The sequence below is a fragment of the Microtus oregoni genome, unplaced genomic scaffold, assembly GCF_018167655.1.
Source record: "Microtus oregoni isolate MIOR12 unplaced genomic scaffold, Mior012 000056F_ref0000123, whole genome shotgun sequence".
NCBI lineage: Eukaryota > Metazoa > Chordata > Mammalia > Rodentia > Cricetidae > Microtus > Microtus oregoni.
In genome coordinates this window covers 3,445,770-3,498,980 of record NW_024543832.1, presented here as the reverse complement: position 1 = coordinate 3,498,980, position 53,211 = coordinate 3,445,770, and the positions used below count along the sequence as shown (strand labels likewise).

General features: G+C 42.4%; 1 protein-coding gene across 1 annotated transcript; it reads right to left on the bottom strand.

Annotated features, from left to right (window-relative positions):
• Nucleotides 1-20,404: 20,404 nt before the first annotated feature.
• LOC121438660 (zinc finger protein 43-like) lies at nt 20,405-41,278 on the bottom strand. Its single transcript, XM_041639015.1, has 3 exons — nt 41,148-41,278; nt 28,143-28,269; nt 20,405-24,108 (listed from the first exon to the last, which is right to left on the bottom strand). Exons 1-3 carry the CDS (start codon nt 41,148-41,150, stop codon nt 22,454-22,456), a joined length of 1,785 nt encoding a protein of 594 aa, XP_041494949.1. The 5' UTR covers nt 41,151-41,278; the 3' UTR covers nt 20,405-22,453.
• Between the last annotated feature and the right edge of the window lie 11,933 nt (nt 41,279-53,211).

Below are 53,211 nucleotides of genomic sequence, written 5' to 3'. Positions count from 1 at the left end.
TGCTACACTGCCTTCCCTCTCTGCGACCCCCTGTGGGCTGCCTTGCCCACGCCTTTGGAGGACTGGAGACTCAGGTAAGCACGTATCCAAGGCACGAAGGACATCGCCCAACCTCAGATAAGGGAGCCTGAGCGCCGAGGAGGCACACTGACTCCCTATGAAAATGAGAAGTCTGCATGAAGCTCAAGGAGGAACTCCAGCACACAGCTGGACGGCCCATGGTAGGGATGCTTCCCTGTGAGTGAAGAGAAAGAAGGAAACTCTGGTGTGGTTTCCCCTGAAGAGTTCAAGGCCGGGCTGAACAGAAAGCAGGAACTTCACCAAGACAAAAGTGGGTCTGCCCATTGGCGCCAGAACTTCTTCCCAGACCCTCGGATGTCACGTTGTGAACCACTGTACACCAGGCCTGTGGGAACACTGCTCACCTGCGGCTTGCTCTCGACAGGCAAGTCTAGTGAAGAGTAGAAAGTCACCAGCAGGTAACAGCACTAGCTGGAGTAAAGATGGCAAGTTTTAAACCTCTTGTTCAGATGTAACTTTAAACCCAAAGTTAGATGGGAAAAAATGGTAGAAAATGCACCTTTCGCACTTTTGGGTGTCTATCTGGCCACTAGCTTTCTCCTCATTGACTTTATCACGTGCTCTATGACACCAGAGCCCCACGTACCTGAGGACCCAAGTTTCTGTCTGTTGTGTGTCATCCTTCCGTCGTCTGTGCATCTGTCAGTGTCTATCCATCGGGGAATCATAACGGAGAAGAAGAAGGTCTGGACACTAGGTCTTCAGGCTGAGGTCTGGAAGCTTGGGCTCTGGCTCGGCTCTCAAACACTGTTATTCCAGTCAGTGAACCTGATCCACATGCACATTTGTAAGTCACAACAATGACCCCTGCCCTTCACCCCAGAGCATCATAGTAAGAACTAGGAGAGTTGTGAGGGCCTGCACTCTAAAATCACCGCTGGATACTGGATATTCTCTGTCAAAAATAGGTGAGATGCCAGGGTTTCTCCTCACAGTGCTCCAGCCACAGCAAGGGAGACTGTGATGACCTGAAGCCACAGTTCTGACAGTGAGATACAGGCAGGGGGAGCAAGAGGGCCTTGCCCTTCCTGGGGGCATCCTAGAGGAGGAAAAGTCCCAGAGAGTCTGGTCACCAGTGGAGGGAAAGGTTCCTCAGATAGTGGTCAGCATTGTGGCAGCTCAGAAAAGGGACACACAGGGAGTAGAGTCATTGCTGTCTAGAACCACTGGCTCACCCTCAGGAAGAACACTCATAGAGGCTCCCTAGCCTGCTCTTCTGCTTTGTCTGGAGTCCCATTGATGTGGGTTGCCCTTCTGTACACTAGGAATAGGTGTTGCTTTTATTGGTTGATGAATAAAGCTGATTTGGCCTATGACAGGGCAGAATATAGCTAAGTGGGAAAGCCAGGGGACTCCAGCTGCTGCAGAAGCAAGATGTGGAGTAACTAGCCATGAGCCTCAGGGTAAAATATAGACTAATAGAAATGGGTTGAGCTAATAGGCCAAACAGTTTGTAATTCATATTAAACCTCAGAGTGGTTATTTGGGACTGGTGGATGGGAGAGAAACATCCAGTTACATCCTAGTGGTAATAAAAGATGGGGATGGGTTTGTCAGCGAGACTTTACTCAATATTTCAAGGTCGCCACCCCCATTTGGGTAAGCAGAAAGAGAGAGGCCTGCCGTAGAATATAAACTGGGCAGAGATGTGTTACATCTGTTCACGCTGCAGAGTATTCGTCTAACTGTGGAAAAGTGTTACTCTTGTCTATGCTGTGGTTGTTTAATGATGTAAGGATGTGTGTTGAAGTATGTAAAGATGTTGCATCTTTTTCATCTTGCCTATTAAAGGCATCTGATTGGTCTCATAAAAAAAAAACTGAATAGCCAATAGCTAGGCAGAGAAAGGATAGGCGAGGCTGGTAGGCAGAGAATAAATAGGAGGAGAAATCTAGGCTCAAGGAAGAAAGGAAGGAAGAAGAATGAGAGAGAAACCAAATAGATACTAGACAGACACAGAGAAGCAGAAGTAAGAAAGGAAGCCCTGAGACAGATAGATAAAGAGGTAGATAAAGAGAAAGAGGTTAATTTAAAAGAACTAGCCAGAGATGAGCCTAAGCTAGGCTAAGCATTCAGAACTATAAGTCTCCATGTCATGATCTGGGAGCTGGTTGGTGGCCTAAAAGAAAAAGTCTGGTCCAGAGGCCTTCTTGTGCCTATGTTTGAGTCTGCTTGGGTCTATGCTGGGACCTCACACCATTCAGAGCCAGGATCGGAACCTGAGTCTCAGCCTTGGGCTGTGACCTCCAGCATCCTTCAGACCCACTCTGATCACCCCCCCTAATGATGTCTGGACACCATATCCCTTCCACACTGACATCCTCTTGGTTGCTGGGCAGTTTCCTGGTGTTTTGGTGTGTGCGCTGATCTCCAGACTAAGCCACGGGCTTTCAGTCCTTGTTATTACAGACATTTCTTATACCCCAAAGCAGCATTTGGGGCAATACTTTTCACATACCATTTTAATTAACCCTCTTGGTCTCTTAGGATGTAGTCACTGATCTCTTCCTTTCTTGCCTGTGAAGTTTGGTCTCAACTATAATGGCCAAAGCTGAGGACTCGGATCCTTCGTGATCAGCTTGCACTCCCCAAGTACTTTGCTTCGTGGAGCTGAGTCAGTGAGACTTATCAGAAACGTTAGAAGCCTATATGAACACATAAAAAAGAGGATCCTCAGGAAATGGCAGGTGACACCCACTGACATCCGCTGACTCTCGCTCTGCTTTCTTATCTACAAGGGCTTTGTGTTCAACTAAAATCTTCAACAACAAGAAAGAATGAAAATGATTGTTTCAGCGCTATTTGTCTTTTACAAGATTAAATTCTTTCTCAGTGCTTCTCTCTCACACCACCCTGTAATGAGCGTGCAATTTCAGGGGAGTACATAAACTGGATCTATTTGCTGTGCCTAGAGGGGATGGTTATGAAAGACACATGACCCATTAGGAGGTACAGCCACAGCATCTCCAGAGTTCTGCACCTCTCATGGGCAGAGAAGGAAAACAACACGCTAGTGATTTGTAAAGTGCAAACCTCCTTTGCAAAATGTATCAGATGGTGGGCTGGTGCTCATCCTGGCTTCCTTCACATCAAGCAAAGTGAACGAAATTCTTGTTTAAAATGTAAGATTTATATAATTTCATATTGGTTATGGGTCTTGAAAATGAAATCGAAAGAGAGTTTTACCTACTATTCTGTCAAAGCTGGAGGAAAACACCCTTATAATTTATTTTATTGCATAAATTTGAAAGGCAAGCCTTCGTGCCTGTTTTTCCAGGGAAAGTCAGTGAATAGAGCCTGTTTTCACGGCTGTTTCACCTCTTTGGCCCACTCAGGGTCAGTTCTAGGAGGGGACAGCTCATAGTACCTATGGAGATGTATTTTCTTTCATCTTAATTCCTCTTATAATTTCTTTCTATATTAAACTTAATATCAATCTATTAATACATGTGTATTGAGCATGAATACCTTTTCAGAGTCTGAGGCCAGTCCTCTCTTCATCGTCAGAGTACTTGTGGCGACAGAACCAGGAAGAGAGAGCAGTCCTCTAGGGCTTCATCTCATTGGAGTGTGGACGGTACACAGCTCCACGACCAAGCTATCTATAAGTTGGAGAAGTAGGGAAGCCGGTAGCACAGCTCCATTCAGGTATGAAGGCTCAGATCCAGTGAAGCTTATGGTGCAATTCTTAGATCAGGCAAAGGACTGAGAGCTGATGGGTCCCAGAGTCTAGATTCTCAAGAGCCCAGAGTTCTGATGCCCAGGGAAGGGGATGCTTCTTCTAAAGAGAAAGCAAGAATTTATCTTTTCTTTGAATCTTTGGTTCATTTGGGCTCCAGCTAACTTAATGGTACCACACACACTGACAGTGGGTCTTCCCACATAGTTCCAGGCTCAAATCTTCTCCAGAACTCATGACAAAGCCAGGCATGATGCCTGCCAGCTGTTGGCATCTTCATCAATTCAACTGCATTGACTACCGACCTTCACCACCACACAAGTCCACGCTGACTACTGACCTTCACCACGCATGTCCACGCTAACTACCGACCTTCACCACACTTGTCCAAACTGACTACCGACCTTCACCACCACACATGTCCCACCTTGAATTAAAATGGGAGAAAGTTTTATTCTCCATCGTTTTACAGGTATTTTTTATTAAGACTTGGGGGCATTCCATTTTCAATGACATGGAGCACTTCTTTTCCATATAACAAGGAACTCAGAGTACTTCTTGAACAGGGAACAAGGACCTCAGATGCTTATATGGGAAGAGGGAACAAATGAGGGTGTGAGAGAACATTGGAAGGAAAAACTTAATTTTCGAGTTCATATAACCCACCAGTGAAAAGTTTTTATTGAAAAATATAGCAGTTGGTACATTCTCTTCTCAAAGCAATAGAGGGGAAGGCAGCTTGAACTCCAAGAATGAGGGGTAGGGCTGGGGTGTAAGTGTGCCATGGCTTCATCCCTCTACAGCCACCTCGTGTAGCCAGATCTGAGCTCATGTGCTCTGGTTCAGGCTCAAATCAATTCTGTAATTATCTGTACTAAAAAATAACATTGCTCTTCAAAATTTGAAGTTGAAGCATACGTTACACAGATTAAATAGCACAGTTCTTAATGCTAAATTTTTCTAACACAGGCACCAGTAGAGGCATATTCTATATGAAGGTTCAGTGCGTTCCAGAATCCAGGGGCTCCTTCTCCTATGTTTTAGCCATTGCATGATCCCTTCCATACATCTCTGTGTTATTTTGTTATTGTTAGAGTTGTTTGTGTTTGGGTTTTTTTTTTTGTTTTTGTTTTTTTTGAGACAGGGTTTCTCTGTGGTTTTGGAGCCTGTCCTGGAACTAGCTCTTGTAGACCAGGCTGGTCTCGAACTCACAGAGATCCGCCTGCCTCTGCCTCCCAAGTGCTGGGATTAAAGGCGTGCGCCACCACCGCCCGGCCTGTTTGTTTGTTTTTAAGGCAGTCTAATGTAGCCTGGTTGGCCTCAAACTCCATCCTACAATAGCTAAGACTGACGGTGAATTTTTCATCTGTCTTCCTCCATCTCCTGAGCACTGGGATTACAAATGTGTGCCACTATGCCTAACCACATAGTTTTCTACTTGAAAATCACTCTACCATATAATATCAATAAGCCAGCAGAGGACTGTGGTGTTTCTGCTTCTGCCTTTGGTGTGCGGATTTGCATAGAGCTCTTGTATTGTTTCAGGTTCAGAGGCCATCATGAATTTGCAAACTTACTGAGATTCTGTGTTGTACATTTATTTTCCTGTTCCCGAGGTGCCTGAGTAGAGCTTGGGTGTGGTGATAGTGGCTGGAATGTTAATGAGCAGCAGCATCTTTGCTCCCTAGCCTGTTCCTAGATTCAGAAAGACAGAATGGCCTATAGATCAGTCAATCAAAAGCAAGTATTTATGCAGCACCTTGTGTGTTCTGGGTGCTGTGCTTGGCCATGAAAACAGAGCCCAATGCTTGCTTGGGGGGTCTTTCAACTTCATGATGTCTTTCTTGTCCAGGGCTTTTGGATGACTTTATAATTGATTCATTGAGTTTAGAGCTCATGGAGACACCAACATCTAAGTGTCCCTAACAGAGACCATCAACATCTGAGTGTCCTTAACGGAGACCACCAGCATCTGAGTGTCCTTAACGGAGACCACCAGCATCTGAGTGTCCCTTACAGAGACCACCAGCACCTGAGTATCCCTAACAGAGACCGCCAACATCTGAGTGTCCCTAACAGAGACCACCAGCATCTGAGTGTCCCTAGCAGAGACCGCCAATATTCAGTGTCCCTTACAAAGACCTCCAACATCTGAGTGTCCCTAACGGAGACCACCAGCATCTGAGTGTCCCTAACAGAGATCACTACCATCTGTGTGTCCCTTACAGAGACCACCAGCATCTGAGTGTCCCTGGCAGAGACCACCAACATCTGAGTATCCTTAATGGAGACCACCAGTATCTGAGTGTCTCTAATGGAGACCGCCAACATCTGAGTGTCCCTAACAGAGACCGCCAACATCTGAGTGTCCCTAGCAGAGACCGCCAATATTCAGTGTCCCTTACAAAGATCGCCAACATCTGAGTGTTCCTAACAGAGACCACCAGCATCTGAGTGTCTCTAATGGAAACCACCAGCATCTGAGTGTCCCTAACAGAGACCACCAACATCTCAGTGTCCCTAACAGAGACCACCAACATCTCAGTGTCCCTTACAGAGACCAACAGCATCTGAGTGTCCCTTACAGAGACCACCAACATCTCAGTGTCCCTTACAGAGACCACCAGCATCTGAGTGTCCCTTACAGAGACCACCAGCATCTGAGTGTCCCTTACAGAGACCACCAGCATCTGAGTGTCCCTAATGGAGACCACCAGCACCGGAGTGTGCCTAACAGAGACCGCCAACATCTGAGTGTCCCTAAGCATGAACAGAGCACGTGTATAGAGAACTTGGGGAACTGTGACAGCAGAAGCAGATTCCTGCTTTTGTCAAAGGATGCGTCTTGTTCCAGTGTAAACACCACACTGATGCTGAGGACTCTTTAAATGTCCCCCAACAATCCAAGTGAACAGATAGCATTTTGTCACAGTATTGTGCTTGTCTCCAGGTGGTTGATGTTTTCTTCTTTGAAGAATATTATTTGAATTTGGAATCAGTGTCCAACGATGCTAAGTTCTCTCTCCATACCAGGACAGAATGAGAATACCAGGGGTAGCTAGTTCAGTGTAGCTGGCCCCTAAGTGGGCCTCCACATACATCAGCCTGTACCTTGTCCACCAGATATTGCCCACCTTGTTTTTCTAGGGGAATAAAAAGATCTTGATTTAGTCATAATTTATTTCATTATCAAATAAAACACCAAAGGATGAATCAACTTGTAGCAAACCTCCAATTTCAGGCTATAAGCAGAGTTCAATAAGTGAAATTAAAGCGTCCCAAGGCCAATGTGACCTTTAGCTTTGTGATGCTGCCTTCCATTCTTTTGAATAAGGAAATATTCGGGACTGAGAGTCACTGGTGAGTCCTTGTTTGGAGTTCATGAAGCCCTTGATTCCAACCCTGATGCTGCAAAACAAGAGGAAAATAAATGCTTTCAATTTCTTACACTTCTCACAAAATGCGTTTTAAAAGTAATAGTTTGATGCAGTCTTTTAGAAATTAAGTTCTTAAGAAAATATAAAAATGAAGTCTTGTTAATCACCTGCCAGGACAATCCGGGGTCCTGTGTTAGAGTGAAGTCACCTGCCAGGGCGACCTGGAGTTCCAGGTTAGAGTGAGGTTCTGGGTTGCTGTGCAGAATATGAGCCCCACTTGCTTCCCTCATCAACAGAGAGCTGCTCTGAGGGACCGACAGCCATGCTGCACCGCAGCTGCTCTGAGAGATGGACAACCATGCTGCACCGCAGCTGCTCTGAGAGATGGACAACCATGCTGCACCGCAGCTGCTCTGAGGGACCGACAGCCATGCTGCACCGCAGCTGCTCTGAGAGATGGACAACCATGCTGCACCGCAGCTGCTCTGAGAGATGGACAACCATGCTGCACCGCAGCTGCTCTGAGGGACCGACAGCCATGCTGCACCGCAGCTGCTCTGAGAGATGGACAACCATGCTGCACCGCAGCTGCTCTGAGAGATGGACAACCATGCTGCACCGCAGCTGCTCTGAGGGACCGACAGCCATGCTGCACCGCAGCTGCTCTGAGGGACTGACAGCCATGCTGCACTGCAGCTTCTCTGAGGGATGGACAGCCATGCTGCACCGCAGCTGCTCTGAGAGATGGACAGCCATGCTGCACCGCAGCTGCTCTGAGAGATGGACAGCCATGCTGCACCGCAGCTGCTCTGAGAGATGGACAGCCATGCTGCACTGCAGCTTCTCTGAGGGATGGACAGCCATGCTGCACTGCAGCTTCTCTGAGGGATGGACAGCCATGCTGCACTGCAGCTGCTCCGAGAGACTGACAGGCAGGCTGCACTGCGGCTGCATTATCCACACCCAAGCCCCAGACTAGGAACACTGGTGACAAAAGATATCCATCGTATTCCCAGCGACATTGTTCTTAGTTTAAGATATATGGGGTGTATGCCTCCCTCCCCAGTCCTGGAAGGGCTCCAAACTTTATTTATGCACAGCAGACACTCGTGTTCCCACCCTTGCATCGAAGGCACTCATGCTGGAGTCCCTGAACAACAATCACTCTTGTGTACTTGGGCAGTTCCTATCCATACTCAGTCCTTATGCACCAGGCATTCACAGTCAGGACTGCATGGTTGTGTACTTGGGCAGTTCCTATCCATACTCAGTCCTTATTCACCAGGCATTCACAGTCAGGACTGCATGGTTGTGCCCTGCTCTTCACTCACCTACTTCCCCCTATGCAATTCTTCCGCTGGCCTTTCTCATGGGGGCTTCCTGAGGCTGTAGTGTCCTGGAAGGGGAGCACTGCCCCTCAGTGGACAGTGTCTGCCTTACACTATCTCCCAAGCCAGTAGGAGGTGCCCAGCATAGCGGTGAAACAAGGGGTACTCTAGCATGTGGAGGGACCCTGAAGGTGCTGCCTTCCTGACAACAGGGATAGAGGAACATCACCATCTCTCATAAGGTTTGTGAAGCCAGGACATGCACCAGCTATTGTTAGTGTCACTCAGGAGGAACATGCCTGTCTCCCAGCAACAAGGCAGCACCATATGTGTGAACCAAGCACCAGGACCTGGGTTTTGGGCTCTCTGTTGTGAGAGAGCATTTTCCAGAAAGGATGTCAACCAGTTGTGAAAGGGAGCAGTGAAGAGACCTAGTGGGCTGTATATCTGGGGTTGTGATATCCTAGAGGAGGTGATCCGTCAGCTTATCCGTGCCTCCCTAGAGAAAGTGCTGCACCAAGGTCAGTAACACACAGGTCAGTGATCACTCGAGGAAACTGAGTAGTAGGGGTAGATTCAGACTCAGTAGATCAAAATAGTTGCGTATGACACATGTCCTTATAAGTCAAGATCTCAGGATAGGGAAGCTGTCATCTACCTATAACTGTTTGGGCATATGTGTTTGTAACTGGTATGGTACACCTCTATATGTACATGGTAATGTGTGTACATATGCATGTATAGCTGGTATGGTGATATGTCTATATATAATGGTGCATGAATATGTGTGTGCATGTGGCTGGTGTGTGTGTGTGTGTGTGTGTGTGTGTGTGTGTCTGTGTGAAGTTGGTGTGGTACATGTATTTCTGGGTTGTGTTATGTGTAGTGCTATGGTGGGTGTGTCTGTAGGTGTGGTGTAGAATGTGTGTGTGCATTTGGAGTTGGTGTGAATATGTGTCTGTATGTGATGATGTATGTGTGTAGCTGATATGATGTGTGTCTGGTGTGATACACGTATCTATATGTGCTGTGGCATGGATAGCTGGAAGCTTGTCAGTGTGTGTATCTGGTGCACATGTCTGTGCTCTAGTGTGTGTATGTGTATCTATGTATATACTGTGATGTTTGCGTTGTGGTATATGTGTTTGTATGCTGTAATGTGTCTGTGTTGTGGTTTATGTAGCTGGCAGCTTATGTGTGTGTATGGTGTGTGCTATGGTGCATGTGTGTTTATTTATCTATGCATGTGCTGTGATGTGTGTGTTGTGGTGTATGTGTCTGTGTGATGTGATGAGCCTGTTTGTGTTGTGGTATGGTAACTGGAGGTGAATGTGTCTGCTCACTTCCTACTCATTATTTCACAGTACTTTTAAGCCTGGCATCTGTGTCACAGGAAAGTAGCTTCATCATGGGAGCATACGGCCTGCAGGAAGGTCTGTGCCTGCAGTGCTTAATGTCTGGAATTCTTTGGAATAGACTTGGGGGTTTTCTTTTATGCTTCAGTCATTTACATGGTTTCAAGCACAAGTAAATGCTACAAACTGAAGGCCAATATAAAATACTGCTGAAAGGAAGTGGCACTCCTCCCCTCCTGCTGTCTCCTTTCTTACTCAGGGGACCTGGCTCAGGTTCACGAGCCAGGCCAGGGGAAAGATGTCAGCTCTCCTCCTCCACCCCTCCTTCCTTGCTTCTTCTGTCAGTAAGCCGGGCTGCCTTTTGGAAACCCTTCAGGACAAATTTGGTCTCAAATTAGTGTTTAAAAGTAAAACAAAATTGAGATAATTAAGTATGTCAGATAAAATATCCCTGCTTGTTCCTTGTTGTATGTGTTGTGTACATGCTGTGTGTGTCCTTGTATGTGAGTAAGGACATACATGTGGGGGTCAGAGACAACTTCAGGTGTCCATCCCCTCATTTGAAACAGATCCCCTTGTTAGCCACTGCATACCCCAGGTTAATTGTGAAAACTATCCACACGCCTATTAAGAGATGAGTGGGTATAGAAAATGGTGTAAGTACACACTGGAATACTACCTGACATTTTAAAAGTCAGAAATACTGTCATTAGTCACAACATGATAGGTCCAGAGGACCTTATGCTGGGGTGGGGGAATTAGAGGCAGACACAAAAAGATAAGCATGGTCTCACCCAGGTAGAATCTACTCTGCCCTGTTACACCTACTGGAGAAATTCCTGAGTCGAGACTGAGACCCAGACCCATAGCACGAATTCTACTTGATCTAATAATAAAAACCTGGAGTCAGGTATCGGGATAAATGCTGAAAGATCAGAGAAGTAAAGGGGCAGTCACTAGAGAGACTTTTTACCTCTACCTAATCCTCAGACCAAAGTGAGCAAGATCCTGTCTCCACGAATCCTCAGACTGAATCCTCCTACTTTCTCTCTCTCCACCCAGTCATATCCCTTCCTGTCTCCAAGCCTAACCCTAATCCTAGCCCCTAACAACTGTATCCTTCACTTTCACACCCTCAAGCTTTGGTCTCTCAGAGAATCCACAAAGGATTCCCATGTCATATCCCTGTCCCCAGTGGCTTCAGAGAATGATTCCACAACATTTAATGTCTGTATCCTTCATGTCCCTAAAGTCAGAACCAAATGGCTTATGCTGCCAAGTGTGCCTGTCCTTTCTGATTGGAGTCTGTCATCCCTTTTTGAATGCAGCCTACTCCCCTTTTCCGAGTGGCACCTACACCCTCTTTCTGAGTGGAGTCTGACCCCTCTTTCTCAGTGAAGCCTACCTTTCTGAGTGGGGCCTACTCTCTTTCAGAGTGGAGTGTACCCCCTTTCTGAGTGGAGCATACCCCTTTTCATTGAATAAGCTTCCCTCTGGTGTTGCTTTTTATGAGAGGAAAATCCCCATGCCCTACTACTTACAGGTTGAAAGTTTCATTGGGTGGGGTCTTGTGCTGTGGGGACCCCTCTTTACTCATTGGGTGGGGTCTTGTGCTCTGGGGACCCCTCTTTACTGCATTTCACATCAGACCTCTTCTTTTTTCTTTCAGCATAAGCCTTATGTCCAACATTTATCTTTCTGTTGTTCTCTTCCATTTCAAACTGTGTATTTTGCATTTCTTTTTGCCCCACTGGCTCTTTTTCACTGTAGACCTCTATTAATAGTGATTACTAGTAACCCTTATCATTACTACCACCACCACCACCACCATTACCATCATCATCAGTATCATCATTTATGCCCCAGCAATGCTTAAGCATGCATGGACAGCCCATCTATGGCAATTTTCCTATCCTGGGAAGTCCTAGATACTAATGTTATTGTCATACCTAAGGTTCCACAGTCTTCCTTCATGTTGTTTATTCAGTGATTTTAGGGCCTTCCTCTTTGCCTTATCCTGTGCACTCCTCCTGAAAGACCCCAGCTTAGCTGCTGTAATGCCATTTTGCAAAGCCCTTCACACAAACAAATGTAAGTTCAAGGTAAAGTCAGTACTCCTAGGTGGTCAAACAGGATATCTGTGGTCAGACACCAGGCCTAGGAGGGGAACAAACAGTTCTGGGAAAAACTACATGTACCCTAGATAGGGCCAAGTCTGCTATTATTATCAGACCTTCATGTCTCTGGGGAACTTGTCCCCTAAATGAACCCATCGCCTCATTTGAACTGACCAATGAGATCCCTGTAACCATGCATTGCTTCTGTATGCCTGCTTTTGCCACCCTTTTCCTATAAAAAGACCTTCTCCCAGCCTGCAGGTGGGCAAGCCCTCCGAAAGGACTTTGCTGCCCACAGGTACCTGTGCCCACCCAATAAACCTCTTGCTAATTACAGCCTGTGGCCTCAACTGTTCCTTGGGTTTGGGGTCTCCTCCTGAGGGAAGGACCACTCTGGAGGTCTTTTACTCCAAGCAGTGCTATCTTTGGGTATCTACCATTATTCATTCTCATTATACAGCCGAAGCATCTCAAGAACCATTGCCACATCCTGTAGTTTGCTTCCTTCTGTAGATGGAGATGTTTCTTAATGTCATCATTGTGCAGCCTATCTCTTTGTGTGACTCCTAGAATTCTCCTGAGACATGCTATCTCCAACACATTCAGCTGCTGTTCTGAGGAATATTCCATTGTCCAGGTTTCAGAGTTGTAAAAAAAGCAGCTCAAGACAAGTGTCTCATAGACTTGCAATTGTGTTGCTGTCGTTATGTCTCTTGCTGACCAGACCTTCCCTAGCACCTGGAATGCATCCCTTGCTATCCCTATCCGCCTCTTGACATCTGAAATAGTTCCCTTCTTTGAACTCAGGTTGGATTCTTTTGCCTGAGAAACAATGCTTAGGATTCTGGGTTATTCTATGTGGGCTGGCTTTACAGAATTCCAGTTTAAGATTACTAGTAACCACACAAAAGAAAGCAATATTAGGTTGTCTTGAAATCTTCTCTTCAAAGGAAATTAAATCAACACTTCTCAGTTTAGCCTTAGGCAGTTTCTGAAGATAAGGACAGAAAGCAGCTAAAATCTTTGCTAAAATACCACAAGAATTGTCTCTAGCTCAGTTGTTAGTATTATTTGTAGAGGGCATGAGCTCTCAAATAAGCATTAGAGAAACCAGAGTTGTTACACATGCAGGCTTTTTTCTTCAGTAGAAGAAATTGACATCTATCTTCCAATCAGATGGCTGGGAATGGATGCACTGATATCTGGCAATCTTTGCTATTCTGTAAATCCAGCCCTCATAGAATATCCCAGAATCCTCAGCATTGTTTCTCGGTCAAAAGAATTTATCCTCATGAAAGAAGCCCCACATACTTTGCAAAAGAGTTTGCTATTATGCTTATTACACACCCTGCCTCCCTAGGCCATTATTCTGAGAAGTCTTTGTCAGTCAGTCAATAGAACCCATTCTTGTGGAAGAGTTTACAGGTGCTTTGTAGAGAAGTTTCGATGTAGCCATGCCTAAAGTTTTGTGGTGGCAATTGTTAACATGGAAACTTTTTCCCCCAAAGTTTTACTGCATTTAAATGTGTAAAAATAAACCCCTTGGCATCAGACTTAAGAAATTTTGACCAGCACTTGCTAAGTTGTGTTGACAGGATCATTTTGCTGCTGACCGTGATGCTTGCAGGGACTCCCACAGTTGTTCTCCTCTGAAGCTTCTTATGAGTCTCCATAGTCCATGTTTCTGTTGGTGCTGCTGTCTTTCAAGTTCCTACTAAGATGGTCCGTTAAGCCTTTTTTACTGCAATCAAGTACTTTCCTAGTAAAAAGTCTCAAAGTCTTCCACATTCCTCCAAAACCTATTATGGTCAGGCCAGCTATAGCAATAGCCTACTCCCTGGTACCAACTTCTTTCTTAGTTACTTTTCTATTGCTGTGATTAAACATATAATGAAGGCAATTGATAGAAGAGTTGGAGCTTACAGTTTCAGAGGTTTGGAATTCATGGATGTAGTGGTGGGAGCGGCGGCAGGCCAATTCCCGCCACCCAGCTAGCTTTACCCAAAATAATTACACGGAAACTGTATTCTTTTGAACACTGCCTGGCCCATTAGTTCCAGCCTCTTATTGGCTAACTCTCACATATTGATCTAACCCATTTTTAATAATTTGTGTAGCACCACGAGATGGTGTCTTACCAGGAAGGATTCTAGCCTACATCCGTCTGGGGTCGGAGAATCATGGTGACTACCTGACTTGGCTTCTTTCTCCCAGCATTCTGTTCTGTTTACTCCGCCTACCTAATTTTCTGTCCTATCAGGCCAAGCAGTTTTCTTTATTAGTTAACCAATGAAAGCAACAGATAAGATACAAAACCCACCTCCATCTCATGGACAGCATGGCAAGGGGAACATGTCAGCAGTCAAGGAGGCATGAACCTGGAATAGCAGCAGAGAGCTCACATAACGGGGCACAACCACAAGGCAGAGACAGGTAGCTGGAAATGGCATGAGACTTCGAAACTTCAAAATCAGCCCCAGAGACACACCTGCTACCAGGGTACATCTAATCCTTCACAAACAGTTCCACAAACTGGGGCCAACAATTCAAATACATTACCGTATGGGTTTTTTTTTCTCATACAAACCACCACAGCAGTACTGACAAATCCTGTATTTATAGTTGTTGATGCTTTCACCTATTTTTTTTTTTGTGACATTGATCTTGGACACTGAATAATTTTTACAAGGAAACTCTTTTTTTTGCTTCATAAATATGAGTTTTTTATTTTATAATGTATTAATTTTTCTGACAAGACATGGAAAGAGGCTTTCTTTAGTAAGGAAGGTGAAGTGAGACAATATGACAAAGACAGTTATGGAGTGAAAACGTTTCAGATCTCAGATATAAACAAATGATGGGTTCTGAGTACGTTCATGTGTTTTTCATATGCAGATCTGTTGAAGCCCATTCTAGTTTGCTTTCTGTCACTGTGAAAAACGCCATGGCCAAAAGTAACTTGAGGCAGAAGGTGTTTATTTCATTTTAACAACCAGGTCAATGTTTGAGGGATGTTAGGGAGGGATTCAGGGCAAAGCCAATTCGAGTTTGCTTTCTGTTGCTGTGAGAAACACCATGGCCAGAAGCAATTTGAAGCAGAAAGCACTTATTTAATTTTTACCTCCAGGTCATGGTCTATGTTTGAGGGATGTTGGAGGAGCTCAAGGCAGGATTCCAGGGGCAATAACCAGAAAGGAATACTGGTTACTGTCTTACTCACTAGCTAACATTCGGGAACTTTCTTACACAGCCCAGGATCACCTGCCTAGGAACGGCATTGCCCACTGTGAATTGTGTCCCCTAACCCCAATATCAATCAAGAATTGATACTTTCTTGAAAACACAGCCACAGGCTAATCTAACGTAGGCAATTCAGTTAAGGTTCTCTCTTCCCAGGTGACTCTAGGTTTCATCAAATTGACATTTATAACTCAGGACAACATGTGAGTCCCTGGTGTAAGCAGATACTGAATCAGATAGTGCTTTCCAAGGATGTTCTAAAGTAAAACAGAGTTTCGTTGATTCTCTGATATCTATCTAGGTATATGGCAGGCCTGGGTGCCTATATGGCCAGTTACCACCTCTTGTTTGGGACTCAGCAAGGGGTTGGTGATTTGTTCATGTAGGTTCCATGCCTGCCTTCAGCTTGAGTTCAGCCCAACAGATCTTATAGGAACAGCGGTTGTCTTCACTGAATTCATATCTTCTCCCATGATGATGAAGAGAGGCCTCCAGTCCCATTCTGGTCCTGTCATGTTAGTTTGATGATTATTTTTTGGATGGGAATTGTTTCTAGCTTATAGCTGCAATCATTGTTTGAATATTCTCAACATTCAAGTAGCAAATTTCCCTTTTCTCCCCAGTTGATCGTCATGCCTCACGTTTTTTGTTGGTATAGTTATTTCCCTTAGGTCCAGTAGGGCTTTGTTCTTGAACTGTGTTGTATAAAGTTCAGTAGAAGAGTGTGTACTAGCACTCCTAAGTTTATTGCTTTGATCCAAAGCACAACAGGAAATCAGCTCTGCTCTTGGTTAAAGTGATTATAACATGGAGACTGGAACTGGAACACCTCATGTCAGATATCACCCAGTATTAATGAGCACCTGCCGGAATAAATGACTGGTCACCATGTCTGTGTTACAACTGTTATAGGATCCTTGGACTTGCAATAAGTAGAGAGTGGTCATTTTCTGACAGTCTTAATTCTTTGAGATTGTCTTGGTTTCCCAGCCTCAAAATTCTTTTGAGAATTTAATTTCAAGTTTTTTTTTAATGCAAATAAGCAGAAAACCCAGCCCTCTCTGAAGCACCAGTATGACTTAGTGGTATAGTTAGTTCATTACCCAAATTTACATTTTAAAAGCCTACATGGTCAATAGTTATTCTTGCTGTAGTTAGGTAAATAAATAATTAAGCTGTAGGAGTTTAAATGAGAATGTTCCTCCACAGGCTCCTGTACTTTACCATTTGTTTCCTGATTGGTGGCACTATTTGTGAAGGTTTCAGAGGTGCACTTTGCTGGAGGAAGTATTTCACTAGGGACAGGGTTTCAGATCCAAAATCCATCCTATCCAGTTTGCTGTCTCTGTTTTGTGCTTGTAATTCAAGATGTGAATTCTTGTTCCCACTACCATACTATCCCCACCATGATGGGCTCTAAACTTCTCGAACAGTAAGTCAAACAAAACAAAATCAAAACCAAAATAAAAATCAACCAACCCCTAGCTCTTCTATAAGCTGTCTTAGTCACAGTGTTTTGTCACAACAAAAGTAACCAGGACAGAAGGTGGTACCAGAGAGTGGGCTGCTGCTACGAAGAGCCTGGCCATGTTGCCTTTGAAAGAATGTGGAAGAAACGTTGGATGTTTGGACTAAAAAAACAGTTGAATGTTATAAGCAGAGTTTAAATAGACATTTTAGTGGGAGCCTGGAAGACAGTAGTCTGTGAGCAATGCAGCCTTTAGAAGCTTGCCAAGAGGTTTCAGAGGAAAGAAAGGTCTTTATACACACAGACAGAATATTGTATACATAATAATAATAATAATAAAAAACTCGGCTAGAGGCTGCTTATAGGATTGTCTTGGCAAAGAATCTGGCCACTCTCTCTTTCTCCTAAGAACTGGCCTGAGGGTAAATTAAAAAGTAACGGACTCTTTTCTTTAATGCAATCTCAAGGTAGCATCCTATTGAATCTGTAGCATGGATATTAAGAATGTCTGCTACGCAGGTCTACAATGTAGAAGAGAAAGTGTGGCTCAAAAATCAGAAAATATAATTGAGAGAAAAAGAGCACCAGGAAGCTTAATGTTTTAGCCAAAGCAGGTGCTGAAGAAGGTGAGATTAGTACCTTTTTAGAGAGGTTTCCTTCTCTGCACTTCAATAGAGGAAAAGGTGCTCCCAGGTCAAGAGCCCACACAGCTAAGCTTCTAATTTGTGAAAGAGCCTAAGGCACTTTCTGTTACTAAGCAACCAAGTAAACTGAGTAAACCCCTAAGCAACTGAGTAAAACTACTTCTGCTAATGAGATTCAAGAGGGGCAAGCCTCATCCCTAGATGGCTGCAGAATGTGGCAGTATTTTCTACATAGTGTTACCTTTAAAGGCATGAAGGATGCAAGAGTGAAGAATTCATGTATTCTTCCTCCATGACTTTAGAGAGCCACTGGGGTCTGGCAAAATGTGGTAGGGGAGACCCCATGTGAAGTCCTTGAGAGGCCAAGAGGCTGTGGGATGTCACTGTATGTATAAAGCTGTATTCGTCTCAGTTGTAGTGGAGAACCTAAGACATTGGACATGGCAGAGCCACAGTGTCTGTCAAGAATAGCTTCCTATAGAGAGTGCAAACATCTCAAGAGAGACAGATGTACGCTGTGAGCAGCAAAGCTGGAGGGTTGGAGACATCTAAACTCTTTGAAATTAAAGCCCCAGTCACTGGATATGAAGCTATAGGATTTGGTGCTTGCTCTGCTGGGTTTCACTCTTGCTTTGGTCTATTATTTCCTCACCAAGCCCCAATTCTTCCCTTTTGGAATGGTAATGTATATTCTGAATTATATATTAGAAGTATGTAAGTTGTGAGGTTCTTTTTTGTTTTAACAGTATGTTCACAATTAATGTAATCTTGAACCTCAGAAGAGACTTCAAACTTTTAAATAGTGTTAGTTCTATGAAAGACCATGGGGATTTTTGAAGTTGGACTGAATGCATTTTACATTATGACACGGCCAGCTGCCCATGGGAGTCAAGGAGTAGAAAGCAAATGTCTGCATAAAAATATTTCCCAAAGGCTTCTAAATTTGAATAACTGGTCTCCAGTTAGTGGCACTGTTTGAGGGAGTTTTAGGAGGTGCAGCGTGTGTGAGGAAACCTCACTTGGGCCTGGCTTTCAGAGCCCAAATCCACTCACTATTCAGAGCTGTCTAAGCTTTGTGCTTACAGTGATGTGAGTTCCCATGCCAGCAGAGAAGCTACCATGCTGTCCCTGCCATTACAGGCACCAACCCTCTGTACCTAGGAGCCAAAGAAACTCTTCTGTGCTGTGCGGTCACAGCTTTAGCAACAGCATAGCAAAGCAACTAATACAGAAACTAAGTCTAAAACTTACTGCTCCAAAAATTTGGTCTTACTCTTATTTCCCTATTAGACATTTTTATTATTTACCTTCCATGTGGATACTTCTCCTGTATCAACTTTGCTGCCTCACTCCAAAAAAGTACTTTCAACTTCCTCCAACTACTCTGACTTAGGATCATGAAAAACAAGCACTCGAATCCTAGGAAAACACTAGACAACCTACACAAACTAAAACACAACAGTGTAGCAGCTTAGCTATGAAGACTGCGTGTGTGAACTTCCCTGAAAGTTCACTGGCATGTGTGATTCACATTTAATATAGAAAAAGCTCTCAGTTGTTATCATTGGCTTCCACTCATAAAACTAGAGCCCAGGCCTAGAAATGTTCTTAGCTGAGAACCCAACAGTTCCGAACTGACTTCTTAGACTATGAAAAAAGAATCTTTTCCTTTCTTTAGCTTCCAGAAAATTATGTCTTATTACAAAACGGATTGGACCATTGAGAGGCCAATTTCTAACACCCCTCATCTGTAGCATCACAGTCTTGAATCAGACTCCGCTTGCTTAACCGATCTTTTCTGAGTGATAGCAGTTACAGGTATAGTGGCCCAACTCTATTTTAATGTTGGAGATTCCACATATGGAGGACTGAGATACCTCATCCTGAACATACTTCTTTCATATATTTTGAGTCGGTTGGATGTCTACACACCGTATGCACATGTGGAGCCATCGATTTTGAACCTCATTAATGTGTCCAACGATACACGCTAGTCCAAAATAAGCACAGAATTCATCCATATTTTGCCAAGTGAAAATAGCTTCTATAACTGATCATTTTATTTTTGTCCCATTTTACTTTATTCCTGTATGATTATTGAATAGGTGGTTATCTGAAATATCTGCTTTAAATAAACTGTCTTACGAATATAAAAAACTGCCTTCCCTTTCTACAGAGTTAAGACATAGTCCAATTGGCTAATTTTTATTTCACATTTAACTATTTCTTGTTTGCTTTCTCAAAAAGATTTAATGTGTTGAATTATTCATCAAGATGGGAACAAGAAAACCTCTATGACAGTAAACAATGTCATCAGGAACAAATACATAGGCAATATTTTATTAAAAGATACATAGGAGTTAGGGAGATAGCCCAGTTCTTAAGAGCATTTGTTGCTCTTTCAGAGGTCCTGGGTTCAATTCCCAGCACCCACATGGTGGTGCAAAACTGTCTGTGACCCAAGCTCCAAGGGATGTAATACTCCCTGCCAACTTCTGTGGGTACTAGACACACAAGTGATAGACATACATACATGTAGCCAGCACTCATACACAAAATAAAAAAATCCAATCTTCTCAGCTGAAACAGACCTCACATTTTCACACCTCTACCCCATCCGTTCTAATGGGTTTCTATATTACCTTCATTCTTACTGATGCTAGAAAATGTAACAGAAAACACCTACCAAACACACACACTCATTTCAATTCTTATTAGAACTGATGCTAGTGGATTCATTTATTAGGCTTACTTAAATACTATTTAATAAAAACCACAGGCAGCAGACACAATCCTGAAACCCTATGCAAGGAAGTTTCTCAAGCTTTGCAACTTTAAAGGGTTGAGTCTAAATACGCTTCATTTATTATGATTGTTGTTCACAATTATGAATAGTGAAAGATAATCATTGTTTTTGTGACTCTTTTGTTAAAAGGCCAAATGTCTTTGAACTCTGTTGTTTGTTCTGGATGCTGGACCCAGGGACCCTGTATTAGCTTCTGTTGTGTTGCTGTGATAAAATTCCCCGATAGAAACAACTTAAGGGAAGGTACAGCAGTAGGAGAATGAAGAAGGTGCCCCAACACTGAGAGAGAGAGAGAGAGAGAGAGAGAGAGAGAGAGAGAGAGAGAATGTTCTAAGTTGTACAACTTCAAAGCCTGGAGGACCCTTGTCTCTCCCGAACCCTTGTTCCTTCCCATGTCACATTCAACCTCTTTGCCAGCCAGATTCTACATTCTTCACCAGGATAAGCCTGGCTGGCTCTTTCTGATAACCCCTTTCACTCTGACCTAGACTAGGTCTCACATGTAATGACCCCAAAGATTGGGCACCTCTTGGAATGCCAAAACTTGAGGCTCAGGTAAGGACCCTTGTAGTCTTACCCCAACCTAGAGGCTTATTTAATACCACATTCAACCTTTCTAGCCAGCCACATTCAACATATCAATCATTCATCAGGGTTTAGCTAGGCCAGTCGATCTGATCCTCCCCTCCATGTACCCTTGTCTCTAGTCTTTCTAGACAAAAAAGCTAACAGCTCTGATGCTTGCTGCTGCACTGCTGTGAGAAAAGGATGGCTGAAGTGGCCTTTCACACTTCAAAACAACCCCCACTTCCCACCTATCCATCACTGCCTGAGCTGCTAGAGTCAAGTCTCAGGTGCGGGGGCTGCCCTGGCATCCTTTTCTATGGACACGTGGAGCGTGTGGTCCTTCCTGGTTTCCCAGTTAGGTCAGTAGGAAACACAGCACGTTTGTAAATCTTGCAGGCGGCACTAACCCAGAACAGCCATATGCCTACATTCCACAGTGGACTGAGCTTCTGTGTATCCCACTAGGACAACTGACTTCAATGGCAGCAGGAGGAACTATTTTGTATTGATCTGCCATGTTGGTACCACCTTTTGATGTGTCCAAGAGACACCAAGACCTCAGATTTGATCTCATTTTGACGTGTGTGTCTAACAAGGACTGGATGTTCAGCAACGAGATGCCTATATTGGAGTTGGTCAGTCGGAGGCTGGTACTATATGAGAACCTCAAGAGTATTTTTCTCCCTCCTATCGTAGACAGACACAGGTTCAGTCCACAATACTCTGAAACTTCCCAGTCTGCAACATTTTCACCTAAAGATCCTGGGGGAAATGAACAATAGAGGTTGTTTACCCAAGAATATATTAGTAATGTTTGTCACCTAGAACTTTATCTGGAATAAAGAAAATGTGTTGTTTAGTTTTTGAAAACCAGTACACTCAGAAATGGGTCTTGTTCTTCTGACATGTACATGAGAATGAGCTTCCAGTTTCCATGAGCGAGCATATTTAGAAACTTTTAATATGTAATACAGCCATATCTTTTGAGAAGTGAGATGTTGGTAGTTCTTTGAGAGCCATGAGGTTTCTTCTATCAGATCAATTAATAGTACCTACCATCTCGGAAGTAACAACAAAGGGTTTTACATCATTCACACATGTAGATCTCTAATATCAATTACAGTATGAGTCCATATATAATTGTTATACTTTTTACATGTGCACAGAACATTAAGTGTTTCACTGCTCTTTTGAGTTGTGCATTTGGGACAAAGTTGAAATTTTTACTGTGTTCTCTGATGTTAAAATGCTTTGTGTCTTGATTTAAAGGCTTTGACACATTTGGTATGTTTATAGTGTTTCATCCTAATATAAACTAGTATTAAGGTATGGAAAATAGTAAAAATCTTTGGCACTTTTTTTGCACTTGTAGGGTTTGTCTCAGGTGTGAGTTTTTGTGTTTAGTGAGGGTTGAAAAACTAAAAAGGTTTTGCCAGGTTCTGAATATTTCCCAGTTTTTGTCTCAGGTGTGAATTCAATGTTCAGTAAGAGATGAGTAACAATTTAGATTTTTCCCACATTAGAAAATATCATTTGTGTTTCTTTCTAAAGTGATGGTGGTGCCTAGCACAGGATTATAAACATCTGAGGTCTTGGTATTGCTTTTATTTGTAGGGTCTCTCTGCAGAAGAATGAATTCTCTGATACCAAGAACTTGTGAATGACAGACAAGTTGGAGACTTTGCTACACTCACTGCTTCAGCAGGACTCACCCAGTTTTAATTATATGACATTAAACAAGCCCTGGACTATGGATAAAGAATTACCACATTTTTACATTTGCTGTTTCACTCATGTATGAATTCTTTGATGTTTTCTAAGGTTTGAACACTGACTAAAGCATTTTCCACACTCATTGCATTTGTATGGTTTCTCTCCCGTATGGATTCTCTGGTGTTGAGTAAGGTTTGTGCAATGGATGAAAGCTTTGCCACACTCCCTACATTTGTAAGGTTTCTCTCCTGTGTGAATTCTCTTGTGTTTAGTAAAAGATGAACGGCAGTTAAAGGCTTTGCCACATTCTTCACACTTGTAGGGTTTCTCTCCAGTGTGGATTCTCTGGTGTTTTCTGAGGCTTGAACACTGGGTAAAGGACTTTCCACATTGTTCACACTTGTAAGGTTTCTCTCCAGTATGAATTCTCTGGTGCTCGTTAAGTGTTGAACTTTGGGTGAAAGCTTTGCCACATTCTGCACATCTGTAGGGCTTCTCTCCAGTGTGGATTACCTGGTGTTTTCTAAGGCTTGCACACTGGGTAAAGGATTTCCCACATTGCTTACATTTGTAGGGTTTCTCTCCTGTATGGATTCTCTGGTGCTGACTAAGAATTGAGCAATGGTTAAAGCTTCTGCCACATTCCTCACATTTGTAGGGCTTCTCTCCAGTGTGGATTCTTTGATGTTTTTTAAGGCTTGCACACTGGGTAAAGGATTTTCCACATAGTTTACATTTGTACGGTTTTTCTCCTGTGTGAATTATGCTGTGTTTACTGTAACTTGAGCAATACTTAAAGGCTTTGCCACATTCATTACATTTGTAGGACTTCTGGGCATACCGATTTTTATGTTTTTGAGGTTTGAGGTTTGAAGTTTGATTAAACATTGTGTCACAATCTGTATGCTTGTGATGATTATCTTGAATATAGTTACACTGCTGAATGGCAAGCTTTGAGCACTGGGTAAAGAAATTTTCACAATTGAAAAGGTTTTTTGGAAACAGAGTACAGTTCTGGTTGGTGGGACTTGAGCCAGGGTCAATGTTATTGTGTACTTTGTCACACTGACCAGATTTCTCTACACTATCCTTGCAATCATTTAGTGTAGAGCCGTTACTGCAAGCTTTGCTGATTTCTTTACACATGTGTGTGGCTTTCCAAATATCTGTATCTGGATTCTGGCTATGCAGTAATAGGTCTGTAGCAAGTAGTCCACAACCATCAGAATTGTGCATCTGGCCATAGGAAAGATCAACTTGCTGGCTGAAGAGTAAGGATCTTTCAGGATAGGAAACCTCTACTTGATCAACTTTAGAGATCAGTTCTCTGTCTCTCAATTCTTTGTCTATGGAAATGCTTGAGTGAAAGATTTTTCCCGCTTTCAGACCTTCAAAACATCTTTTCAAAGGTAAGTTATATTGAAAAATTTCCCATGGATATTTTTGTTTATAGAGACATGGCTCATCAAAAGTACCTGTCCTAGCATGGGTTTTTTTCACAGCCGTTTTCTGTTCTTGATCTCTGTTGTCAATGACATCTTTGCTATTGCCTGTGATCACGAATGGGTTATACTCACCATGGCAGGCTGTTTGACCTTTATTCTCATCTGCATTTGCCTGACTTCTCAAACTCTTGAGGCCATAACTTCCACGTCTTCTCTTAGTCACTTTTTTGAAGGAATATTTTAGGATCTGTTCTGGTGAAAAGTTCTGGGTAAAATGATGAGAAAGAGCTGAAATAAATAAAAACAAACAAATTAACTTAATAGATTCTGGTGGTTGTAGTTTATAAATATATGTAAAGTTATACTAGATTGGAACATTAGTGAGAAACCACAGGATCAAAGGTTCTCAATACTCTCTTGTATATTAACTTTAGAAAAATAAAATATTGACCAAATTGAACATGTGTACACTCCATAACCAGTTAAGAAATCACAACACCCCAGGTAATCACAAAATCAAAAGCAGTTTGATTGTAGCTGGGGGCAAAGTTGTTACTTCTGTCAACCACAGCTCCTCTTTTCCCTCTACAGCACAGCCAATTAGAGAAATTCAAACCTCCATCAGGAGAAAATAAATGAGGCTTTTTTTTTTTTTAATAGGGGCTGTCTGAAACCTGGCTACCTCCAATGATAGAGTGTAGGAGATATAAGATGTACTTGACATGACAGTTTTCTACAACTGAGACCAATGACAAAACAAATACTGTTTTGGTACTCCAAACTGTCATCAGAGGTAGAGCCTGTGGTAGTTAATGAAATATGTATAAAAATACAGTTCCATATAACAGATGTCTTAAAACAGGTTTCAAAGTCCTCAATAATCAAAAGCATGATAAAGACTCCCTGTAGAGAAAAAAGTAACTCTTAAATATAAAACAAATTACTGGTGCTTATCAATTTCCCTGAAAAATAAATTTAATCTACTCATCATGTACACCATGCTATTTTAAGTATATATTTATGTTGGAATGACTAAATCTATCTTCCTAACACATTACCATTTCATATAAGTTTTATACTTAGACACTTCCTATCTATTTCCTTATTACTTCTCAAAAATATAGTAAATATACTCATGATCTATAAAATTATGGATGTTCTTATGCCTATCCTTCCCCCACCCAATTAATTCTAGATCTTTAGTAAACAGCTTATGGTCTCATAGCCTTATGCTCATCTTAATAAGTTTTTTCACCTTTGATCACTACTACTTCAGCACCCTCCTAAATTGACAGCCTCTTTTTATTTATGAAATTAACTTTACAAATTGCACATTAAGATGCTAATTTCCTGTGTTTGCTTGATTTCATTTTAAGTCTTGCACTTTTACCCATGCGGCAGAAAATAAGATTTTCTCTTTTATATAGCTCAACATTAAACCATTGTACATATGGACCCAATGATCTTTTAAAATATTTTTTTTATCATTTTTAAATGTGTGTGTGCATGCACGTGTGAGCACATCCTCATGTGCACATTAGTGCAGCTTCCTGTGAATATCAGAGGCATTATATCCCTCTAAGGCTGGAGTTACAGGCAGTTGTGCTGTGGGTGCTCAATGTGGGTGCTGGGAAGCAAATTTTGGTCCTTAGCAAGACAGTCTGTGTTCTTAAATACTGAGCTCTCTCTCCATTCCTGAAATGATCTGTTATTCACTTGTACTAAAGTTAACTTCTATTTTGGTAACTTCAAATCATGCTGCATTATTGGTGATATTCTCAATAGAGTGATTTAGTATTGTTGCCCAAATATTTAGTCCCTGGGATTGCTGGAACAAATGCACATTTGTTTTTTTATGGTTTCAAGGTGCCAACATGCTATCACCCCCATGACTGCTATAATCCATTGCTGATTCTTTTTTCAAAGGGCAAGTTTCAATGAATGTTAATACAGTACACAAAGAAACAAAGTGATGCCTCAGTGGAAAGAACATGAAAAATACCACAAACTCATCATTTAAAAACTGATTTATGAATTATGTAAACAAAACGACCATCTAAAGATAATGGATAAATAAAACACATTAAACACTAAAATCAAGAAAACAAGAACACAAAGAAATAGACACCACAAGAAAATAATATAGGAGACAAATTTAATAAGAAATAATGGTGGAAAAACTAGAAATATGAGGAAACACATCAGAATTCAAGCGGCTTAATTAGTTGCTTCAGGCTGAAAGACAGAGAGTGAACATGACACACACAATGGAGTCTCCGCTTCACAAGTCACAGAGATATCTTGAGAGCAGTCAAAGTGATGCTGCTCTTGTGACCTCAGAGGAGCATCTAAGAGAAGCATTGTAATGCAGACGTAAGATGGAGAACACAGTGAACGTGCTGGAGGGGTAAAATCTAAAACATACCACCAGCCAACCCATCCTTCAAAGGGAAAGAACTGCATCCAAGGATATATAAACGCTCCAAACGACCATCTCCGCTGGACTGCCCTACTGTTACAAGGCAATACAAACAAAAAAATTTAAAGCTCTGTGGAAAAGCCTGGGAGGGGTGGTGCGTTTTCATATCCGATGATTGACGTAGGAGAGCCCAGTGCATTGTGGCTGGTGTTATTGCTGGCAGGTGGCCCTAGGGTATATATGAAAGCAGGTTGAGCAGGCAATGGGGAGCAAGCCAGTAAGCTGGACTACTCTGCAGGCCTTTCCTGTCTCCAAGTTCCTGCCCTCACTGCCCTCAGTGATGGACTGTGATATGCAATTGTGAGCCGAAATAAACCCTTTCCTCCCCAAACTTCTTTTGGTCATGGTATATTTATCAAAGCCACAGAAACCCTAATTAAGACAAACACAAATGGCCATTTCTCTAGGAGAGCGCAACTGTAATAAACACATATACAACGCACTTCCCACTTCTCACACATAGGGTGTGAACACTGAGAACTGAAGCAAGACACTGAAAGCACCATAATAACACTGACTTCATACCCTACCTTTTGTATTATAAAATAAAGCTACACGGGGAACTAACTAGGAAACAAATCCTGAAAATACTATAAAAACCCGACCTACAGACACAAACAAATATTAAGTTGGAATACCTGGTAGGATACAACACAGTCCTAACAGATAGAGTATTGAGGTTTATTTCTAACCATAATGAAATAATACATAGACATCAACAATGGAAGAGAAATAAGAAAACCTAAAACTATGGGTCCTTTAAAGGACATATGCATGATTATAGTACTATTACAGAAGAGAAGATAAAATTAAGATGACTGTTATATCCAACATAATCTAGACAATTCGTTTAATTTCTATCAAAACCTGAAAATTATTTTTTTTAGCAGAAATACCTATAGCAATTAAAAAAAATCAGATGAATCTATGATGCTAATGACGAGTTCAAAACTCTTAAGAAAAAATTAGGAGCCATCAGGTTTCCTGAGCACAAAGTATATTAAAAGTAACAATGATCAAAATGGTTTTCTCCTGACATTAGGCTAAACAGGTAGACTTATGGAAATCAGGAGTGTGGTTAATACCCAGGTGATGGCCAAATGAAGATGTATTTCCACTGTAACTGCAACATTATGCATAACAGTTAAGGGGTGATAGCGACCCAACTCCCCTTGCATAGCAGATAAAATTAATTTGGAATGTGCACACAGTGCATTACACCAACTTCTAGTGTGCTTGCGCCTTGATCTTTGCATCTCTCAACTGTGTCCCCTGCTTCATTCATTCCTCCCTACCTACTTTACATCCTAGGGCTCTTTTGTTTGCTTCCAGAGGGGTAACCATGCATGACGTAGAGACAGTAAGAGCTGGTAATTAGAAAAGAGAATATGACATATAGTAGGATTGCTCCTGTAACACATCAGGTTATCTGTCTCACTTCTGTGCTCAATAGAAAAGAGAAGATTTGGTAGAGAATTTAAGAACAATACTAGTCCAAGTGTGATTCCCAAAAGACATATGAGACCATATTTTCAGTTTGCAAATACTGAGCTCTACCTCTGACTATAATCAAATCAAAGCTGAAGAGGAGATGTAGACCAGAATGTGACATGCCATAGAAATGACGCAATCACCACTAAACTAAAGTTAGGCTGTATATGGTCTACAGAAAGAGGAAAGGGACAACGACAAGAATAATGGGAATACTCTATGCCTACAACTGTTCTGTAAAGCACAGATCTGCATTGGTCATGAAAAGCACAGGCCACAGCTGACATTTTTGAAAGGAAAGACGTTAAATGCTGGCAGTGTGTTGGGAGCTCTGCCGGGATTCTGTCCTCACCCACAGAGACCAGGTTTCTGTAGTTCTCTAACATCACATCCCTATACAGATCCTGCTGAGGAGGGTCCAGGCATTCCCACTCATCTTCAGAGAAATCAATGGCCACATCGCTGAATGTCAACTGGTCCTGAAATAAAAATGAACAAAAGAAATAAATAGCAAGCTGATCAGAGTTTTAGTATCACCCAAGAAGAGAGTTAGAACTGGTGTTGACATAGGCAATGGAAATTGTTTAGTAAGGTGCATTTTATATCACATTAATATCCTACATCTTACCTAACCAAGTTTAGGTATGTCATAGCTCTGCTAAACCAGTGTAAACACTCTAACTTTATGACCTTTAACATGCCAAAGTAAAGCATCAAAATATGCACTATATAAACTACTATATACAACACTGTATATATTTCTTAGGTGAGAAAGTCATAGTAGATTACATGGGTGATAATTCTGATTTGGGAGTTCTGGAGAGGAGTCAGGGTTTCTAAGGATGTGGCTCAGTAGAGATGCCGATGCCAGTGTCCAAGAGCTATTCATTAGCAACCATGAAGTAGAACACTAGTGGAGGAATTCACTGGTAAATCTGACTGTCAAAGTAATTATGCATTTTATTACAATAGGAAGTAAAGCAAGGATAATCTTTTTGATTATTTAAAAGTATCTTCAATGGGAATGATTTTATGTTTTTTTTTTTCTACATCTGTTTTCAAATACATAGCAAGTGGTCAAGCCTAGGTTCTGACCAAATGTCCCTGTTCCAAGATTCAGATGGAAACAAAGTTAAAATAACTAAAATAACCTTCAAGCAGTTTCCACATGAGATTGGGAATGAAATGTGTTCAGAAGGAAGCAAAACAAAACTGATCAAATAATATTTATATTTTATTTCTACACATAAAAATGGTAGCTATAAATTCAAAACAAATTAAAAAAAACTATGGCTGTGTACATTTCTCAGTGACAGGTTGTTGGCTATTACACGTAAGGCCCAGGCTCCTTCTGAAGACAGATTCAAACACACACACACCACACACACACACACACACACACACACACACACACACCACACACACACACACACGCACAACACACACACACACACGCACACACGCACACACACACGAGTAGAATGTTAAGGTCAAACATGAGAAAATGGGTCTGGAGATGTAGTTCAGTCTGTTGAGTGTACCTAGCATACACACAGATTTGAGCTGACTTCCTGGCACTGTTTTACCCAGAGGTGTGTGTGTGTGTGACCTTTAACCCCAGCACTTGGGAGGTGAAGGCAGGAGAATGTAAATTAAAGGCCATCCTTAACTCCATGTGGCTAGAGGCCAACTTGTGCAAATCTGAATTATATTCTATTTAAAGAAGATTCTTTTTTTTTAACACACGATCACTGAGAACATATTTAAGGATGTAAAGCCACAATAAAAGTTACAGCTTTTTAGTTATTTATTGTTTTGTATTATATTTGTTAATTTAAATTCTTTCGCTTACTGCTGTTTCTTTTGCTAAAAATAAAGAGTGATAAAGTGTGTATATGTGATATTGAGGTGGAATAAAGTGAAAACTTACTGCACCATGTCTATTTAATATTTCAAAACATGTTCTATCTTAGAAGAAAAGTGAGTAGCTTAAAATAACAACAACCAGAACGACACTAAGCAGAAGTAAGAAAGGTGGAGAAACAAAGGTTTGCAAGTTCTGAATGCAGGACTCCACAGTCCCTAACCGGAGACACATTCCCCTAGGAATCTGTCTTTCTTCCCTGGAAATCTTTAGCTTTAAGTTCTGAACCTCAGCCTTCTGCTTTCTAAGTATATCCACAGCTTTAAATGACAGAATATTCAGTGTTGCAACAAACTATTCAAAACACTCAGTGTTAATCACAATAAACAAACTTTTGAAGCACTTAAATTTCATATCTCAAAATGAAAATAATGTTATTCTATCCCTTTTAGAGAATATAACATTCTTTGTAATGGGAAAACAGATAAATAATTCAATAAACAATGCATCATATGTGTAAATGAATAGGATTTGCAAAGTTAACTCTCATGAAATTTAGTATAAAAAAATCACCAAGTACAGAGAACAGCAAAGCAGTGACCATCACAAATCTTCCGAGAATGCTTTCGTGAAGGTCTGTGATGCAACGACCCCTCTACCTTACTCACCTGATGAATCTGAAATAAAAGAGCTTCTCTATTCTTGATACCTACCGTAGCTACTGCTAAGACTCAATTACATCTGAAATTCTTTCTCCCAAGTTTAGCAAAATCATGGTAGAAAAGAGAATAAATTATAATTAGTAAGCACTAAAGCCAAAAATATCTTCGTTTCTCTTCTACTTTGGATTTATAAATACTTTCTTATATTCTACTCCTGATACAATAATAAACGAAGAGTTGGAAAGGACACGTAGGGCTTTAGTTTGTCAGCTGATAGAGACAGGCTGGGGGAACAGATTCCTAGATTTGACATTTTTTTTTTTTTTTGCTTTCATTAATTTCAAAGACCCCAAAGGGGTCATCCTTGTGTTGAAATTTGGGCTTCAAGTCAGCTAGAACCTAAACACCACCCACAGAAACCCCATATGCCATATATGGAGGACGGTTGGTCAGAAGGATGGCCCATGGAGAATACCACCTTGGGGAGCTGTGAGAGGCTCCAGGAAGAAATGTAGAGCAGAGGGCCTTTACTTCAGGTGCATCTTGTTCCCTGGACTGTTCTTGGACGTGATTTCATGCCTTCTGTGATAAACATTTATATTCACGTTTAAGACTAATTTTGTTGGCTGTCAGAACATAGTATAGAACCTACCTGGTCATTGTACCCTGAATCTCGGTAGGGCCTTCTGCCTGGCTTTTGTGCTTTCCCAGATAAAATCTATAGTAAGTCCCAAGCATTGTTTAAATGAGTCTGTCCTGAGAAAGTTCTGGAAAGGGTTGCTCTGTCACTATTCACTATGTGCTTACTGATCATTATTTACATGTTTTTCTGAACCCAAACGACCTTCCTTGGATCACTGGTTTGTTACATTCATGCAGAAAAGCACACTGAAACTGAAGTAAGGCTGTCTACAGCGTTAGACCACAGTCATGTCCTGTCCCACACTCCCTCCCGGCTTCTTTCAGGTCCTCAGATCAGATTCCAGGTCTCGCAGACAGATCTGCACAGGTTGGCGAGAATCAACACCTATGGATTCTCCCTTGATGACATTTCCTGTGGAAATCACACAATCTGGGGAGACACAGTTGTGCCCAATTGTACTGAAATATTTTTCCAGAAAATATATCTTACCTTCAAAGAGACTAAACTTTCTTGCAAGCAAGTCAGTAATATGCCTTGAGAAATGATGACTTAGGAGTATAATGATGATTTAGGAGTGTAAGTTCAACTTGCTACCCATTTAAGTCTACCCTGCCTTTATGAAAACAAGGTAACCAGCCTTTCCAGGCCTTGTATTTCACTTTATCAGCTTTTATGTCCAAGCTCAATACATTGTTTATATTATGTATTTCTCACGTCTTTGATCCATAATAATTTTTGTGTGCATAGGTGTGTTGTGATCTTTTGCGGAAAGCATCCAACAGGCTGAAAGAAGCCCTAAGCAAAACAAATATCAATGTTGGAAGCACCATGTCCATTAAGTAGAACTAAGCATGTAAACACGTGAGCCGGTGGGGGCACATCACCATTCGACCTACCACATCAGACATCTCAGCTACTGCTGCAGCCCCCCAACACATTACAGAGGGCGCTAGGGCCAAGCTCCACCTGCAACACTCAGACCCCCTAACTGGAGATGACTATGCAATGACTATGCAATGACCGGCTCCTTTCACTGTTGGGCCACGTTGGCTTGGTCCCACAAGCTTCACGTCACCACATGTTGTCTCTGGGAATCTGGACACTGTTCAAGCTCCAGCAGACTGAGAGGGACAAGAGTCCTGCGAAGCTAACAGAGAATCCTCTCTGTTTGACTGGGTAGTCCTGCCTCTGATGTTAGGGTTGGATTGATCTGCATCCAACTCCCATCAGTCTGATGACAGGAAATGGGGTCAAATCCCTGGTTGAATGGCACCATTATGACAAGTTTTCCGACCTTCTACACCAGCATTACTCATTACAAGAGGACCTTTGCGTTTTGGCAGAATTAGGTTCCTAGTGTATGGCACGGCCATCTTTTCCCCTTCGGGTCAGCGACTCTCCAAGCATCTTCCTTTTGAACACTGGGTCACAAATGTACACAGGAAATTACACACTCAGTGTCCACTTCCAGTCTCAGGGAAGGGGGAATGCCCAGGCCAGGTCCAGCTACGTAAGAAAGGAGGAAGCCAGGTATCAGTGACGTACAGTGAGGTTGATGGTGGTATAGTGAAATCTAATGCCAAATTATCTCTTAATGCCTACTTACTTTAACCCATAAAACAAAAAGCATCCCACCACTCAAAAGGAACAATTATTAAATTCATGGAAAAGCAGAGTTGCTTGGCAATAATATTCAAAAGAAGAAATGAGGGCCTGCTTCATTAACAGTTCACAAAGAAAGCATCCGGAAGAACAGCATCTTCACAATTTCTGTGAACCAGGGAAAGACTCTGAAACGGAGCCTTGGATCCCAGGATGATGAAATAGGGTTCTGAGGATATAGCTGTAAAATGAATGCACTTTCTTGTGTTGTAAGATTTTTATCTAAGAAAACTGAAAGCCAGGAGGAAGAGAACGGTTAACTGAATTGAAAGTCCATGAAATTGTACAAAAGAAATATAAAACATAACCTTAGAGAAAAGATATGTAGTGGGTACAAAGGAAGGCGATTAATATATGGACGTAGTAGTTTTTTGGGGGGCAAATTGATTGCTCAGAGAAGTGGCAAAGAAGTGACCAGTGACCTCCTCTCTCTCTCCTTCCTCAATCTAAATTGGCATGTCCTGTGAATCTTTCTAAGACCCTCCCTCCTACTTCCCATGTCTCTCTAAATGTCCCGGGTTGGAGGTAGTATTTTTTAACAAAAGATAAAATCAGTTGTCATGCAAACAAATTAACAGGAGAAAGTGACAGAAAAGTTTTAGGAAAGATGAAAGAACACAGGGACACCAGCACCACTACCTATGAATAAAGAAGTATGTATTCACGTGGGATGAAGGAAAGCTGTGCTGGCTGACACCAGCTAGATTATCCGAAAGGTTTAACTTCGGCTGAGAAAATGCTTTCATATAACTGGTCTGTAAGCAAGTTCGTGGAAATATGTTCTCGATTGATGAGGAAAGGCTCGGCCCGCTGTGCAGTGTTAGCACTTCCGAGCTGGGAGTGCAGTTATAATGACCGCACACTGAGCAAGCATGGGGAGCAAGCCAGTAAGCGGCTCTCCTCCAAGGCTTCTGCTTCTGTTCCCACTTACAGCTTCCTCCTGCCTCGGCTCCTGTCCTACTATAACCTGAAATAAATCCTTTTTCTCCACAGGCCGCTTTTGCCATGGTGCTTTACCACAGCAAAAAAATACAAAGATAATTATTTACAAGGAGCAAGCACAAATAAAGTCTCCTGATAAATTCATTATTTAATTTAAATGTTCTGAAAGACTGACTATCTACAAAAGAGGACAAATGCTATTCCACCCGATGTGTAGAAGAAAATTAAGAAGCATTGGGGTTTGGGAACAAAACCAAGAATGGCACCAAAACGTAAGCTTGTCTTAAATATAATTGCAAACAGTCTGTTACCAGGTAAGCAGATAAAACTGAATGTAAAGACCTGTACACATATTTTATTTATGAAGCAAGTAGGAGTTTCACTATACTATTTTTTCTTCCTTTTTCTTTTTCTTTTTTTTTGGTTTTTCAAGAAAGGTTTCTCTGTGGCTTTGGAGCCTATCCTGGAACTCGCTCTGTAGACCAGGCTGGCCTCAAACTCCCAGAGATCCGCCTGCCTCTGGCCTCCGAAGGGCTGGGATTAAAGGCGTGGGCCACCACTGCTGAGCTTGTGACCATATCCCTTCTGTGACACCTAGGAAAGGAACATGTGCAATCCGTGGACCATATTTTGTGCTAGGTCAGATATGAATGTGGCTCAGTACAAAAGGTTCACTGCCTAGTTAAACAGTAAGATGGGTTTTTGGCAATGTATCCCATAAATTGATTAAGCAGCTCTGTAGCATGAACTGTGTAGATGACAATATGTTAAAAACAACAACACATCTTAAACCTTCTTTCAGAAGTAAACACCAAATACAACAGGAAAACGACATGTTTAGTTCAAGGAAGGTGGTGAAACCCCCACTCTTCTGTACATGAGACCAGCCAAGGCTTGGTTTAACACATGCAGTGAGAATTCAGCATGATCTCCGGCTTCATGCACGCCTGTGTAATTATGCCTTTATTCACGGTGTCAGAAATAGAGGCCATGGCCACTGAAAGTACACGGCACTAAGGCCATATTTTTATCCACATACATTAAAATGTCTAATTTTATTTCTGAAATTATAGTTCTCAGAGGCTGAAATTTATTCATTTATGCTTACCACATTAATCATGAACCCTCTTAAAAGACCCCAAAATACAATGCAAAATAAGCCGAGAAATAAATGAGCAAACTCATGGAGATCTAATCACCTTCACTGCCTTTCAGAAACTCAGAACTACCACTGAAAGAGAATGTAAGTACAATAAATAGAGGGATGATGGATCTTATTTCCATCTGACACTCTGCAAAGAACTCCTCGCCAACTCTGGAACAAAAACAACAAACAAACAAACAAATAAAAATTTACCAGATGGGAAGGGAAGGAAAGGACTCAGAAGAGGAGGAGAACCAGAAGCCTCCCTGTATTGAATATCCAGTGATGGCATGGTTATAACAATGGACATGTGAACAATCAGGAGGTGGGTTGGTCCACGAGAACGGAATTCCCCCTGGGGAAAGACCTGCTACTTTAGGAGGCGAGGTTCCTGAAGTCTAGAGGCAAGGCATGGGCATCAAGCTGCTCTAAGCACTACATAATGTGTAGAATAAAGGCTCCCAAGTTGTGTCTTGTCCTGAGTAGCTCCACTTTGAGTGAAAACACCAAAGCAAAATGACTCTGCAGCTCATCTGTACACCAACCATGAAGCAAAGACTGATAACTGTTCATATTAAATTTATTTATTTTACATTCCGACCAGTTTCTGCTCCTTCTTTTCCTCCCATTCCCTTCCCCTACCTCCCCTTTGCCCACATCCCCAATTCACTCTTCCTCCATTTCTGCTCAGAAAGGGGCAGGCCCCCCAAGTATATCAATAAAACATAGCATATTAAGTTTCGGTAGGACTAAGCACCTCCCCTTGTGTTAAGACTGGGCAAGGCAACCCAGTATGAGAAATAGGTTCCCAAAAGTCAGCTAAAGTATTAGGAACAGCCCCTGCTCCCACGAGGAGTCTCGCAGGTAGGTCAAACAATGCAAGTTTCACACATATGTAGATTTTAGGTTGGTCCCATGCAAGCTCCCTGGATGTAGTTCAGACTCTGTGAGCTCCTATGAGCCCAGGTTATCAACTATAAATTTAACAAGGTAGATTATAAATTATACTGCTCTATGAACACAGTAATAGTATATCAGAAAAACCAGGCCCAAGAACTAATGCAGAAATCCAGATCAACCAGCATAATACACCCTCACCTGGAACCCATCAAAAAGACAAGTAACACTGGGGTGGAGATGCCATCAGGACTACTCAGTGTAGGTGTCATGGGACCACCAGAGTCCCAGGCGGTTAACAGGTGTGTTCTCTATGGTCCCTCCTCCACGACAAGGCCACTCAAGTCAGTCTCGCTCTCATGCATAGTCCTGTATCTTAGCAAGGAGCCATGTCTCCACAGCTGGGTTCTTTGGTTTCTCCAGCAGCTCCACTACGGGGTTCACTAATAGCAAGCTGAAAAGAAGAGGAAATTGAGGGAGCAAGGAAAGCCAAAGGAGCCTCTCATGGTGTTTGCTTGATGTCTCCTCTCAGATAAAAGCCACAAATTCCAACAAAATAAAATTTTCTATGAAAGCTGCTTCCATAGAGAAACAATTCCTTTTATATACGAACACTTCAAATACAACATGGAAACAGCAATGAACAATGCTGAAGACCTAAATACAGCCAACCTCCAAATAGGGCCTGAGACCTTCCAGGAGTCTTCTGAGAACTTCACAAGACTATGAACTTTTATTCACTTAAAAACACTTGAGCTATTCAGGCAATCCTCACACCTAAGGGTTCTGCTTCATAAACTACAATGTCATCCACTGTACATCAGGAACTAGCCCAGGATTTTTTCTTCAGCAACCCTCTGAGATGCAAGTTCAGAACGTGCTGAAATCTTATAATTGTGTAGTGGACAGTGATTATTGGAAACGGTAAAGAATTCTACCTCCATACAAGGCTGTATCTTCCCACTTCTGAGAACCCATTTCTATTCACCGTCACACTCTAATCTATGTGAAACCCCCTTCCTAATAAATTCTAAGCTTGCTTCATACTGGCTCAATGAGAAATTCCTTTCTGTGATAAAGTATACCAGATTTACTAGAGATCTCTGAGAATTCCTCCTCTCTTACAAAAATCAGCATGAACTGTTTCCTGCCTGTACCCCATTGCTGCTACTATCTTCATGGCCTTTTAATATGTATCAGCTTTTTGTCTCTGGCTGCAATAAGGTTCCTCTGAACACTGATTTTTAACCCTTCTGTAACTATTATGTAATCTATCTACCTACTTACCTAGCATATCTATCTATCTATCTATCTATCTATCTATCTATCTATCTATCTATCTATAATTATACTAGTAATTCATATTATAAAAGAATCTATCTACATACATACAATTATAATAGTAATGCATATTATAAAAGACCCTGTAATTGCTAGTGGGAGCTATTAAGGAATATGAGACTGCCTGGTAGATGCAGCTAATAAGATTAGCTTATTTTGTAAATTTATCATTCAATGTGTCCATCCATGTTTCTGACAAACCACTCTCATGAATAGGGAGAGGTGGCTCAATTTGTGGAGGCTCATTGGAAGAAGCAGGGATTTCCTAAGAAGCTTCTAGTTTATTAAGCTGGATCCTACAATGCTTATCAAGGCCATCCCCACGTGGTAAAGTCTCAAGCAAATAGACATTTTTATTAGTGTTTCTTTAGTTCTTCATAGACTAAGATGTAGGCCTAGATCAGAATATGGCTCAGATACACCACACACATAGAGTTTGCAGACAGAGTTGACAGCTACAACCCCTATCTCAACAAAGACAGATGTATTCCAGAAAGGGAGTCCTCTGGACTTATAAATCTAGGGGGAAAGTCTACATTCTGCTTTACCCATGTCTGCCTCCCCTTGATGGCAAGTTCTCTACTGTCACTGTCAGGGGCTCAACCCCAGGCCACAGAGTGAACAGTAAGTAGAACTGACTGTGACTCTGAAGCTGACGGAAGAATTCAAGAACCCTGAATGCAGCAGTACAAGTCAGGAAGCTAACACCGAAGTCTCAGAGAGCTGCTGCCGAGAAAGCCCATGGCTCCAGCAATCCAAGTGTCTTATGGAAAATACACATGAGCAGTAAAGGCAAGAGGGGAGGGTGTTTGTAGCTTTCCCTCATGGTATAAAACAATCTCTTCCACTATCATAGTACAGGACACAGATAATGAAGACTAAGTCAATGGTGGCCAGGCAGGCATGACAAGAAAGAGTAAGAAACACAGAGATCACTAGGTCTATGACAACAGCAATGTGGCTGTTCATACGCCCTAAGAGACAGAATGAGCTGGGAGAGTCACAGGACTCGATTTTAGGATTCCACCTACCTCATCCTCTTGCCTCCGAGTTGCACAAGACCACGGAAGATGCTAGAATATATAGGAACGGAAAAATTAAAATGGGATTCCATGAAGCAGCTTTTCTGTTTTGGACACTTTCTGGGCTAAGACTTCTCAGTCATACAGCAGCTTTGCAATTCATGGTCCTATAAGTAGACTCAATGGATTTACCGGTTTCTAACGCGAGGTCCAGTGGAACCCTTGTTTTACTGTGCTCATGGTGCCCCATCTCGGCTAATCTCACTTTTGCTCATCTGCCAAGGAAACGAAATGCAACAAATATGTAGGTTTTGAAAGACGCTTTCAGGGCTGACGTGAAGGAAGGGCATCTCCAGTGACTAGGACACCTGAGTTAAGGCAAGTTAAGACATCTGAATGAGCCCACTTGTTACCGCTTTCTCAGCTACCAGAGTCTACTGGGTAGCTCACCTCACTACCGACTGGGCGAGGTCTTCACTGCTTTGAGATGTAGTCTTAGATGTAGACCAGGCCTGCTTGAGTTCTAAAATTTCTTGTGTTCCTCAATAACAGGCTTCTGGAAGACTGAGTGTGATCTTCCCACTCCCCAGGCCCTCTCCTCAAGCTGGCTACATGGTACTGACTCCAGGTCTACCAGTTCTTCTTGAAATCAGTTTCTTCAATGTAATGAAGGACCCAAGTCAACAACTTCCACTGGGCTACATCCTGAACCTCCAGGCTCTGGGTGAAAGAGAACTAAGCACATGTCAATCTTCTGGCTTGAACTGACGGACAAATTTTCCATGGCCTACAACTTTCAAAAGTACCGGCTGCTACTGTTCAGTGTAGAAGCAGGAACCGTCCAAGCCAAGGACAATGGCACGGGGTTTTGATCCTACTTCATGTTCGGGCTTTGTGGGAGCCTAGGCAGTTTGGATGTTCACCTTCCTAGACATGGACGGAGGGGGGCGGACCTTGGACTTTCCACAGGGCAGGGAACCCTGACTGCTCAATGGACTGGAGAGGGAGGGGAAGAGGAATTTGGGGGAGGGGGAGAAGGGTGGGAGGAGGGGGAGGGAAATGGGAGGCTGGGAGGAGGGGGAAACTTTTTTTTCCTTTTCTCAATAAAAAAAAAAACACTGAAAAAAAAAGTACCGACTGCTGTTCATTCCAGGAAGAAGTTTTAGAGCGCATTCCACCAGTGGCCACCTGATGGCATGGATTCCAACACCTGAACCAGTGACTCAATACACAGCCAACAGGTGACAGGCAGGCCAGCTTGAAGAGTAAGTGTTCCATGGCCCACAGAATCAACTAGTCAGGGTTCATAGAGGCTCACAGAGACTGAGTGACAATCAGGAGCTTATATGAGCTTAATCTAGGTCCTCTGCTGCATATGTGTTATGGTTATGTAGCTTGCTGTCCTTGTGGGACTCCTAACGGTGGGAGCAGGAGCTGTCTCTTGACTCTTTTGCCTGCTTTTGGGACCTTTTCCTCCTATTGGATTGCCTCATCTAGCCTTGATATGAGGGTATGTTCCTGGCCTTATTGTAACTTGTTATGCCATGTTCTGTTGATATCCTTGGGAGGCCTGTTCTTTTCCGAAGGGAAACAGAGGAGTGGATCTGGGGGAGGAGAGGAGGGAGGGGCAGCTACAGATGTCATATATGAGAGAATAAAAAAAAGTGTTTCAGTGGCCATTGGTGTTTTAGAAAGGAAACCTTGGGATAGAATTGTTTAAAATATAAATTCAGTGCAGCTGTTAAAAAAAAAAAAACACCACGAAAGAGAATGACTATATAACCTAAGTAGTCACAAAAGGATTAAAGCCACAGTGTTGAAGAAATGACTACTCCACCACATTGCCCAGACATGCATACAGCAAAAGGGCCTCTTAGATCAAAGTCTTCGAGGCTCAGGGCATCCAGCTGCTCCCTCACTGCACCCCACAGCTCAGCCTGTTTTCTAAGGAGAGGACACAGTGGTCAATATGCGTTAGCACAAAGCAGCCGACGCACGGTGCCAAGCCCTGGTGCAGGAAATAACCAAAGCACAGAGCATGGACACATCACATGGAAACTCTCCAGGGGGAAAACTCAATCCAAAAACATTGTGAGAAGACTGCCTAGAAGACAAAAAGAGATCACAAAATCAAATCAAAAACAACAACTACAAAAAAGACTTTTTTTTTTTTTTTAAAAAAAAGGTGTTGGAAGGGGAACTGCTAAGAAACAAACGACAGATCCCACAAAATGCCAAGCACAAGTTCTGCCACATGCAGGACACGACCCTTGCACCCAAAATGTCAGTGGCTGTGATTAAATGCAGAAGGACCTGCAGGAGATTGGACCTGTCAATCCTTTGTGGGGGAGGGGCCATGAGACCTTGCCACTCCCTGAGGATTTGGGGGCAGGTTACAGTTGATAGGGGATTGAGATATTTTCTCTACTAGTGTTGTCACTAGTTAAATGCCCTGGCTCCGGTAAATAATCTCTCAGTAAATAACCCTAATGAAACTGATTAGTTTACCAAAAAATAGATCAAAGTAGAACTACTACAGAAGAGGGGACTAGTGGGAGGGGGACGGGAGAGAAGATATGTTCACAATACATTAGCATGTATGAAAATGTCGTAATGACACCACCCATTACTATGTATAATATATACTAACATAAAAAAAATTGAACCATTTATTATCTATAATAAAGTACCATTTATTATCTGGAGAAAATAGTGACAAAAGCTGTCTGATAAAATACAACTGTTTGGGAATAACACACATATTTGGGATTTAGGATTTAACCTAGGCCCCCAAGGCTGCGGAAAGGGTTTTGGATCTGAGCTCCTACTTCCGGTACATTCAGAAAGCTCAAGGGAAAACTTTGGGAGGAGGAGGAATCTGCAGCCCAGTTGCTCTCCGGCAGGAACCTCCGCCACGGAAATGGATTTTCTGATGCTTCTTCAGACCATCTCCAGCAGTCTGCGAAGCTGGCTGCAGACACAGAGAGGCCGCAGCAGGGGAAGAGACTGGAAGCAAACTCTGTGTTTCCGCCCAGCTCCTCCCTTCCAGGGCACCGGAGGACACTAGGTCCGTGCAGCCCGCCAGCTCTGCCCTAGGCCAAGGGGACCTGGCCCAGCGCCCCTAGGAGCGCAGAGTCCCTCCTACCTAACCCTCCGAGCAGCCTCGCCACCAGCGCTCACCATCTCCACGGTCCTCTTGCATCTCCAGCACCCGAAGCTCACGATTTCATCAGCGTCCCTAGGCTTCCAGAGGCTGGGGACCACACTAAGACATTTTCAAACACAAAGGCCGGAGATAAGCATAGGCTCGCGAGATTGTCAGGGCCAGCCCCTTCTCTTCGTCAGCTTGATTGGCAGTTTCTCAAACAACACCACTTCTACCAAAGCGACTGCCCACAGGCTTTGATTGATATCAGAAAGCACCAATGACACCAGACAGCTCCCAAGGCTGAATGGGGGGCCCCCGTGACAAGTTTTAGACTGGAGCTGTTTTAGAGGGGGCCTTTTGAAGATTTAGTTCTTAGGGGGATCTGCTGTGTAATGCCATGTAATCCGTCAGTTGTACATGCATACATATGAAGATCCACAAGTGCAGAGAACACAGACAATTATTTTTCCCTTCCCTAGAAATTGTTTGGACTCTGTTCTGGTGGAGACTGCCTCCAGGGTTTTGAGATAGAAAGGCATTCCCAAGTTAGCGTGGTCCAGTACAAACAATGAGAGGGAGAGAGAGGTTCAATTTAAATTTCTAGAGTTTCTTCACTTTAAGAAATTAAAAGAGCTGGCTATGCTAGACCGCAGCTTCTTATCCAAGGACTACGTGTTATGCCCAAATCCGCAAAGTCCCTGCAAAAACCAACAAGGAGACTGAGTCCTGTATGTAAAAACAAAGAGCCTTTATTTTAATCAAGTTTGCAAACTTGATCTCTCTGCATGTCCAACTTATTGGAATAATGGGAGAGCCCTGAGCTCAATTAGAATTGGACTTTTATAGTAGTAAAGGTGGGGGTGAGGAGTTTCTGAGGTCCAGGAGCCCTGATTGGCTGACATTTATTTGTCTAGGAGTGTCCTGGTTAATGTGTGCTGGCAGGTGATCCTATCTACGGTTGGAATGTTAGGCATTTCCTTTGAATGGTCAGTTCTTGGGTGGTAGTTGGGTAATCTCAGTTTGTGGTTCCTTCTGCAATCAGGTACTGCTTCAGGGTAAACTCAGGCCTATTATTAAATTTATTGAGGGCCAAGTTCTACTCTGGCAGGTGATAATGGTTGGAAGTAAAGAACTTCCTTTGGGTGACCTGCCCATACTTAGCTTATCATGGCTGGCCCTCACACTAAATAGGCATTAACATGCTCAAGAGGCCAGTGAGGATGGACCTGAAAAGTTTTTACTGCTCAACAAACCTCTCTGTAGATGCAGTAATCCAAATCAAACCAAATCAGAAAAATCCCGGGTTTAAAATGGATGTCAGCGCTCCCAGGTGGCCCTTGGAAGGAAGACCAGAAAACCAGGTGTTTGTTCTCTGGGGTGCAGTTTAAATACCCTGTGGGAGTGGTCTTGAGTCTCTCTGCGGACAGGTCACCATTTGGCCGGCTTTCTGGGAAGTGGAGTCTGGACTGAGGCAACTCCCAGAGGAGGGGATCTAGAATGGAGCCATCCACCCAAACATTCCAGACTTCCCAGACACGTGGATGCCAGGGGCTTGGGTGAATTCCAAACCCCAAAGAGGACCCTCATGATCATCTTAAGAGGAGACTCCTCTTTTCCTCGTGGCATCAATTTTAAGAAAGAGAAGGTATCATGTGGCTGCTGCGAATAGCCTGGGAGAACAGAATCACACCGGAAATGATGCTGGCAGAAAGGGAATGTTTGTTATGCTTGCTTGACAATGCTGCATTTAATTTCATATATTACAGTTTCTAATGAAAAAATTATCAAGGCCCTTCAAGATTAATGACACTTGCCAATATATTAGTAGAAAATTTAGTAATTGATGATCAATTTACACACTATGGCTAGGAGGATGGTTTAGGAAACAGAAGGAACTCTTGTCTGTGGTCCCAAATTCTCTTTTAATTGTAATGGAAATATTAACCACAGTAGACTGCTTCATTATTTCTTGTATAAAGGGCCTAAAACAAAAGAAAAAACTCACTGAAATGATAATCAGCAAATAAATGCTCACAGCACACCAACATAATAATATTTTAGCTATTTGAACAGACAATCTGTCCTATGATGAAGTCAATGAACACTATATAAGTTCTTTGAGAATTAAAATGAATATAAAGTCAAACCCAAAGAGACAAAAGGAAAAAGAGGAGGGAATTGTAAGAAACAAACATCTATGGTGCATTTTCAGTACGAGGTGCATTTAGACCTCACAGAGAGTCACAGATAAGCAAGAGACACCAAGACCCTGTCTTCTGTAGCTAGTAGCTGGCTCTGCTAGTCGAGGAACTGTCAGTTCAGCACGGGGCTAAGAAGTACCCCTCACACATGTTCATTCTGTAAGGAAGTCGTTGGTTTCCCAAAATGGACTTCAGAGGAATGGGAGAACACCACACAGGCACTGTTTATATTGACCCAGGGAAAGAGATCCTGGTGAAAGACCCCGAAGGTGGGCTGCCTTTCAGTCTGGGGAGACCCTCCCAAGGAACAGCGAGGCCACTTGTGCGGATGCAATCAGCAAGAGGTTTATTCAGATACACAGGTACCTGGGGCGGCTTAGTTGCTCGGAGGACTAGCGCACCTTCAGGTTGGGGCAGTGGATTTTTAAAGGGTAGGGAAGCAGAAGCGCGGGCACAGAAGCGAGACGCATAGTTACAGGGTTCTGATTGGGCAATTCAAATAAGGCTCGGGTTCAAACTGAGTACAGTTCTGTGGTTTCCAAGAAATCAGATATGTATGCTGACTCGGCCTATCTAGGGTACAACTCTTCTTCTGGACCCCAAGTTCCCTGCTGGCAGTCCAGATGGTCGACCATAGATATCTTGTCTGGCTCAATGCCCCTGCCCCTAAGTTGACCAACGCCCTTATCTCTAAATTGAACTCCCCTGTCCTAGCTTTCAGTTATATTGCTCAAAAATTTAAACCTTGTAAAATAGCGTTATTGCTGCTGCTAACTTAATACTGCTAAGTAGGGGTCTTTCACTGGAACATATGACTTCATTGAAAAATGTCTTCTATGCCTTTAAAAATGAATTATTTATCTTTTTTACACCCATGTGCTGTATAGTTTTATGTTAACTTGACCCAGGCTAGATTCTAGAGTCATCTGAAAGGAGGGAACCTCAATTAAGAAAATACCTCCCTCCCTGGGAGATCCACGTGTCTTTCCTAGTCCTTCCTCTAGACCAAACCTCTCTAAGTCTACAGATTATAGCTTGGTTATTATTTATTTAACAGCCATTATACAAATATAAGTGAATATATGCTCTATTAACTTTCAGGGTCTGGGTTACCTCATTCAGGATGATTTTTTTTTCTAGTTCCATCCATTTGCTTGTAAATTTCATGATGCTTTTTTAATGTTGTGAGAGAATCTTTTCTTATTTACTTATTTTCAAAACAATCTTTTCTTATTGTACATACCTATCCCAGTACCCACTACCTCCCCTCCTTCCACTCCTCCCACCTTCTTTCCCCCCACCCCACTCCCCATCCACTCCTCAGAGAGGGTAAAGCTTCTCATCGGGAGTCATTAAACTCTGACACATCACTTTGAATTACCACTGAGGCCTTCCCTGCTCTTTCTAGGCTGAGCAAAGTATCCCTTTAAAAAGAATGGGTTCCAAAAAGCCAGTTCAAGTACTAGGGATAAATCCTGGTCCCACTGCCATTGCCCAAGCCACACAATTGTCACCTACATTCAGAGGGCCTAGTTTGGTCCTATGCATGTTCCCCTACTATCAGTCCAGAGTCAGTGATTTCCTGCTAGCTCAGGTAAACTGTTTCAGTGGGTTATCCCAATCATGGACTTGACCCTTTTGTTCCTATTGTTGCTCCTCCCTCCCTTCAACTGGTCTCCAGAAGGTTGACCAGGGCTTAGCTGTGGATCTCTGCATCTGCTTCTCCCAGTTGCTGGATGAAGGTTCTATGATGACAATTAAGTTAGTCATCAATCTGATTACAGGGAAGGCCAGTTCAGGCACCCTCTCCACTATTGCTTAGGAGTCATCCTTGTGGATTCCTGGGAATTTCCCTGGTGTCAGGTTTCATGCTAGCCCATAATGGCTCTCTTAATCAAGATATCTCTTTCCTTTCTCTCCCTCTCTGTAGGGCCCACAGGTCTACCCCTCCTCCCAGGGTTCATATTGAGAATATCTTGCAGTTTCTGGCAAAATATCTTGTTTGTTCCTGTGCTCGCTCTGCCCACCCTGGTGGTTAGCTACAGGGGAGATGTTTGCTCTGTCTTGAGTCAGGTAATTTCCCACCTGCCTAGGGCATTTCAATAGGTCTCATTTATTTATGTGCTATTGATGTTCAGTTCAGAAAGTCTTCTCATATGTCAATGAGTTCAAGGCTATTACCCACTTTCTCTTTTATCAATTTTAGTGTATCTGGTTTTGTATTGAGGTCTTTGATCAAAGTTCAGTTGACGAGTGGGAGGAGTGAGAATATTAGCCAAGAAGTCAAGACCATGATGGGTTTACCCACTGAAACAGTCTGCCTGAGCTAATGGGAGCTCACCAACACTAGCCAGACTGGGAAGGAGCAAGCAGAGGACCAAACTAGTCCCTTTGAATGTGGTTGACAGTTGCATGGCTGGGGCAGACTTAGGGGCCACTGGCAGTGACACCAGGATTTATCCCTACTGCTTGTACTGACTTTTTTGGAACTGATCTCTTTTGCTGTATACCTTGCTCAGCCTAGATGTAGTAGGGAGGGGATTGGATCTTCCACAAAGCCTACTCTCTCTGAAGATTGGTTTAGGTTGGATGGGAGAGTGTTTGGAGAGAATGGAAAGAGGGAAGGGAGTGGGAACTTGGATTGGTATTTTTAAAAAAATCTAATCAATTAAAAAAAAGATTATTCTTTTTCTTCTTTTCTCCCAAGCCTATGTACATTTATCCAACACTGTGACCCATTGACCCATTTAGAGGTCTTTTCCATCTGGATTTGTCTTTATTGCATATCCGTAATCCTTTTCTGCCCCAAACTACATTTTTTAAATGCTAAGCGGGCATGGATAGGGCAAACTGCTGGCTTGCTCGGCTTAGTCCAGCTTGGTGGAGGCATTTTCAGTGCCTCTGCAAGCCACGCACACTGTCCCAGTTCCAGGTATGCAGCGGGTTTGTGTTGAGCCGTTAAACACTTGTATCCCTCTCCTCACAGAGCCCATTTAAATGCCCATAGCTGGATCTCCTGAAAGAGTCAAGTTTACGCTGGCAGCCTGGCCCGTGGACCAGGACGTTGCCATTTCAAAACGGCATTTGTTTTGTTTTTGTTTTTTGTTTTTCTTTGATTGTTTTTTGTTTTTTGATACCACTGAATCAGGACGATCTCTCTTAAAGGCCTGCAGCATGCCACCAGCAAGCAGTGCACATTTTAAAAAATGTGGCTAAACTTTGTTTTTTAGGGTCTAGAATTCCTTTATAAGCCCCCTCAGGTTTTATGTGGATTTAGCTAGCACATGTTGGAGCTCCAGATGAAGATGGACACTAAATAGAAATCCCACACTAACTCAGAATTGAGTATAATAAAGGGTTATTTATTTAGGGGATCACAGTTCTCTGCTCAGATGGGGAACAACAATGGAATCCAGCACCCAGAAGAGAGAGAGAGGGCACACTTTACATTGGCACTTATAAGAAGCCACACCCAAATGGGTGGGTAACTTAAAGGCTACTGGCTGAAGGATTTTCCTACAGCAGAAAGTGGGAAGTAGCCTTCAATGCATAGGCACAGGAAACCATTTCCTAAATATAATACCAGTGGCACAGACACTGGGAAAAACAAATAAATGGGACCTCCTGAAACTGAGAAGTTTCTGGAAAACAAAGGATACAGTCAATAAGGCGGAAAGGCAGCCTAATGAATGGGAAAAGATCTTCACCAATACCACATTCAAACAGAGGACTGAATTTCAAAATATGTAAAGAACTCAAGAAATTAGACATCAAAATTCCAAATAACACAATTAGAAAATGGGGTATAGAACTAAACAGAGAATTCTCAACAGAAGAATCTCAAATGGCCAAAAAACACTTAAGGAAATGTTCAACATCCTTAGCCATCAGGGAAATGCAAATCAAAACTACTCTGAGATACTATATTATTCCTGTCAGAATGGCTAAGATAAAAAACCCACCAATGATAGCTTTATTCTGGAGAGGATGTGGAGTAAGGGGAACATTCCTCCGTTGCTGGTGTGAATGCAAACTTGTACAACTACTCTGGAAATCAGCATGGCAGTTTCTCAGAAAATTGGGGGATCAACCTACCACAAGACCCAGTAATACCACTTTTGGGCGTATATACAAAGGATGCTCAATCATACTACAAGGACATTTGTTCAACAAGAAGCTATTCATAATAATTGGAACCTGGAAACAACCTAGATGCCCCTCAACTGAGGAATGGATAAAGAAAACATGATACATTTACACAATGGAATACTACTCAGTGCTAAAAATCCATGGCCTCATGAAATTTGCATGCAAATGGATGGACGTAGACAAACCCATCCTGAGTGAGGTAACCCAGACTCAGAAAGATGAGCATGGTATGAACCCACTCATAGGTGAATACTATCTTCAAATCAAAGGATAAGGAGCCTATAGTCCACAACCTTAGAGAAGCTAAGTAACAAGGAGAACCCCAAGTGAAACATGCATAGATTCCCCCAGGGAAGGGGGAAATAGACAAGATCTCCTGAGAAAATTTGGAGAGTGGGGGTTGGGGCGAAGGTCAGGCAGTAGGGGAGGAAGAGTGGAGAAGGAAAGCAGGGAGTAGAACTAGAGGGATGTTCAAGATGGAGGAAGGACAGAGACAGAGAACACGTAAGTGTTATCTTGACTGAGGGAGCCATCATGGGGCTAACAAGAACCTCGCACTAAAGAAATTCCCAGAAATCCACAAGGATGACCCCAGCTAAGACCCTAAGCAATAGCGGAGAGGGTGCCTGAACTTGCCTTGTCCGGTAGTCAGATCGATGACTATCTTTAATGCCATCATAGAACCTTTATCCAACAACTGATAGAAACAGATACAGAGAACCACGATGGGGCACTGGGTTGAGCTTCCAAAATCCGGATGAAGAGATGGAGAAGTGAGAATATGAGCAAAGAAATCAAGACTATGATGAGGATACCCACTGAAACAGCTTCCCTGAGCTAATGGAAGTTTGCAAACTCTGGCCAGATGGCGAGGGAACTAGTGTATGATCAAACTATGCCTTTTGAACATAGGTAACAGTTGTATGCCTGGGGCAGACTATGGGGCCACTGGCTGTGAGACCAGGAATTATCCCTACTTCTTGTATTGAATTTTTGGAACGCATTATCTCTGTAGGGATACTTTGCTCATTTAGTGGGAGGTCCTTGGTCCTGCTTCAAAGCAATGTATTATAGACTTTGTTGACTCTCTATGGGAAACCTTACCCTCTCTGAGGAGTGGATGGGGGCGGTGGAATGGTGGAGGGAGGTGGAGGGAGCAGGAGGAGGGGAGGGAGTGGGAAATGGATTTAACATGTAAAATGAGAAAATATAGTTTCTAAAAAATAAATTTAAATTAAAAAAGAAAGTATATAGCCATCACTGAAAATGTCCATCAGTGTGTCAGTGGACACATTGAGAAATCAGTTGTCCCTGAAGCTGAGTTCTGCGACCACTGAAAACATAGCCCTGTGTTACTGTACAGGAGACACCCTGAGAAAGTTCCCTGTGTGCTCAGAAACAACCTCAATTTGAGGATGTTCCGGACCAGCAGAGGGTGCTGTAGATCTAACTTTCACCAGGAAAGAAAATGTAATAGATGAGAGAAACATCTGAGACTCTAAGATTTCCTGTGCTAACTTTATATAATTCAGAGACCTTATAGTACATGTAATATAGCTACTATGACTAGACTCTAAGTGTGAATACAGTAAAAATTCTTTGTTAAGTAATATTGCACGTACATGTTTTAATCATTACATGGGAACCTTATGAGAAGGACAAACATCAATTGTATATACATATAAGAAGGCTGAAAATTTTCAAACATGAGCTATTATACATCCAGCCATTGTCATCACATCACCATCAGCATCTGTAATTCTATATGTAACTTCTTTCCACTGGCAGGATGGGTTTTCTCAGCTGGAATGTATGACTGTGACTTAGGATTTCAGGCCTTGATGTTCCAGCTACAGTGTTGAGCCCATGCAGCTTTGCTGGGCAAGTGTAGTAGATCTGGTCCCAAGGTGTCATCCACTGCCATATGAAACCCTTAAGCTCAGTGGAAGGAGAGAGAGAGAGAGAGAGAGAGAGAGAGAGAGAGAGAGAGAGAGATGCATAGTCTGGCCTTTATTACATCACCATTTTTTGTTCACATTTAAAGTTTTTATCAAATTTGTGTTGTTAAGTTGTATTATATAGTTTTTGTGACTTAGGAGAAGGGATTATAAGAAAGTAAATTAATTGCAGACTCTATCTGTGGACAATGAGTATCCTGAAGAAGTGATGTCTTCATGTTTACACCATGCTACTGTCCCACAAGTGTGTTTAAGCAATGTTTCCTACCACATCCTGGATACCGAGACCACCCTCATCTGTTCACAGCACCCAGGACCTCACCTGGGTTTCACCACTGTCCCAGTCTGTGTTTAAGGGACTAGAGTCTTTCAACCTGGTGTGATGTCCCAGGTGTATGGACTGCATCTATCTTAGTGTTCAAATTCACTCCCAGAACCTTTCTTCATCTGGTTAAGAACCAGTTCCAACGTTGAATTTGTAGAATTACTATGGAGAATCCTGAGATTAATTGTGATTACTCATAAGGGATTCACTTGCTTTCCAGAAGGATGAACTGGTGGTTCCGTTTTATCTAACAATTCTTCCCTCTGCAGTGCTGCTGTTCCCGTGTATCACTGTGATGGGCGGAAGACCCAGTCATGCTTATAGCACAGATAGAAAATATACTAAATAAACTTGAATTGTATATATCTGAGGCTTGGAATTTTGAAATCTATAAAGCAGTTCAGTGAAGTGTGGGGAGTGGGTGAGTTAATCTGCTCCATATTTAGAGTAACATGCCCAAATTTTTGAGCTCTTATTGGCATTCATTGAGCTCTTATCTACATTTAGATCAAATCTTGTTGGACGAAAGTTATGTATTTCAATGTTTTGGACTGCATAATTCACACTTGTCTGCACTTTTTAAGATTGAGTAATCCATGTGCATTAGAAAGATTCAGGAAAAATGTCTGTATTCACTGTAGCTCATATCATAGGCTTAAGACAGCAGTACACTTTTTTGACCTCCATGGACAAAGCATCTGAAATGCAGCATCAGTGTTTCTGGTTAGAAATGAAGTTCTATCTTCAAAAGAGTCTGGTGCCCGCTTTCCCCAAATTCAGGAACCAGCAGTTTTTGCTTCTCTGCCCCCTAGCCCCTTTGTATAAACCAGGAAATATCATTTTAGTATCACCCATTCCAGGATCTTTTCCCTTCATTTGGACCCTTCCTACTGCCTGCCTTTGAAGAGGGTGTGTGTGCGCGCACAATGACCTTTGAATCTCTTGGAAGCACTATCAGATATTCTCCTAGTTCAAGATATATGATTTAATCATAGATTAAAAGTCATTGTAATGTTTACAACTCCTGGATAAGTATCCAAGCTTAGTGCAGTTCTGATTGCCCACCTCACCTCACACCATTATGGGTTTGGTTAATTTTTTCAGTGTTGGTACAATTTTGTGGTAAGTACATATTTATAGTTTAGACACACCTTGATATTTTTATCTTTAAATGTTTTAAAATATTAAGATGATCTATTCATAAAAACGAGTTGTTTTTGTCATAGCTTTTTTAATGAAACCAGCAGTCCACTCGAACTTATTTCCATATATGTGATCATGCCCACACCAAGTCATTGCATAAGTTGCAAAAAGTTAGACAAATCATATTCTTTCTAAATTTTAAAACACTAATAATGACAATAACAAATAATATATTATGCTTGAGCATGTCTGGAGCGCTGAAGAAAATCCATAAGGCATGTGGATCATGACTTCCAACATTCTCTGACCCTCTTTGAGGATGCTCAGCATCTGAGAGAACTGAGCAAACAGACCATGTCTCCATCTACAGTTTGCATTTGCTGTTGTTATTTTCAGAGTCATCAGAAATAGAGTGCAGTATAAACATGAAGGTGCTGGAAATGGAATAAACAAACATCACAAATATGTGAGGCAGGAAATTGACAAATCAATAAAGTCAATAAAATATCACTCTCTTCAATGCAATTGTGGAGTTCACAAGTGCCACATACAAGAAGTCTACAATCTATGTACTTTTTGGGGGGTGGAAAATATATGTACTGACAAAACACACATAGGAAGCGTCCTTTGGTCCCAGTCCCAGTGCATCATGAAGGCAGGAGAAACATCAATGCTTTGAGCTCTTCGTGTGTCCTCCATGCAAAAACACAGGGTAACGAACCCTGGATGAGCAACAGAGTCAAACCCCTTCATGTTGGAGTGAGGGTCCCTCTCAACTTTGCTGCATTCTCATCACTCACCAGAAGTGCTGTGTACCGAGGAGCCTGGTCTTATGTGTTACCTATACTCTACGGGGAGAAGAAATGAACTCCCCTGTGGGTTCCTGAGTGCCTCATCACAGACTAGTTCTTCCTGAGTCATAAACCTTAAGTCCACCTTCAGAGTCAGCATCTGGTGATGGAATGGATGTCTCTCCTGGCTCCACTCAACCCTGGGTTGAAAAACCGAAGCTGGGCCTGGGTATTCATTCATGTGCAGACATGGACAGACTTAGTTCCATTTCCGCTGCTGATTTTCCCAGCACATGAGTGCTAAGGGTCAATAAGAGATGAACTTCTATATCCCCACCCTGTTCCAAACTTATCCTCTGCTCTTTTTCTTCACGGATATCCTGTCCAAGGTTACCCTGAAGAATTCTGGCCCTGGGCTGTTGCAGCCCTCCCAGACTCTCAGTCTGACCTGCACTTTGGGTTTTCACTGAGCACTCTTGGTATAGGTGTGGACTGGATCCGTCATCCCTCAGGGAAGTCTGGAGTAGCTGGTACACATTTATTAGGATGATGGTAAGAGTTACAATCCATCCCTGGAAAGCCGGCTCACAATCTCCAAAGACACTTTCAAAAACTGGGTTTTTCTCAAGATCACCAGTGTAAACACTACAAATCCTGCCACATACCCCCGTGCTCAGAGAGCACACGGACAGAACCTCGGTTGACATCTGTACAGTACTTCAGGCTGGTTCTCTGCTCCGTTTCTTCCTGATGCAGGGCAGGATGGTGGTGGGTGGAGCACAGCTTTCCTGCTAGCCTCTGGTGTTTCCTCTTCACTCTGAGCTGCAGAGGCCCAGTTTCCTGTTATTTGTCTGCTTCTCCTTTCACATTTTTCAGAATTGAGGGTCTGTCTGTGGTTTTATAAAGATGAAGGATGTCTGGTGCCTAAACCAGGTGGTTCAGAGCTGTGGTTTCACCCAGTCTTTGCCCTCAAATCCTCAAAGCAGTAGATTCCAAATTATTGTAATGTTCACCTACAGTTAACAACTGGATATGGCATGATGGGCATTAGTGTTAGCATTCACAAACTGAGTCTTTGGACATAGGGATCCCATGGACCACTCCCCAAAATATCTTAAGATATCACCAGGACTATTCATTGCTTTCCACAAACTGATAATAAGGCCATTTTACTGAAGACAACACTATAGATTTCAGTGAACATAGAGGAGTGGAACTGGTCTTTAACTATAAGCTTTCTTCTATTGACTAATATTCAAAGTACTGGAAGGTACTTTGCATGCTGTTGGAGGAGAAAAGTAATAATCATTCTAGCTACAAACCTTGAGATTCACAATGGTGACCTGCCTTTGAGAAATACTGGTGCAATAGTGCCACAAACATTGTGGATGTAATCAAGCATTCTATGATTTGATTTCAGGTCCATTCCATGAGATGAAACCCATGCCTGACACTACTAGGGTGATCAATAATCTAAGACTAGACAGGTTATGGACTTATAGGAAAACAGTACAGTTCTCATAAAGGAA

Excerpts from the sequence above, each read along its gene's own strand:
- LOC121438660 (XM_041639015.1), bottom strand. Across the intron at positions 24,109-28,142 it reads CAGAAACCTGGTCTCTGTGG|CTCTTTCTCATCATTTTACC; the intron begins GTGAGGACAGAA and ends TATTTATTTCAG.